The 72,089-nt window shown below is 39.9% G+C and overlaps 3 protein-coding genes across 5 annotated transcripts; 2 read left to right on the forward strand and 1 right to left on the reverse strand.

Annotated features, from left to right (window-relative positions):
• Positions 1 to 778: 778 nt before the first annotated feature.
• On the forward strand, positions 779 to 42,656 carry LOC148870391 (chlorophyll synthase, chloroplastic-like). Of its 3 annotated transcripts, XM_088969958.1 has the most exons (16): positions 779 to 852; positions 980 to 1,201; positions 1,332 to 1,376; positions 1,518 to 1,609; positions 6,451 to 6,538; positions 12,234 to 12,319; positions 12,439 to 12,525; positions 39,040 to 39,105; positions 39,185 to 39,268; positions 39,375 to 39,436; positions 39,841 to 39,916; positions 40,030 to 40,092; positions 40,188 to 40,269; positions 40,845 to 40,921; positions 41,881 to 41,928; positions 42,213 to 42,656. In XM_088969958.1, the coding sequence occupies exons 2-16, from the start codon at positions 1,090 to 1,092 to the stop codon at positions 42,273 to 42,275; spliced, it is 1,131 nt and encodes a 376-aa protein (XP_088826084.1). In that variant the 5' UTR covers positions 779 to 852; positions 980 to 1,089; the 3' UTR covers positions 42,276 to 42,656. The 3 variants fall into 3 exon arrangements, with proteins under 3 accessions (XP_088826084.1, XP_088826083.1, XP_088826085.1); XM_088969957.1 differs by lacking the exon at positions 779 to 852 and having other exon boundaries at positions 936 to 1,201; XM_088969959.1 differs by lacking the exon at positions 779 to 852 and having other exon boundaries at positions 939 to 1,201; positions 1,521 to 1,609.
• Positions 42,657 to 49,012: 6,356 nt separating this feature from the next.
• On the reverse strand, positions 49,013 to 50,014 carry LOC148870392 (late embryogenesis abundant protein EMB564-like). The gene is made up of 2 exons (XM_088970571.1): positions 49,781 to 50,014; positions 49,013 to 49,426 (listed from the first exon to the last, which is right to left on the reverse strand). Exons 1-2 carry the CDS (start codon positions 49,893 to 49,895, stop codon positions 49,263 to 49,265), a joined length of 279 nt encoding a protein of 92 aa, XP_088826697.1. The 5' UTR covers positions 49,896 to 50,014; the 3' UTR covers positions 49,013 to 49,262.
• Positions 50,015 to 65,387: 15,373 nt separating this feature from the next.
• LOC148870393 (putative protein phosphatase 2C 25) lies at positions 65,388 to 68,237 on the forward strand. The gene is made up of 4 exons (XM_088970193.1): positions 65,388 to 66,291; positions 66,941 to 67,279; positions 67,392 to 67,571; positions 67,689 to 68,237. Exons 1-4 carry the CDS (start codon positions 65,794 to 65,796, stop codon positions 67,848 to 67,850), a joined length of 1,179 nt encoding a protein of 392 aa, XP_088826319.1. The 5' UTR covers positions 65,388 to 65,793; the 3' UTR covers positions 67,851 to 68,237.
• The last annotated feature ends 3,852 nt before the right edge of the window (positions 68,238 to 72,089 follow it).

The following is a 72,089-nucleotide window of genomic DNA, read 5'->3' on the forward strand; positions in this document are numbered from 1 at the left end:
TTGTTAGGGTGGACTGATCAATAAAAACCCCAAGAATATCCAAGTAGGGCAAAACGCAAAAGCATGGTGCACATGAGCCCCACTGGTCATGCCACGGAGTGCCGGGCTTGAACCCGCCCCTCCACTTTGGGAGAGAAACCGAGTGACTATCTCAACTGCAAGGGTGGATCATCATGTACATATATGTTGGGAGTAGACCTGTTCATGGGCCGGGCTTTCACTTTGCATTAATAGATTTTTTTTAAGGCCCAAGCCTGAGCCCAACCCTCATAAAAAGCCCGAAGCCTGGGCCTAGGTTCGAGCCCGAAATTTAGTCCATACTGTTACTATTACTACTGCTAAAGTGGCTGAATAGAGAGAGAGAGAAATTATAAAGAAAATAATAAAGAATATATATATATATATATATATTAAATTATAAATATATCTTTTAATAAATATTACATTATTTTAATATTTTATATAATATATAAAATACATATTATATATTTTATAAAATATATAATGCTGAGTCAGGCTGGGCCGATCTTTTTTGACAAATCCTGAGCCTGGCCCGAAACACAGTCGGGCTTATTGTGTTAGGCCCGAGGTCAGGCCCGCAAGCCTAATTACATGACCAAGTCGTGCCATCGAGTGCGGGCCCGGACGGGCCAGGCCGGGCCGGCTACCCGGCCCATGAACAATTCTAGTTGAGAGTCGACATTGGCGCCCCACTGGGCGCGCTCCATTAGCGCCCTACGTATACATCTTAGCGTGCATTGAGAGCAAGTCCTGAATTAATCATTGGAAGATGTTCCTGATACACGGTTGACTTGGGGCTGGGATTTCACCACGGCTCGGAGGATAGTATCGGTATGTCATGGGATTGGACCGTGTCAGGTGTCACCCATCGGATCTCGTTAACTTTGAATCTTATCTAATCACGCAGCTTTCTTGTTGGGCTACACCTTAATTTCTGTTTATCCGACATCCATCGCAGGTGCTTTACTGGTTAGCTATATCACCTCGCCCCAAAGCGCTCCCTTGTCCCTTCCCGATATCTGCCTCGCTGGTTTTATCGGAAAATCCCTGTCGAAGCTTCGTTAGCAAATGGCGACCATATTGAACACGGTTTCTTCAATTAGATTAGCCAACGCTAAGGTCCACAGTCTTCCAACCAGTAGGCTTGCCGCACCGATTTCTGTTCCATTCTCGTACTCAAGTGAGTTCTGTTGAGACTTGAGTGTTTTTCCCCCATTTGGGGTAGAGTATGTTGAATAGGATCCATTTCTGCGACTTTTGAATCTCTCTTCTTCCTCTTGCTGAGTAGAAAATACGAATAATTTTCTCAGGAAAGAGACTAATAGTAAGAGCAGCAGAAACTGAAGCCAACGAAGGTTCTCTGTACTTCTACTTCTCTTTTCTGTTCATTTTACCTTTTCCGTTATTCATTTTTCCTATTTTTGTTTTAATTTTGTACTCGAATTTCACTTCATATCCCTCCACGGGATTCAAGTTTTGATGTTTCGGTGTGACAGCAGCAAAACCTCAAGCACCCAATAAAGCGCCTGCGGCCAATGGTTCGAATTTGAACCAGCTCCTTGGCATCAAGGGAGCAGCTCAAGAAACAGTGAGTTTTCTGTTTCTTTCCCTGTATTTATTTATGGTCTAAAATTCACCGGGACTCATAATTTAGTTGTCGCAAGAACAAATCGCTCTAAGTAATTAAATGGTGCATTACTGAACTAAGGATGATTTTGATATCTCCAAGGAAAAAAAGCGGAGGCCCTGGGAATCATAGGCGAAGAATGCTAAATGTGATACTGAGAAAAGAATTTATAATGATTTTCAGAAAAGAAATCAATATTTTACAAATATTGTGTTAGGCCTTAGGCGTCCCATGCTGGTATTAAGAATCCACATTGTGTGAAATCATTTTATTTCTTAAAATTTGAAAGCATTAATTTCATAATCTAAATGAAGCCATTAAAAGGATGGTCATAATTCATACAGATTGTGATGTCATTATCTTTTTATTTTTATCAATAACACTTTCATTAATTCATCAATAGAAGATTTACAAAAGGAAGACAAACGCACTTATCTTCCAAGAGCAACAAAGAATCTCAAAAAAAGGAAAAAACAAAGAGAAAAAAAAGAAAACACACTAAAGTTACAGCTTGGCCCAAAAAAGTGAATTCCTTTCTGCCCCTTGTTTAGCTAAACCGTCGGTTAGGGAATTAGCCGATCCTTTAACCCAACGTATCTTAACTTCCATCTCCCGCACTAGCCACTTGAATTTCCTCCTCTCATTATTGTACTTCCATAAGCCATTGTGATCTTTAAGCAACCACCCTATCACCACCTCTAAATCCCTTTCAATTAAGAGTTTCCTGATGTTCAACTCCTTAGCTTTATGGACTCCTTCCATAACTGTAAAGATCTCAGCTCTAAGGGAGTCACCCACTCCAATTGGGCCTGAGAACATGGCAGAAATGACCCCATTTCCATCCCTAAAAACACCCCCAATCCTCGATTGTCCCGGATTTCCCCTGCTACACCCATCAAAGTTTAGTTTCACAAATCCACTAGGTGGAGAGGTCCAAGCCACACTCATTATTGACTTAGTTTGTGTGCAACTTGCAATTTCACCCCACTTCCTCAACATGTCATCCACAGTGTAATCTGTGAAAAGCTCCAAAGATTTCAGCCACTGTACTGCCCTAATATGAATGATAGCCCTCATATCTGCTACTCCTCTTTGAGCTTCTGAGAATATCCTGGAGTTTCTTTCTACCCAAAGTGTCCAACATACTGTAGCCCTTAGTCCTCTCCACATTGTCCTTCCCCCTTTTATCTGCCACCTGAAAAAAGAAGGGGAAAAAAGGCCTTGCAAGTCTGATGGGGGGTTCCAGCAACAACCAAATAGGGACAAAGCCCATTCCCAAATTGACCTCGCAAAATGGCAAGACACCAGTAGGTGAAGACCAGTCTCCCCATCCGCTTTACAGAGAACACACCACTGAGGTGACAAACAAGTATTGAGTCTCTTCTTTTGGAGTAAATCACCAGTGTTGATTCTTTACAGATAGGCTTCCCAACAAAAACTACCAACCCTAGGAGGTATTGCTCTGCACCAAACCTCATCAACAGGAAAAGGAGCGAAGGTAGGACTGATGGACTGACTTAAGACTTTGAAGAAAGAAGCACAAGTAAAAATGCCATTGGGAGAAGGTGTCCAAATTCTGGAGTCCACCCTAATGGGGTCTAAGACAACGTTATCAAGAGTTGCAATAAGGCTTAAAATAGTGTCAAAGTCTAAGTCCCTCAAATCCCTTCTTAGACCCAAGTTCCACCCAATCCTAGAAATGGAAGAGGACGAGGTGGTAAAAAACGAGATTGGCTTATTTTTCAAATCAGAAAGAGCAAACAAAGAAGGAAACTGATCCTTTAGAGGGGCACTCCCCACCCAGGTTTGCTCCCAAAATTTTATGGAGTTACCGGAATTCAAATCATACCTGATATTAGGGGAGAAAACTGGAAGTAGGTCATGAATGGCTTTCCAAGGAGAATTGCTTGTGGTCCTAGCTCTGATTCCAGCGTCCCATCCATTATGCTCCAGCCCATGAATACTTGCCACTATTCTAGACCAAAGCTTCTCCTTCTCTACTGGGAATCTCCACAACCACTTTCCCAACAGAGTCATATTTCTTCTCCTGATATTCCTAAGCCCCAAGCCACCATATGTCTTACTCCTACAAACTATCTCCCAGCTCACTCTATGATCCCTCTTTTCCTCTCCTGGTTGCCACATGAAACCTCTCATTAACTTCTCCAATCTATTAGCAACCTTCACTGAGATTTTAAACACCGACAGGAAAAAGATAGGTAAATTAGCAAGCGTGGCCTTAATAAGAGTAATTCTCCCACCAAGAGAGAGGTAGTTCTTTTTCCATGACACTAGTCTTTTTTCGAACCTTTCCACCACCGGGTTCCAAAAGCTCTCTCTCATGGGATTATCCCCTAAAGGCAACCCTAAGTAGTTCAAAGGCCAACCCTAGACTTCACACCCCAATACTTCAACACTCTCCCTGATCTCTCCCTCCTCCAAATTCACCCCCACAACACAACTTTTCCCAAGGTTAACTTTCAAGTTGGATATTTGCTCAAACAGTTGTATCACCGACTTCAAATTCCTAATAAAGCTCACATTACTACCTTCACAAAACGGAATCGTGTTGTCAGCAAACTGCAAGTGAGTAAGAGGGGTTTTCGCCCTCCCAACTCTCCAGCCTGTAATGAGCCCCCTAGAATCTGCTCTGTGAATCAATTTCCCCAAAACCTCCTCAATTAGAATGACCAAGAAATGAGAAAGGGGGTCTCCTTGTCTTATACCCCTACTGGCTGGAAAGAAGTCTACCACTGTCCCATTCACTAGCACTGAATAATGACAATTCCGGACACAACCCATGATCCACTTACACCATCTAGCCCCGAACCTGAATTTAATCAAAACTTTCCTAAAAAGTTCTAGTCCACCAAGTCATAAGCCTTTTCCAAGTCCAACTTACAAACCACTCATTTCTTCGTATCCCTCTTAAAGTTCTCCACACTCTCATTAGCAATTAAAATCTGATCAGTGATTTGTCTTTCATGCACAAAAGCTCCTTGGTAGTGTGCAACAATATTTGGCAAAACCTTCTTTATCCTTAAAGACAACACTTTTGCAATGATCTTATACAAGCTATTAACCAAGCTAATTGGCCTAAAATTCTTCGGGTGGGAAGCATCTTTTTTTTTTTGGAATTAAGGCTATAAATGTGGAATTCACACCTGGATTGACAATTCCTCTCCTCTAAAACTCCTCAAATACCTGCAAAAGATCATCTTTCAAAATGTCCCAACAGTCCTGATAAAAACCCATAGTGAACCCATCTGGCCCCAGGGCTTTTGTTCTATCCATAGATTGGCCTAAAATCCTTTGGGTGGGAAGCATCTTTCTTTTTTGGAATTAAGGCTATAAATGTGGAATTCACACCCGGATTGACAATTCCTCTCCTGTAAAACTCCAAATACCTGCAAAAGATCATCTTTCAAAATGTCCCAACAGTCCTGATAAAAACCCATAGTGAACCCATCCGGCCCCAGGGCTTTTGTTCTATCCATAGAAAATACAGCCTCCTTGATCTCTTCTAAACTAAAGCTTCTCTTCAACCTTCTCCTATTCTCCACCCCTACATCTGGCTAGTCCAAACCTTCTATCCACACCCTTCTACACACAGGCCTTCTTAGGATAGATTTGAAGTGCTCCACACAAGCCCCGACAATCTCCTCTTGATGCACTAGCTCAACTCCATCTACTACCGATTTGGAGATCAGGTTCTTCCTTCTCCTGTCTTCTGCTAGAGAGTGGAAAAACCTAGTGTTTCTGGCCCCCTCCTGCACCCATTTACACCGAGATTTTTGCCTTTAGCTAATTTCCTCCTTGTGCAGGCAATCCTCTAACTGTCTTCTTAAATCTCTCTTGAGCTCAATGTCTTCCTCTCCAAGTTCTCCCCTTTCTTCTTTAAAGTCAAGGCTTTCAATCTTATCCAGTAGATTCCCCTTTCTTTTTTCTATCCTCCCAGACTCCACCAAATTCCACTCCTTGATTTATCGTGATGTCATTATCTTGGGGTCATTTGCTTGGTGTAATGGTAAAATCTAATGCTGACAAGAGTGAGAATGCGGGTTTCAGTTTGAGAGTTGCCACTTAGTGCAAAAAAAAGCCCGAGGTTAGGTCCTCATCTAGCTACCCCTCTCAAGACTCTGGATAGCTGGGTCATTGCTTTTTAAGCCGTTATGCTAATAAATCCAGGTGACAATGAATTTCTGCATTAAAATGCTAATAAAAACTGAAATGAATTGATTCGCCCATGTGGTATTCAAATGCAAATTAAGACTGTGTATGGAATGGCTGCATTTTTCCGTTGTGTTTGTACCCAAAGTCCAGCTACGCCCCACATAGGTGTTTTGGATTTACCTTCCAGAAGTCCTGTTTGGTTTGGTCGGGCAAGATCAAGTGCAAGTGTTTGTACTACCATTTCCATAGGATTATGTGCATAGAGGTGTTAGGGGAAGCTTCGAAAAATTGTTTCCCCAAACAGAGGGGTGCTTCCATTTTGGGTGTCCTATGTGGTGCCTAATGGAGTCCGGTGTCATCTACGTGTTCAAAACAATAATAAATTATTATGATTGTATCATGTGCCCAAAAAGCTCAATCTCCTGAAATCCAATGCAAAAAATCAAGTACAAAGACCGAAACTAGAAACACATCCATGCCAAGCATCAACTAAGTTCCTCAGGAATGCGTCTCTGAAATATTCTACTTTAATGCTATATTGCTTGTGAAATGCATCAACCTTTCCTTGTTCTTGCAAAATTAGCTTATTGTGCAGGCTGAAATTTGATTTTACCGTTCTTATTGTGCAGAATAAATGGAAGATCCGTCTTCAACTCACAAAGCCCGTGACTTGGCCTCCATTGATTTGGGGGGTTGTCTGTGGAGCTGCTGCCTCTGGTATCCTCCTATCTTGTGAAATGAGTAGCCTATAAGTTTGAAGTCTTTCCCCGCATTTGTTGGTGCTCTGGTATTATAGGAAGGGAATGTCTTGTACCTCTTTTTCTTAGACACAAAAAATTGGTCCTTTGACATGTCGCACAACCTGTTACTAAATGGGCCTACCTAGGAGATCTGCTGGAGCAAAATTTAAGTTGATTCATTTAGGTTCCTTTCTGGCTCTAGATTTTTTTCTGGAACATTATGAGATTCCTCTTCTTTTATTTTTTGAGAATGGGGTAAGGGTAATGATAAAAATTAGGATGCATAATGAGAAAATGTATTATGTACAGCCCATACATAAAAACCCTATCCAGGCACAAGACAATCACTATTTAGCCATACAAAAATTTCTGTTATTAGCACTGCTTATCTAGTGAAATGCAAGATATGGAAACTATTTTATTTTCAGTGGAAGGTAAAGTAATTCATTAATATCAAAAGCCAAAATACAAAGAAGCCTCTTTACAATGAGAAGCTATACAGCAGGAAAACAGTTATCCACAGATTTCCAACCCTCCAAAAGACCAAAAAAAGACCATAGATTCCTTACAAATAGGAAATCTGAGTCAAAAAAGGGAGACATATGCCTATTTTTGAATGATTGATGAGTTGCTAACCAAGAATGTGTCATCCCCATAGTTCTGTTAAAAATTTCTTCTTCTGGAGTTTGTCTTCCTTCAAATAGCCTGTTATTTCTTTCACACCATACTGCCCAAAAAACTGCTGCAGGAAGGATACTCCATGCTACCTTTCCAGCCCTGGAAACTTTGAAAGAAGTGAATTCTATCTTGTACATAAACATTCTTCTTGGGTGTGAAGTCATTCTGGGCATAGGCTTACTTAGCATCCTTTCAGATAATATGGTTGATACTTGATTGTTGGCCACCAAAATCTAGGCAATATTGAGAAGGCAATAAAACTATTTGCATTGTCATGGATTTCCTGCCATATGCCTAATAACAAATTATGGATCTAATGTTATTGATCACTTGCTTATTCTTTTCGGAAGTCTAACTGGATCTTGGAGTTGCTCAATGTCCAATACATGTTACAACTGTCAATAACTTGCGATAGAGGAAGGTTCCAGAGAGCCGTTGGATATCTGAATCAGACTAACCCTCTCTCTTTGATTTGAACTGTCTTTTAAGGTCCCTCATTTTTTCGTTTGTTCATTGGACCTAGTTTCCATTCTTTATCACCAGGCCAGCTTTCCTCCAGGCTAACTATTAGATTGTTGACCATGATGGAGTAGCTTTCCATCTCAATTGTTTGTCTTATTGCTAGTCTTCTAGCCTTCTGTCTTACCCTGTGCTTGGCCGTCCTTGATCTCAGTATAGGCATACCTGTTATCTTGAGTAGTTAAACTTGCCATTAAGGGTTAAACCTTCTATTGTCCTTGAAAGGGGATTTCATTGTTTTCCATTATTTACTTTAGTAAAATCTACTAGTCTCAAATGATACTGATGATCACTAATAACTAGTCTTGGATGCCCATATATGTCTCTTAAGACTTAGACCAATAGATCTCCCTTTTTAAAGGTTAACTCAATATTTGACAAACTTGTTTCTTTTAGTATTTCAGATAAAGGTTTTTCCTGCCAGGCATTCAAATGTTTATAGAATGTGCAACATTGACTTCCTTTTTTCTATAAAATATTCTGCAACCATTTTTCTATAGGTGAACTCCATTATTTTTATTACCTTTGTTACTTTCCTAAAATTTTGTATGCTTTTGTCAAATGTCAACTTCATTTTTTTTTTCTTTAAAGAAAATAAGGGCTTATAGGTGAAAAGCTTCATGCGTCTGAGGGGTTTTCTGTTTTTGTTTTGGTGAGAGTTTCTTGATGTTTATTTGCTTGTTATGCTAGGATAAATCTACACCACTATGCACATTTTCTTTTTTGATAGATACCGCTATGCACATTCCTTGATGTGAACTTGTAGCTTTTACAGAAGTAGCCATTACAGAACCAGAATAGATGCAGACTTACAAGGTTATACCTAGGGCACAACCTTGTTCCTTCAAAGAAATCCATTTTATTTGGCTGTAGATAAAAGAAGCCACCCTAAAGCAATAATAGTGCTTATACAATGGTGATCAGAGTTTGGAAAGGAAAGAATGATAGAATGAGAAGAAACATTGGAGAAGAAGTGAGAAGAGATGGGAAAACAGGGATATGTCACTTGACATCCTATTTCCTTCTTAACAAATGATCATACTGCCCCTGTTACAGTATGACCGCATATTATTAATATAGACCCAGTTACATCACCAACACTTCCCGTTAAGCTGGTACATTGATGTCACACATGCCTAGCTTGATGAATTCTGCAATAAGTTGTGATTTCTCTATAGCCTTTTTGAGAAGTAAGACCACCAAGGTTTGGTCTTACTTCTTGAAGGATATTCAGTGGCAAGGATGTCACCCTTCTTCTGTCATTGACCTCTTGAGGGGATGATGGGTTGAGGTACCAGTGACAGTTAACTGGGCCACTTGGCTTGGGAGAAAAGGGTAGGTTTTTGAACAGAAAAAGAACCTGGTAGAAGCTACAATCAATCTCTGTTTTAGTTTAATCAGGGACTGGTTTTTGATTAGAAGGATTTGTATTGGGGACTTAATCAATATTTTTTGCCTATAGATTTCTTTGGCCATTCTCAAGGGGTTTAATGTATAGAATTTCTTTGTACTTGGGATGTTCATAATTATATTGATACTTAATACAATACAATACCCTACCTTTTTTCAAAAGGGGGGGGGGGTTAGAGGAGCTAGGGGCAGACTGGAAAGGAATAGCATGGTTAAGCACACATGATCAATGTTTTAAAATGCAAAGGCCTGACGTGAGGTGTTCTACTATTTGGAGGCATGAGGCATAGTCCAGAGTATAAGAGGCGTAAGCCTCTTTTAGAGGAGCGGGATGAGAAGGAAGGAGGAGGAGGGGGAGGAGGAAGCTTCCTTCCCTTGCCTTCCCATTTCTTTTCTTTCTTTCTTTTTCTTTCCCTTCCCTTTCTATTCTTTTTTCTGTCTTTTTGTATGTGTTGTTCGTGAGGTGCATGAGGCATATACCTCTAGCACACCTCATGCAAAATGCATATGCCTCTTGCACCTGAAGTGTTCACCTCAGAGGCATAAACATCCTCTAGCATACGCCTCAGGGAATTTTGGGGGCGCCTTGCTTGGAAGCGCACCTCCAGGTGTACGCCTCCCACACCTTTTAAAACACTGTCCATAATTTGAACAGATGCATAATAGCAAGGGATTTCTCCCCCCAATGGAGGTGAGCTATTTCCTGGCACAGCTGATAGAATTGGGCAATATTCTTTTTCTGTGTGAATGTCTCTGCACTTGCATCCCATATCTCCTTCGCTGTTTTAAGGAACAAGAAATCTTTACTATTGTGTCGAACCATTGAATGTGATAGACAAGACATCACCATAGAATTCTGAGTCCCACCTCTCGTACATGGGATCATCTCCATTGGGTTCTTTTATTTTTCCATTGATGTATTCCTGCTTACATTTGCTAGTAATATATAATCTTGCAGATTGCGATCACTCTAAATAAGTTCATCTGATTGAATATTGAAGTGTGGGACTTCGGAATTGATGGTACCGTCCTTGGTTTCAATAGTACTACTGTCTCCTAACATGATGAGACACAATCAGACTTTAACTGTATGCAGGCACACTTCCTGGACAACTCCTGGATGTAACAACCTACACTAAATTTTTCCAGAATCAGCACATGAACATGACAAATTTGGAAAACTGAGTAAAACTCATATCTAGGAGAATAGAACCCAAGAATAGTCACAGCCATGATAACCATAGACATAACCCAAGAATAGTCACAGCCATGATAACTCATATCAAGATGGAATTTTAGAGCTAGGTAATAAATATGATCTAGAAAACAGGCCTTCATAGTGTCAAATCTCAACAATCTGGATGATCCACAAATGTGAAACAACATAAAATCTAAGAGTTATCTTTAATACTGACTCCTTATTTCAGCTCCATCGACAGAAACTCAATTTTGATTTTTCTGATTTGTATTTTCTAAAAAAACTAGAAATTAATACTCTACCTTCTTCAATAAATTCTGGAAAGTTCATCAGTAGTAACTAGTATCCACAAATGATCAGCTACCAGAATCTGGAAGAATTCCAATTCCTACAATTGGTTTCTGTACAGTGATGACATCATCGAGGTACCATGATGACTGAGTGGTAAGCTGAACTCAGTGAAAGAAAGGAGGTTTTGATATGAAGTGTTGATCAGAGCTTAGCAGTGAAAAAATGATAGAATGAGAAGAAAGATTAGAGAAGAAGAGGAAACTGGGGAAAACAGGGATGGGCTACTTGGCAGCTGATTCCTTTCTTTTGTTCATTATAAGATAAACAATAACATAATCACATAATAAAAAAAAGAAAAACAATAACATGATCACACTGCCCTTACTACAGGTATATACATATTACTAGTGTTGCCCCAATTACATCACTGGCACTGATTCTATTTCTTTTAGTGCATATCAGAATTCAACAACCTTAAGCTGACTTATGTCAACCATCAAATAACTACTGATAAATATGTAAACCTTTTTTTTGATCAGCAAATAAGACTTTTATGAATAACAGAGAAATATTAAATTACAATAGTTATAGGTTGCAGCACTGCGTTAACCCAATCTACACACACATACAAACAGTTACAGTTCTGCCCAGTACAAGGTAGATCTATTTGCCCCCTGTTTTTCTAGGGTATCCACCACTGATAAATATGTAAACCTTCTATTTAAACCTTAAGAAAAAAATTAATCGAATACCTCCATTACTACTGATTTTCTTGTAAATTCTTGTGCTGCATAATTACAACCTAAGATCCAATCCTATCTATAAAAAAAAACCTAAGATCCAATCCTATCTATAAAAAAAAACCTAAGATCCAATCCTGTGTCATCAAAATATACCCCATACCTATTTATGTACTTATGTGTATGCAAAAGGGTAAGAAAGGAAACTGTCTTAACATCTGCTGGGCTTTCCCCAAATCTGCCCTGGAATCACTCGTGTTAGCGCATGGAGAGAATGAGCAACAAAGGCGAGAAGATTTGGTTTATGATTCCTAATGCCATTTTTTGGACAATTTTGCATGAGAGAAATAGCAGAATTTTGAAAGGTTTTTCTGCTCAACCTGATAAAATTATCCAAAATACTGTGAGCAGAATCCTATCTTGGTGCTCAGTCTACAAGTTTCAAAGTGCTAACCACTGCTACAATTTCATAGATCCCAATCCTTTTTTTGTAATTAACACTTCATGCAATTATCTGTTGGAGATACTTACTGTACATATTTTGACTGTATTTTTGGGACCCCCTCTCCTTTTTTGGGTTATAATACAAATACCTTGCTCTTTCTCAAAAGAAAAAAAAAGCTGTCTTAATGTTTTGCTGATTGCCATGTTGACATGGCTACACCATCATTACATGGTCAAGGATGAAGCTCTTATGCTGCTTTTCTTCAGATGTATTTTGAAAATCAAATATTGTATTCCTATTGCTACCCTTATGAACCAACTGCATAACAGTACTTCCTTGTTCTTGTTTCATGGCCCTCCTGGTAATCATACATATATTTTAAATAACACAGGAAACTTCCACTGGAACTTGGAAGATGTTGCCAAGGCAATTGTTTGCATGATAATGTCTGGACCATGTCTCACTGGATACACACAGGTAGCTTTTCTCAGTGATGTAAAATTCGTATTCTCTTTTCCTTGGACTGCTCATACACCAGAATTAATACTAAGCTTATCAATTGGACTATATCATGTCTGCCTTTTTCATTCCTGTAGACAATTAATGATTGGTATGACCGAGAGATTGATGCAATCAATGAACCTTATCGTCCAATTCCTTCTGGAGCAATTTCTGAGAGTGAGGTGTGTACTTTGATTTAGTTGTCAATTACATCTGCATCTTCATACTCATATCACGTGTATCTGTAAGGAGGTGGAATTTTTGCTTGTTCTTAGATATTTCAATTATCGGCAAGTTCTGATTTGGCAAGATGACAATTCTTGGGAGTTAAGTTGATTTGGCATGCAAGTGTGTTTTTGTCATTTTAAGTTATTAATAGTGGGTCTAATCTGTAGGAGTCATTTGTCTAGTCATTATTTGGTTAAATTCCAAGTTTCACAATCATAGGTTGAGTAGATAGGAAGTTATAATCTTATAGATGTTATTTTCTTATAGGGTTCAGTGGTGTTCCCATAATCATGGTGAGGGTGAACAGTGTTCTGCCCTACATTTTTTCACTTGCAAGTAGTTCTTTTATCTTATTATTGGTGTAGATTTTTGAGTGAAAACCTTGGGTGTTGATTTCTCTTGCATGTAATGCTTTATGGAGTGATTCTAGATCCTCTTAGAGTGATTCCTAAGGTTCTCTCTTTCTTGTCTCTCTATTATCATTTTCAAGCATTTAACATCCATTTTAGCCATCTAAGGACTAAGATCCAGTCAAAACTTGGGTTTGAGACTGTTATATGATCTGGTTAGTAGTACATTAGAAAATTCAGAAATTCCAACCCTTTTCTTTTACTTTTAACTTCCAAAACCCTAGTTTTTCTCCTTGGAACTTGTTTTCGGGTTTTTCAGATTTCCAATATAATTAAGCTACCATTTGTATAACTTCAGTTGAAAATTACACTTATAGTAATTTAGATAACACAAGAAAAGAAGAAAAGAGAGAGAAAGAAGAAAGAAGTTTCAGCAGTAGGTTGTGGAAGAAGAAAAGAAAGGAAGAGAAAAAAGAAGAATTCAAACCTCTCTCTCTAGCCCCTTTTCATCACTTTTATTAATAATTCTAAGTTTGAGTACAATTACTTAGATGCCCTTAATGGGGCGACCAACACTAAAGAAATAATTAAAGACAATAAAAGAAGGCCCATAACTAAGAAACATAAGTTTTAAATACTACTTAAAATAAATAAAGAACACTAAGGCCCATTCGGCCCATTCTCACTACACTTCCCATCAAGCTGAGCATAGATGTCAATCATGCCCAGCTTGCTTACATAATGTTGAAGCTTTACCTTTGGGACTCCCTTAGTTAAAAAATCTACTATCTGCTCTTTTGATGCAATGAAAGGTAGGCACACCTCTCCTGAAGCCACTCTCTCCCGTATAAAGTGTCTGTCTACCTCAATGTGCTTAGTTCTATCATGCTGAAATGGGTTGTGAGCAATGTTAATAGCAGCTTGGTTATTACAATACAACATCAGTGGCTCATCACATGAAACACCCATCTCATTAAGGAGAGATCTAAGCCATAACAACTCAGAAGCACCATGGGCCATAGCTCTATATTCTGCCTCAGTTGAAACACTCCCCTGCTAGCTAAAAATTTTTCATCATTAGCTGAGAGTTTATGATTCACATCAATAGGGGTAAAGGTAGGTTTAGCACCAAGTTTTGCAGTCTCAGTAAGAAGGTCTAGCACATACTTCCATTGAGAAATAAAGATACCTTCCTTGGACCTAGCAACCTCAATGCCCAGAAAATACCGCAACTCCCCTAAATCTTTAACTTCAAATTTTGAACTGAGAAACTTCTTGAGAGCACTAACTTCTTCTATACCACTGCCAGTAACCACAATATCATCTACATAAATTAAGAAATGTCACCAGAGTGCCTTTTTTCTTAACAAAGAGGTTATGATCTGATTGAGTTTGAGTGTAGCTGAACTTAACAAGAGCAGCCCTAAACCTGTCAAACCAAGCATGTGGAGATCGTTTCAGGCCATAAAGTGATTTCTTCAATCTGCACACCTTACCTTGCATTTCCTTGCTATATATACCAAGAGGAAGGGACATATATACCTCTTCAGTGAGATCACCATTCGGGAATGCATTCTTAACATCAAATTGATACAGAAGCCAATCATAGCTCACTGCTAAGGATAAAAAATCTCTCATCGAAGTCATCTTAGTAATTGGAGAAAAGGTCTCAGTGTAATCTATCCCATATACCTGGGCATATCCCTTGGCAACAAGTTGAGCCTTATACCTCTCAATTGACCCATCTGCACGATGCTTGATAGTGAAAACTCATTTGCACCCAACAGGTTTGTTGAAGTTTGACCTGCCCTAGAATTTTGTCTTGTTCGTTGACTGTAAAGTAAAGTAAACAACAAGAAGTAGGAGAGGGAAGAAGAAGAGAGAAAAGAGAGGAAAGAGAGAAAGGCTGGTTCGAATTAGAGAAAAGTTTTCCCTAGATTCGGCCAGACCTGTTATTATATTATTAACTTATTGGAAAAGACTTGAGTGCCCTTCTTTAAGTAAGAGGCACTCGAACTAACATAACCGTACACATCAACATTCCCAACAAGTACAAAGATTGAAATACCCCTTCACTAACACCACTAACACTCCTCCTCAAGCTAGTGAGTATATATCATATAATCCCAGCTTGTTACATATGTAGTCCACTCTCCCCCGACTCAAACCTTTTGTAAACAAGTCTGCCCACTGGTTTCCCGTACTAACATATGTAGTTTCTATCACCCCATTCAGCACCTTCTCTCTCACAAAATGACAGTCAACTTTGATGTGCTTGGTTCTTTCATGAAACACTGGATTGGAAGAGATATGAACCGTTGTTTGATTGTCACAATAGAGCTTCATTGGAGTACTGATGTCATATCTTATTTCCTGTTGAAGGTTCCTCGGCCACACTAATTCACAAGCAGTATGTCCCATGGCCCTATATTCTGCTTTTGCACTGCTTCTTGCCACAATTGTTTGCTTCTTACTTTTCCACGTTACCAGGTTACCCCCCAGAAAGGTGCAATAGCCTGTGGTAGATCGTCTATCAGACATAGAACCTGCCCAATCAGCATCGGTGTATCCTTCTACTACCAGTTTTCCACCACTCCTGTACAACAAACCACGACCAGGAGCTCCTTTCAGATACCTCACAATCCATAGCACTGCATTCCAATGTGGGACCAAAGGTTTCTGCATGAACTGACTCATCACACTAACCGCAAATGAAATATCTGGCCGAGTAATGGTTAGATAGTTTAGTTTGCCTTCAAGTCGTCGGTATCTGCCAGGGTCTTCAAATACTTCACCTATATCACTACTCAGCTTCGTATTTGTTTCCATAGGTGTCTCAGCTGGTTTAGTACCCAACAACCCTGTTTCTTCCAGTAAATCAAGCACATATTTCTTCTGACACAAATTAATGCCATGCTTAGATCTTGCTACCTCTATGCCCAAAAAGTATTTCAACTTGCCAAGGTCCTTTGTCTGAAAGTGTTCCTGTAGGAATGCCTTCAATCTGTCAATGCCCATTTTATCATTCCCAGTCACAACGATATCATCCACATACACTACCAATATTATTTTGCCTGCCGAAGAGTCAAAACTGAAGATAGAGTGATCAACTTGGCACTGTTTCATACCAAACTTCTTGACCACCTCACTGAACCTACCAAACCATGCTCGAGGAGACTGTTTAAGTCCATAAATAGCCTTCTTAAGTTTGCATACCTTACCATCCTCCCCCTGAGCAACAAACCCGGGTGGTTGCTCCATGTAGACCTCCTCGAGCAAATCACCATGCAAAAAGGCATTTTTGATATCTAGCTGATGGAGAGGCCAATCATACATAGCTGCAAGGGAGATGACGACACGAACTGACCCTATCTTAGCAACCGGGGAGAATGTCTCTGTGTAGTCAATGCCATAGGTTTGGGAGTACCTTTGGCAACCAGCCGCGCCTTCAGGCACTCAACACGACCATCTGGCAAGTACTTAACACTATACACCCACTTACTACCGACAGCCTGCTTCCCAGGAGGAAGAGCGGTTAGATCCTAAGTGTGATTATGATGCAGAGCAGAGAGCTCTTCTTTCATAGCACGGCACCACTCTGGAGAGGTAAGGGCTTTCTGGACATCCTTAGGAACAACCACGGAGGATAACAAAGATATGAACTGGCGATGGGAGGCGGAGAGGTGGGTAAGTGAAACAAAATTGGAAATAGGGTGAAGGGTGCAAGTACGTTTACCTTTCCGGAAGGCAATAGGAAGATCTAGGTCGGAGGCTGGTGTCGGAGCTGGAGCTGGATCTGTCGACGGTGATGAAGCTGGAGGAGCTGCAGCCGGTACACGCGGGCGATGTGTATACACATGACGGATGGGTGGACGGTCAACCGACGGTGGCATCGGAGGCAAGTGAAAGAATGGTAGGATCCATCTAATGGACGCCATAAAGGTTGCGGAATGGGTGGGCGAATTTCAAAAATTTCCTACCTTCTCTCAACTGGGAATCATATTCCCTAAATTTAGAATACAATATTCAAGGATCCTACTTGAACCATAATCAAACCAGATCTGTACCAAAAGATACATGGGAGGAATATACCTGATCCGGAGAAGCAGTATCTCCCAAAGTTGGTGTTCACGCCCAAAGAATGCTCCAAGATCCGTTCCTGCTGAAGATGACACAGCTGTGAGTGGAACAGAACCAGCAGGGTGCGTCCTACACACTGGATCCTTCACAAGAATCCTCTGGAAGTACTAAACACTGAATCCTTTTCAGTCTTTCTTGCAAGACTGATGTCAAGAACAAATTTCTTGACTTTCTTTTCTGCAAAGATCTAATCTTGCAAAATGGCAGATGGCGGCGGCAGGAGGAGATCTTCAAAACGAAAAAGGCTGAACTGCTTTTTCTGTTTTTCTGGAGAGTATGAATGAGATCCTCTCTCAATTCGCAGGAGATATCCTATACCTCTTCAAGGTGGTTCGAAATCTCCTCCTTTCTTCTTGATTAAGAAACCTCCTTTTTAGGAGTTATCCCAATCCAAATCAGTATTTGGATAGGGGATAATCTTAATCCTTTCTGTAGATAGAGTTAGCTTACTCCTGATCTTATCAGGAGGTTACCAGATTCAAATCTAATTTGAATTTGGTCTCTAAGAGTGGATAAGGCTAAAGGCCCAATCCTTTTACTAACTTTAATCTCAAATTCGCCCCATGGATGGGTGATCATATCAGCCCACCTCGAATGGGCTTTTGGCCCATTAAGTGTTCAGTGTCTAATTACTTTCCAATCTGCTGCCCAGTTGGGCTTCTTTGTATGGCGTGGGACCCAAGCATTGATCTACACACCAGCCACATGGGTTCGGCCCAGCCTCTAAAACAAGGCCCAGCCGAATTCACTGAAAAACTCAATGAACCCCTTGAGTCCATCATATGGACCCTATGGGCCCAACACTTACATTAAGTGGTCCCTGGCCATCTTATAAAAACCCAGGGACTGTGGGCAGGTGCAAGATTAGCTCATCAGGTATTATCCTCAATGGTCTTACACTTAACCTCTCAGCCCTTAATGATCAAGCACTGCCCGACAAGAGATGACCTCTCCCTCGGCTGCAAGGAACAGTGCCGCACTCTCCTCTCACATGGATCCTGGGAATTAAAACCATTTGCAAACAATTCGAAACCGTACATATATATATAAATATATTAATTTTGCAAAACAAAATTCCAACGATTGAAATCAACTGCCGGCAGTTTGGTTTCCATCAGAGAGAGTGCATTCCCGATCATTACCCTTTGTCCGACAAAGTGGCTGATTCTGTCACTATGATCATCCACTCAGATGAATTCTCAAACTGCCCCAACATACCTAGGTTTTGATCCCCGCTAAGGATCTCACTGATTGGCATATCAAAGGCAGCCTGATCCAACACCTAGTGAAATGTCATAATCGAGTCTAAGGGTCAGGTGTAACTTTCCAGTTTTACCCATCTATCTCCAAGGTCCAGGGCAATACTGGAAATCTGGTCCGGTTCAAGGATTCAAGTAATCCCATACTGCATGTGCCTCGGGTCTTACCCTGGTGGCTGAGACAGGCCATCCCAACACTTGGTGGCACACCAGTATCAGCCTTGGCAGGATAAATCTCCCTAGACTTATCCAACGGCTGTGAACATTTAAAACTAACACGAGTCTCTATAAATGTCCAGTTTTAGGGTTTTACACAGAATTAAACCAAACAATATGAATCAAACATGCACTTTATTTATTTCCACTAAATAACAAAAGTACATCAAATCAGATTGAAGCTAAGGGCATACAAAACTGTCTAACAGCAAGGACGTAGGCATGACTGGAACCAGAGAAGGTGGATCAGCCACAGGAAGAGGAAGAGGAGGTGGTGATGTGGAGAAAGCAGCAGCACCGGACCCCACGAAGAACAGAGTAGACTCGAAGAATGTAACATCAGCACATACCAAGGAACGTCGAGAACTGGGATGATAACACTTGTACCCTTTCTGAGTTCGGGAATAGCCAAGGAAGATACACTTCAGGGAACGTGCATCTAACTTGTCAGTCCCGGGACCCAGATTATGAACGAAGCAGACACACCCAAATACCCGAGGAGAAAGCGGAAATAGGAACATGTTGGGGAATAAGACACTAAAAGGAGAACGACCATCAATGATAGACGTGGGCATCCGATTAATTAAGAAACAAGAGGTGAGCATTGCATCGCTCCAAAAGGTTTTGGGAACATTCATGTGGTGCATGAGGGAGTGTGCCATTTCTACAAGATGGCGGTTCTTTCTCTCAGCAACCCCATTTTGTTGCGGAGTGTAGGTACATGAAGTTTGGTGTATAATGCCATGTTGGTCCAAGTATTCTTGAAAAGATGAAGACAAGTATTCACGACCATTATCAGAACGGAAAATTTTGATGTGAACGCCAAATTGATTGCGGATCTCAGCATAAAATTTCCGGAAGATGGCAAATAATTCACTTATTTCTTTCATTAAATAGAGCCACATCATTCTTGAACATTCATCAACAAAAATAACAAAATATTGGTATCCATTATATGACATCACTTTATAAGGACCCCAAACATCTGAATGAATTAAAAAAAAAAGACTCGACACACGGTAATCGACCCTAGAACGAAAGGGAACACGATGGTGTTTCCCAAATTGACATGACTCACAATCTAAAACAGAAAGTTGACTCAATGAAGGGACTAAGGACTGCAACGCTTTCAACGAAGGATGACCAAATCTACAATGCCACTGGAGAGGAGAAATGGATGACTGAAGGGCCGTTGACGTTCGTCCACCACCATCAAGATAATACAGTCCACCGGCTTCATGCCCTCCACCAATCTTCATCCCCGTCTTGAGATCCTGAAAAACACACTTAGAAGGGTAAAATGTGATGGAGCACTTAAGGGACTTGGTCAGCTTACTAACAGACATAAGATTAAATGGAAGCTTATGTACATATAAAACAGAGGATAGGGATACAGGGTCTACGTCAATATTACCAACACCACAGATAGATGATGTGGAGCCATTAGCAAGGGTAATAGATTGTGATGTTGAGCAATGAGTGAGAGATGAAAACACACCTGGAGTTCCCATCATGTGATCGGAGGCTCCAGAGTCAATAATCCAGGGGTTGGGTGTGGATGCCAAACAAGCCATACCTGAGTGTGCAAAGGAAGCTGTGTTCTGCTGCGACTTGGATTGAACAAACCTCTCATACTCATCCCGAGGAACACTCACCATCTCCTTGCCTGGACCATTTGAGGAGTAGAAGGCATCGGGTCAGCTGACCAGTTCTCCTGTCTAGAGCTGAAACTGGTGTCACTAGTCATGGCATGGTTGGCCCACGTCGAGGGAGGACCATGTAAGTCATAGCAGTAGTTAATGGTATGTCCATCAAACCACAATGAGTACACTTCTGTGGACCCGAGCCACGTCCTCTACCACGAGCTCCCCTTGAATCTCTGCCTCCAGTACGACCACCACCACGGATATGTGTAGATCCACCACTACCACTCCTACCAGGCTGGGCTCCTCGAGCCCCACTTCTGCCACCTCGACCTCTCGACACTGCAAATGCTGATTTATCGGAGACATTAGAGTCCATAGATCCAATGGAAGCCCTCCGAAGACGAGCAAACACCTCCTCTAAAGATGGAAGAGCAGATCCCCCTAGTATCTGGGCTCGTACTGGTTCATACTCAGACTTCAGCCCCACCAGAAACCGTGCCACATCAAGCTGCTCTCGCTGTTGCTGTTGAACTTTGACATCTGAAGTGAGAGGATGATAGACATTTAACTCATTACGGATATTCCTCACACTGGCATAGTACTCCTCAAGGCTCTGATTTCCCTGTTGCAGATTGAAGTATTCCTGATACAGTTGATATACCCTAGTGGTATTATCCTGACCTGAATACAGTTTCTTAGCATGATCCCACACCTCTTTGGCTGTGTCAAGAAACATGAAGTTCACACTGATTTTGGGTTCCATACTGTTCCACAACCATGTAATGATCTGTGCATCTTCCTGTTCCCAGTCTTCATACTCCTGAGAATTAGCGAGGGGTTTCTCCTCTCTTATATGCTTCACTTTCTTCTTCGCCTTCAGAAAAACCTCCACAGACTTGGCCCAAGGGACATAATTCTCTCCATTCAGTTTAATGGAGGTCATTTGGACATTCAGGTAGTCAGTAGATATCATGACACTAGGTTTACTATCACTATTATCTGCCATTGCCGAACTCCCTTATCACTGAATTATGAGCACTACACACTGCACACTACACACAAACACTTCACCGAAATCTGCACACTGATTTCAACAGTAATAAATGCTGAGAACTACAACACCACAAACCCTACTCACCGAAATCTGCACACTGATTTCAACAGTATTAAATGCTGAAAACTGCAACACCACAACCCCTACTCACCGAAGTCTACACACCGATTTCAGCGATATCAAATGCTGAAAACCACACTTGTAACACCACCAACCCTAATCCACATCTACAGGAAGTTTCACCATTAAGTAGACACTATTGCCCTTCGAATCACACACAAACCAGAATAAACCCTAGCATACTGCAATCTGAAAACCCATCATGCGAACTGTACTACACCTCTCATGTATTCCATAACAGAAATCTTGACAGTGTAGCCGGCTAGAGATAGGTGGAAGAGGAGAGAAGAGAAGAGAAGAGAGGAGAGAAGAGAGAAGGTTTGCAATGTAACAGTACTGGCGGCGCCAGTGTTTATTTTACTATATATAGGGCGACATAAATAACAAGGGAAAAGACCCTTGTGCCCCTGAGTACAATAACAGACATAACAGAAATAAAAAAACGAAATAAAAAACACTTTAATTAGACAAACAGGCCCTAACAACTGCAACTAAGTTATTTTAACATTATTCCAACACTCCCCCTCAAGTTGGAGCATAGATGTCAATCATGCCCAAATTGTCACACAAATCTTTGTGCCGCACATGATGAAGACCTTTGGTGAAGATATCTGCAAGTTGCTCTTCCGAGTTGACATATGGTGTGCACACTTCTCCACTTTCAAGTTTTTCTCTGATAAAATGCTTGTCCACTTCAATGTGTTTCGTCCTATCATGCAGAACTGGATTAGCAACAATATTGATGGCTGCTTTATTGTCATAGTAGAGTGACGTAGGATTGCTTACTGCGAAACCCAGTTCACCTAACAGATTTCTTATCCACATGATTTCCGCAACCCCATGAGCCATTGCTCTATACTCTGCTTCAGCGCTGGATCTAGCCACCACACTTTGTTTTTTGCTTCTCCATGTGACAAGGTTTCCTCCTACAAAGGCACAATAACCACTGGTAGACTTTCTGTCATTGACTGCTCCTGCCCAATCTGCATCAGTATATATTTCCACTTTTAAGTGACTGTGTTTCTGGAACAACAAACCAGCTCCAGGAAACTTCTTGGGATATCTCAAGATCCTCTCTGCAGCCTCAAAGTGAGTTGTCATCGGATTGTGCATGAATTGACTAAGGACACCCACTGTATAGGCAATATCAGGCCTGGTCATAGACAAATACAGAAGTCTCCCCACGAGTCTCTGGAACATCTTTACATCTTTCAAAAACTCTCCCTGACTGTCTCCCAGATGGTGATTAGGTTCAATAGGTGAATCAGATGGTTTTACCCCCAACTTGCCTGTATCTTCTAGTAGATCTAGTACATACTTCCGTTGGGAAATAAAGATGCCCTTGTGAGAGCGGGCAACTTCAATTCCAAGAAAGTATTGTAAGGGGCCTAGATCCTTCACCTCAAATTTAGTGGCTAAGAATTTTTTTAGTCTCTGGATTTCAGCCTCCCAATCTCTTGTGATCACTATGTCATCCACATACACAATAAGAGCTGCAATTTTACCTTCACCTCTTTTTACAAACAAGGTATGATCTGACTGGCATTGTTTGAATCCCATTTGTTGGACTGCTACATGGAACTTACTAAACCAAGCCCGAGGTGATTGTTTCAATCCATATAGGGACTTTTTCAACATGCACACCTTTTGTTCACTGCCTTTGGCACAAAACCCTGGGGGTTGGGTCATGTACACCTCCTCTTCCAAGTCACCATTCAAGAAGGCATTCTTGATGTCCAATTGGTGAAGATCCCAGTCAAGATTTGCTGCCAAGGAAAGGAGAATTCAGATGGAGTTCATCTTCGCTACAGGAGCAAAAGTCTCTGCATAGTCCACTCCATATACCTGTGTGAAGCCTCTTGCTACTAGTCTAGCCTTGTACCTTTCAACAGTTCCATCAGCTTTGTGTTTCACTGTGAACACCCACTTGCACCCCACTGGTTCCTTCCCCTCAGGAAGATCTACCAACTCCCACGTACCATTTTTGTGTAAGGCATCAATTTCTTCCTGCATTGCATCTGTCCATTCAGGTTTTGACAAAGCTTCTGCCACGGTCTTAGGGATGTGAACACTATCCACAGAGGAGAGGAAGGCATGGTACGAAGGTGAAACATGCTCATAGGACACAAAGTTAGAGATAGGATGATTAGTGGTACAAGATCTAACACCCTTTCTCTTAGCAATAGGAATATTAAGATCATTGGGGACATGTGAATCAACATTTAAAGGAGCAATGGGAGCAAGTGTACCTGGCTGATGAGACGGATCTGCCTCGGGTGAATCCGATGATATTGGTTGCATAGTGTCCGACTCCACGGCTCTTGAACTCTGCTGGCTCTTATGGCGACGATGGAAAACCCGGAACGGAGGAGGATCGGGTAAAGGAGGTAGTTGAATCTGAGTCGTCACCTGTTTCTCCTCAACCCTACTCTCTCCCTGAGGAGAAACCGAGAAGAACGGTTGACTCTCAAAGAATGAGACATCAATGGAAACATAGTACTTGCGGGCAATGGGATCATAGCAACGATACCCCTTTTGAGATGAGGGGTAACCAAGAAAACACAAGGAATAGCCCAAGGGTCAAGTTTACCACGAGTAGGTGATAGGTTGTGGACAAAACAATGACACCCAAAAACACGCATCGGAATGGTGGACAGCGGGGCTGTAGGGAACAGGAGCTGATGTGGGGCCTTATACTCTAGTAGCCGAGAGGGCATGCGATTGATGATATATGTCGCTCACAATACTGCATCCATCCAGAACTGTTTTGGCACATTCATATGAATCAGCAAGCCACGAGCAACTTCGAGAAGGTGACGATTTTTTCGTTCAGCCACACCATTTTGTTGGGGTGTCCTGGCACAAGAGCTTCGCTGAAGGGACCCACTCGAAGCAAAGAACTTCGTGAGATCACTATGGAAATATTCCTTTGCATTGTCCGACTGGAAAATATGAATTTCCATTTGGAACTGAGTGAACATCATGTGTTGAAAATCTTTCACAATTTGTGGCACTTCATCTCGAGATCGCATAGGGTAAACCCAAGTGTATCGAGAATAATCATCAATCAAAGTAACAAAATACTTATAGCCAGCCGTAGTAGGTAGAGCAACAGGGCCCCAAACATCAGAATAAACAATATGAAATGAAAATTCAGATCTTTTATTTCTTAAAGGTAAAGAACTTCTACAATGCTTACTCAACTGACAAGTTTGACACTGTAACTGACTCACTGACAAGGACTCAAACAACTTTGGGAACATAACTTTTAACGACTCAAAAGAAAGATGACCTAAACGACTATGCCATAAATAGGCCTGACTCTCACTCGACGAACTTGTGGACTCAGTCGCCACTAGACCAGCATTATTCTCCAACACGTAGAGACCATCCACCATGCTTCCTCTACCAATCGTCTTCCCCGAGGTCAAATCCTGAAACACACATGAAGACGGAAAAAAGGTGACTGAGCAGTTCAAAGAGTGAGTAATACTACTAATGGACAACAAATTAATAGGTAATTTCGGAACATGCAGGACATTAGGAAGAGTAAGGACAAGTGGGAGAGATATGGTGCCTCGGCCAGCTATGGTAGAAAAAGAACCATCAGCCAGTCTTACCTTATCTCTCCTAGAGAGAAGGTTATATGTTTGGAACAAATTTGACTTACCGGTCATGTGATTTGAGGCTCCTGAGTCAATAATCCAAGGTGAATCAGTAGTATGAGATGACACATGGAAGGTTGTGGCATTACCTGATGTAGACGCAAATGAGGTAGGAGTAGGCCTAGAATCCACCTGGCGGAGAGTCCTACCATACAATTCCAAATGTTCACGGAAGGAGTTGATAATATCTTCCTTAGGGTCAGAACCGGGATGTCTCTCCTGAGTTACGGAAGGACTAGTCTCTGTCGATGCCAGATTAGCTGAGTTATACCTTTTTTGATTCTGCTGGCTTGGTTTCTTGCCCTGATCCGGTGCTGACTTCTTACCCAAATCCTATGCCCATTTAGGTTTTCCATGGAGATCCCAGCATGTATCTTTAGTGTGTCGTGTCTTCTGGCAGTGAGTGCACCAAAGCTTGCTTTTATCTTCTGTTTTTTTCTGAGTGTCGCCCCTTTTAAAGCCACCTCCGACATTTGTATCTGAATTTCCCCGGACCGCTAGGGCAACTGACTCCCCTTCTACACCATTCATCACACTTCTTCTGCTTTCTTCTGACTGCACCAAGGCATACACTTCTTGGACTGATGGCAAGTCTTTACTACCCAAGATCTGTACCCTGATGGACTCATATGACTGATTCAGCCCTAGGAGAAAGGCAAACACGCGTTGCTGTGATACAAGTGACTTATAGGCCTTTGCATCTTCATCACACTTCCAATTCACATTCTGATAGTGATCAAGTTCTTTCCATATTGATGTCAAATCAGAATAGTACATCGAGAGACTCTTCTCCCCCTGCTTGCAAGTAGAAGATTCAGCTTGTAGTTGATATGTCTTGGCATAGTGTCTCTGTTCTGAATAAGTGGACTTCGCTTGTTCCCATATCTCACAAGCAGTTTCAGCCCACATAAAGGTCTTCCTTACTTGTGGCAGCATTGAAACCAAGAGCCAAGACATCACCATACTGTTCTCTTGGTTCCACCTATCATGCTCAGCACTTCCATACTTCAATTCCTTTACTCTCCCATTGATGTATCCTATTCGCCCCCTAGCAGTGATGTAGAGTTTTATCCCCCTAGACCACTCAAGGTAATTCAGACCATCAAAGGGAATGACAGCCATGGGAAAGCTCATATCCATTCCCCCACTCACTCCATTGTGGCCCCCTGAGATCTCTGGAGTAGCAGAATTCTCAGTCGACATGGTCAAGCAGTTAATCAGTCCCACACATCGGACCTAGGACCCCTCCTTACTCCACAAAGCAATGCTCCACTCAGTTCACACCCACACACTCGGGTTTACCAACCAGATTGAGCACAAACAGTACCAAATTCTGGACAAAACTGAGGTAATATTCGGCAGTTTCAGACCTGTATAGTTTTATCAGTCCCCACCTACCAGAATTCCAGAATGGCTAACAACCACTAATCAGCAGGAGAGATCCTTCTTGCTTATAGTCAACTCAAACCATTGAGAAGACAGGTCAGCATTGACCTACAGTTGTCTTAACACATGAACATGATCACATGATCCAAGAAAACTAGGGTTACACAGGTTCGACAACATTCAACCGCTCCAGGTTCATAGGGTTTTCACTCGGCACTTGACCAAGGAGAGTAAAGAAGAGAAAAAATAGGGAGAACTGTACCAGTCGTAGCTATTCTGTAGTCCAGAATCAGATTTCCTTTTTGCTAGTCTGTTCGATCCATTCTTTGGGTTGATCGATCTTCTCTTGATAGTAGGGTTGATCGATCTGCTCTCTTTTAATCAGCATTCCCGCTCTGATACCATCTTGACAGTGTAGCCGGCCAGAGACAGGTGGAAGAGGAGAGAAGAGAAGAGAAGAGAGGAGAGAAGAGAGAAGGTTTGCAATGTAACAGTATTGGCGGCGCCAGTGTTTATTTTACTATATATAGGGCGACAGAAATAACAAGGGAAAAGACCCTTGTGCCCCTGAGTACAATAACTGACATAACAGAAATAAAAAACACTTTAATTAGACAAACAGGCCCTAACAACTGCAACTAAGTTATTTTAACATTATTCCAATAAGAAAAATATGCATAAAAAAAACTTTACCTCATCGCCTGAAGGCCAACCACACGAAGGGCTGAGACGCCACTGCACCACACGTACCAGCCCTAACTAGGGCTTAGAAACCACAACAACCAATCACCAACGACACAATCGGAGGCATAGGAACCTCCTAGCAAAGAGGGCGATCACTCCTTTTCAGCCCTTTTCCCAATCTCCAACTCACAGCTGAGAAACCCAAGAGAAACCCTAATTCGAATGCGCAGAAGACAAAATTCTAGCAAGTCTGATTTGGTGAACCTCGCTCTGATACCATGTTGAAGTTTGACCTGCCCTAGAATGCTGTCTTGTTCGTTGACTGTAAAGTAAAGTAAACAGCAAGAAGTAGGAGAGGAAAGAAGAAGAGAGAAAAGAGAGAAAAGAGAGGAAAGAGAGAAAGGCTGGTTCGAATTAGAGAAAAGTTTTCCCTAGATTCGGCCAGACCTGTTATTATATTATTAACTTGTTGGAAAAGACTTGAGTGCCCTTCTTTAAGTAAGAGGCACTCGAACTAACATAACCATACACATCAACATTCTCAACAAGTACAAAGACTGAAATACCCCTTCACTAACACCACTAACAAGGTTCCTTCCTAGTTGACAAGTCAGCAATATCCCATGTATTGTTTTTATGAAGGGCTTCTATTTTAGTATTCATAGCACCCCTCCAATTTGGTGTGGCTAAGGCTTCTGAAACATACTTTGGGATGGATTGAGAGGAAATGGAGGCTAGAAAGGCATAGTTGGATGGGGACAACAAGCTATGGGAAAGGTGTTTGGAAATACAATGAGCTGTACATTTCCTCTTACCTTTTCTCAAAGCAATGGGTAGGTCAAGGACTGGAAACGAGGGTGCTGGTGGAGGAGGTGATGGACATGTCCTCTCTTCAGTAATCGGGAGCGCCTGAGACTCAATTGGAGGTGTGGGATCAACCTGTGTTTTCCTTAGCCTTTGCCATTGGTACAACCTCTGGAGAATAGGATGAGTGGAAACAACTGGAGGACTAGCAGGAGGAGGGTGAGGAGCAGGAGTGGAAGACCTTAAAGGAGAGGATCCCTCCACGGGAATGGGGGTAACTGTGGAGGGCTCGACAAAAGACTCAACTAGAGTTGGCAAAGGAAGGGATGAAGAAAACAACTCGGGAGATCTCTCCCCCTCAAAAGGATGGCTATAAAAATGAACCGACTCCGCAAATGTGACATCCATGAAAAAAACCGGGTACCACTAATGGGATCAAAACAATAGTATCATTTCTATGTGGAGGCATAACCAAGGAAGATACACTTCTGAGCCTTGGGGTTAAACTTATGTCTTTTGGAACTGGGAATGTGGACATAACAAGTGCAACTAAAGACCTTTAGAGGAATAGAGAAAATCTCAGCATCAGGAAAGAGGACTCCAAAAGGAGATTTTAACCCCAAGACTCGAGAAAGCATGTGGGCAACAAAAAGAATGCTCCTTGCAACTTCCACAATGTGTCTGTTTTTCCTCTCTGCTACTCCATTTTGTTGTGGAGTGCAGGCGCAAGAACTCTGATAAATAACCCCAAACTTCTCAAGATAGGAGGTAAGGTCCTTCTCAAAATATTCCTTAGCATTGTTTGGCCGAAATATTTTGATGTAGGTATTAAACTGAGTGAGTATGTGTTCATGGAACTGTTGCACAAGTTTAGGCACTTCAGCCCAAGAGTGCATTAGGTAAATCCAAGCATATCGTGAAAAATCATCAATAAACAGGATGAAATATTTATACCCACCCATACATGGTAAATGGTAAGGCTCCCACACATCAGAGCGAGCAATATTAAAAGGAATAGTTGATCTTTTATTACTTGAAGGATAAGTGCTCTCACCATGCTTTGAGAACTCACAAGACTCACAATAAGACTTGATAGATTAATTCCTTTAAATAACTCTGGAAACAATTGATTCAATGAAGAAAAGGACAAGTGACCCAAACGACTATGACATAACATAATACGACTAGTGGACTCTGAAACAAATGCAGTTCTTTTAAGTTGTACTTGGCTCTACTCAGGCATGTCTAATAGATAGATCCCATTCGCCTCATGGCCACTCCCAATCACCTTTTGAGGTTCCATGTCCTAAAAACAAAATATGAAGGAAAAAAGGTCACACTGCAATTTAGGGATTTAATCAAATTACTAGCTGAAAGCAAATTGGTATTAAGTTTAGGTACATGAAGAACAAATGATAAGGTTAGGGCGTTAGAGGTCTTAATATCTCCCTTTCCCGTGATAGGGGCTAGGGAGCCATCAACAACAAGGGATATCTTATCCCTGCCAGAAAGAAGTTGGTAAGAGGTGAATAATTGTGAAGCACCAGTCATATGGTCAGAAGCACCATAATCAATTATCCAAGGGGTTTTATGAGTACCTGAGGTAGAAGCATGATGTGTAGTGGCACGGATACTTGAGTGAGCATATGCAGAGGAAGGAACAGTCTCTGAAGGAGCTGCAGCAATGGACTCCAAGTGACTGATGATTCGGCCATACTTCTCATATTCAGCCCCAGTGGCTGCAAGCTATTCTCCCACTGACTTCTCTCCACCCTGTCCTTGTTCACCTTGTGAAGAGGTGGCTACATTTGCATTTCCACCTTTTCCAGTTTCAACCCTTTTTCCACCATTCTCTCTCTTGAATCTAGTAGGAACGAGCTCTGGATGCAGCTTCCAACATGTGTCTTTAGTGTGTGTAGGCTTCTTGCAATATTCACAGATAACATCTTTCTTTTCTAGTGCTAACCTTCAGCTTCATCTCAACATTAGCATAGTGATCAACCTGTGGCTGAACAAAATGAACCTGTCTTCTGCTCTCCTCACTGCTCACCATAGCATATGCCTGAGACAAAGTCACCTTGTCCTTGGCTAAAACATTCTGCCTCACAATATCATATTCCGAGTTGAGTCTGGTGAGGAACTCAAAGATCTGATTTCTCTCCACCAACCCCCTATATGTTTCTGCATCCTTTGTGCAACCCCAAACAACAGTCTACATTAGATTAATCTCTTGCCAAAGAGATTTCAGGATAGAGAAGTAGACTGTTAAGGGCTTCTCCCCTTGTCTAAGATTGTTCACATCTGTAGGCCCGAACAACATTAAGCTTTTGGGAATAGGTCTCTGTGACACTATCCCACACTTCTTTTATAGTTTCCATCCACAGGTAATGTTGACTAGTGTGGTTGCATAGAATTCACTAACCAACCCACTACAATGTAGTTTTCTTGTATCCACCTTTCATAGGTACGGTCATCCTCCTCTAGTTTCTTCTTGCTCCCGGTAATATAACCCCATTTTCCTCTACTACACACATGCATCTTAATAGATTGAGATCAAGTTAAATAATTGGTCCTATCAAGCTTCACAGTAGTCACAACCCCAAAAAGATTCTCCACTGGCCCCTCATGTCTAAACCCGAATCTGTGGAATATTTGGTCTCTCCTCCAGTTTGCTCAGTTGAGTAAACAGATGCAAACGAAAATCAAATTAGGGCTTTACTAGGCTAGATTTATTGTTTTAAGCAAAGAGCAATCTTTCAACCTCCCAAAATTAGGGTTTAACAGGGTTCTGTGGGATGGAGAGAAAGATAAAAACTTCAACCGCCCCTTCTAGAGGTTCTAGAATTCAATCCAATCAAAACTGCCCCTAATAGAAATCAAAAGGCTTACCTCTAATCAACAAAATGCCTGGTTCAAATTGTCTCTACGACTTGTAACAAGGTTTCTGTAGTTACCTAGGGTTTTTGGGAAAAATCTCCAATAACCTGCCCTGGGCTTCAACTAAGGATGAAAAACCTCCACAAAACTCTCCAAAAACCTTCCTAACTGGGCTGCATAAGTAGCTGATTGATCAACCAATCAGTTCTCCATACACACTATGTATGGGCAAAGAAAGGAGAAAAAAAAAGTCAAAAGTGAGAACCCGCTTTGATACCAAGTTGAAAATTACAATTATGGTAATTCAGATAATGCAAGAAAAGAAGAAAAGAGAGAAAGAGAAAGAAGAGGAAAGAAGTTTCAGCAATAGGTTGTGGAAGAAGAAAAGAAGGGAAGAGAGAAAGGAAGAATTTGAACCTCTCTCTCTAGCCCCCTTTCATCATTTTTATTATTAATTCTGTTTGAGTACAATTACTTGGATGCCCTTAGTGGGGCGGCCAGCACTAAAGAAATAATTAAAGAAAATAAAAGAAGGCCCATAACTAAGAAACTTAACTTTTAAATACTACTTAAAAAAAATAAAGAACACTAATTCGGTCCATTCTCACTACAACTTCATTACAAATACTCCTGCAAAATTTCAACTTAAAATTTCCTCTGAAGCTTGAGTTATCGAGTTATTGAAGTTTACTTTCTCTTGATAAAGTCTGAAATATCTGTGATTTCATACTAAAATCTCATTTAAACCTAATCACTTCGTCCTAAATACTCTAACCTTTTCTAATACCATATACCATCCATAATTCTCAGATAAATCCATTAAATTCTCAAAATAAAAAAGAAACCAACTAGTTTCTCAACTGAATTTTCACTTTGAATCTAACTTTAGAGCCCCTACCTTACTCAGTTGTGGCTTCAACAGTTCAGGGCCTTCAGGTCCATGCAGAGCATTTATATGGAAAAGAGGTTGGTCCATCATCATCATCCATGCCTTATCCCAACTATATGGGGTCAGCTACATAAATCCTGTTTCACCAATCCATTCTATTTAAAGCCATATAAACTGATGATCTTTTTTTTTTATCAGCAACACAAAAATTGATTCATTAGATTAAAAAGAGCATATGCAACAAGAAGTCTTCTGTTGGTGGTCTTCTATGCATGTGACCAAGCCATCGTAGTCTCTCTCTCTCTCTCTCTCTCTCTCTCTCCCTCTCTCCCTCTCTCTCATTTTATCACTTATTGAAGCTACTCCTATCCCATCTTAGAATTCACATTTCTGCCATCCAGTTGAGAAGGTAATTACCTAAAAGCAGAACTCCTTTCTTTAGTTCAAGGTTTGAAAATTGATCTCTCCTTGGGGCTAAATGACTCACATACATAAGGCGATTTTAGTTGTGACTGAATGGATGCTTTCGAATTCAACAAGCCTTTGGATGCTTTGGTGATGTAGGATGGAAAGGGGGAGTTCTGTGGTGGTTGTATGTGGTGTGTAACAAGGGGAATCAGATCTTAGATAGGGTAAGACCTCCAAAGAAGAATGCATACTTTGGCAATTTCATCTCATATTTGTTTTCTTTTCATGGGAAGTTACGGATCCACTATAAACGTGCTAATCTCGTGCACTTTTTTTGACAACATTTGGAGACATGCTTTATTTAGTGATAGGTGGAATCCTCCTACAACGTTGAACCATTATTCCAAATACAATGAAGAAAAGAGGAAATATATGTGGAGATGTGGCAGCCATATTGTAAATGATATTGGGGACAGGAAACACAAGAAAATTTTCAAACAAAACCAAATCTAAAGAGAATGTAATTGGTTTGATAAAAATCAAAGTTATTCATTGGCTGAAGACTTGGGAAGAATTCTTGTGTTTCATGACTGACAATATTCTAAAAGGATGTGGTAAGTGGTGGCAGCATGGTTTTCAACAAGGGACATAAAGAAGAAGCATGGTACCACGGGTTCCTCCATTAAACTAGACGAAGTTTAATTTTTATAGCTCTAATGTTGGAAATCCTGGTGAACTGGGTGCATAAGGAACCTTCAGAGATCATAGAGGAGACTTCCTCTTAGCCTACTCAGATCTGTAAGGTTAGGTATAAGAGCAGAATTCCATGTAGTGCTTCATGGTTTTAGGCTATCAATAACTCAGAATTGAGGTCCCTTATTATAGAAGGTGACCCAGAAACAATTGGATCTAATGCCATAACCTTCTCTCTTAAGAGCCTGGATAATGGGGGCCTGTAACATGAAAAAGAAGAAGATATCTGTAGTAGATGTTCAAGACTGCTATCAGCCTTGAACCCTAATAGGTTTCAGGTTCGAAAATAGGAGAAAAGGTATAGAAGAGAGAGGAGAAAGAGTAGAGAGAGAGCAGTAGAACACAAGAATTGAAAGGAAGGACAGAATCTGAATATTCTGCCGCCACCACTTCTATTTAGAATTTATAGGTTATGCTAATTGCACGGAAAGGACAGATCTGCCCTTAGTATTTACATAACAAATAGAATCAAATAAAGCTGAAATAAATAACAACTGAAATAACAAATTGACCACCAGCTAACCCTAGGATGACTAGAACACATTCTACCCTACGAACACAGTGGGACCATATCTGTGGGGCCCACATCAGTGTTCTCTACACTCCCCCTCAAGTTGGGAATAAATGTTTATCATTCCCAACTTGGATAGATCCGCCTCTAACTTCTTCCTTGGTACAACTTTAGTGAGAATATCTGCGAGCTGCATGTTGGATGTGATGTACGAGAGACACTTCTTGTGATGAGACCCTCTCTCGTACAAAATGTTGATCAACTTCAATATGTTTAGTTCTGTCATGCTGCACCGGGTTGTGTGCCATATTAATAGCCGTTTGTTTATCACAATACAGCATCAAGGGCTTCTCATACTCAATACCCAACTCCTCAAGTAGTGATCTCAGCCATAGGATTTCAGCCACTCCGTTAGCCATTGACCTGTATTCATCTTCAGCACTGGATCGGGAGACAACACTCTGTTTTTTACTCCTCCAAGAGACAAGGTTACCTCCCACAAGGGCACAATATCTAGAGATAGACCTTCTGTCATCAACACTCCCAGCCCAATCGGCATCTTTATAGACCTCCACCTTCATGTGATTATTGTTCTTGAACAGTATACCTCTACCCGGGCATCTCTTCAAGTATGCTAATATTCTTTCTACTGCAAGAAGATGTGTGGTCCTAGGAGAATGCATGTACTGGCTGACAACATTAACTGCATAACTGATATCTGGCCGAGTGGGGCAGAGATATAGTAGCTTTCCCACTAATCGCTGGAATATAACCTTATCTTCAAGAGGCTCCCCACTCTCTACACTAATCCTGTGGTTCTGTTCAATGGGTGTATCTGCAGGCTTGACTTCTAACTTTCCAGTTTCCGCCAACAGATCTAGGACATATTTCCTCTGAGAGACAAATATCCCCTGTTTAGATCTAACAACCTCAATACCCAAAAAATACCGAAGTGCACCAAGATCTTTCACCTCAAACTCTTGATGAAAGAGCCGTTTGAGGAGCTCAATCTCATGGCTATCATTTCCTGTCACCACAATATCATCAACGTATACTGCAAGTAGTGTCAGAGAAGACTCCACCCTCTTGATGAATAGGGTATGATCTGACTGGGTCTATACATAACCGAACTTCCCAAGGGCTAGTCTGAATCTATCGAACCAAGCTCTAGGTGACTACTTCAAACCGTGCAATGCCTTATTGAGCCGACAAACCTTCTTACCTGTCTCTGTATCATAGAATCCAGGAGGCAACCGCATATAAACCTCTTCCTACAGGTCTCCATTCAGAAAAGCATTTTTAACGTCCATTTGGTACAAAGGCCAAGTGTGGCTTGCTACAAGAGATAATAGAACTCGAATGGTGGTCATCTTGGCTACTAGGGCAAAGGTCTCCAAGTAATCTATACCATAAGTCTGGGTTTTGCAACTAGCCGAGCTTTATACCTCTCAATGGAGCCGTCCGCATTGTGCTTCACAGTAAATACCCATCTGCAACCAACTGGTTTCTTTCCTTTGGGCAGATCAACTAGCTCCTAGGTGTTATTTTTTAACAGGGCATCTATTCCAACTTGCATTGCATCTCTCCACTCCGGGACGGATAGGGCTTCTTGCATTGTTCTTGGAATAGGGACATTGGCAACGGAAGTAAGATAGGACCTGTAGGTGGGAGATAGGCGATCATAGGATAAAAACTGGGAAATACAGTGGGCTGTAGATATGGTACAATGCCGTTTCCCCTTACAGACGACAATGGGAAGGTTAAGGTCATCTGGAGGAGGTGAAGTGGCAACAGTGGAAGAAGTCTCTGTGGGCCCTGGGACTGTAATACCTAGACTTGGAGCCGCAGAAGAGATTGGAGCTGGCCTGGACTGTTGATGACTGGGATCAACCTGCTTGCATCGCCTGTGATAGATCCTCAATTCCTGATCCCTTTGACCACCCTCACTATGGTAGCCCTCATCACCCAGTGGAATAGGTAAGGGAACAACCCCAAAAGTATGAACCCTACCCTCACTGCGCTCCCCCTGAAGAAAGTGACCCAAATCCTGACTCGCACTACTCTCCCCCTGAAGAAAGTGACCCAAATCCCGACTCGCACTGCTCTCCCCCTGAGGGGAAACCCGAGAATAATAGGGTGTCTCCTCAAAGAAAGTGACATCCATGGAGACAAATCTTTTCCCTGAGATAGGATCATAGCAGCAATAACCCTTTTGAGTTTGTGCATAACCAAGAAAAATGCATTTGGAGGCTTTTGGTTTGAACTTGGAGTGATGGGGTCCGAGAAGCTGAACAAAACAGGTACAACCAAATGTTTTAAGGGGAACAATGAACAACTCCTCATCTGGGTATAGAAGGGAAAAAGGAGATGACATATCAAGAACCCGGGAAGGAACCCGATTAATAAGATATACTGCCGTGAGGATAGCATCACCCCAGAAGCGAATAGGGACATTGGAGGTAAACATAATACTTCTAGCCACCTCCAAGATGTGCCTATTCTTCCTTTCTACAACCCCATTCTACTGAGGTGTATGAGGGCAAGTGCTCTGGTGGATAACCCCATGATTAAGAAGGTAAGATGCCAATGGCTTAGCAAAGTATATCAGATCTAAGAACTTTGATCTTGGCATCAAATTGGGTTAGGATCATTTGGTGAAAGGTTTGGGTCAGGGTGGGAACCTCATCTCGTGAATGCATAAGATAAATCCAAGAAAACCCGATATGGTCATCAGCAAATAACAAAAAGTATCTGTACCCACCCATAGAAGGGATGTGATATGGCCCCCAAACATCCGTATGCACAAGATCAAAAGGACGATTACTCTTTTTATTACTCAATGAATAAGAGTTTCTACAATGTTTAGGAAACTCACAGCTTTCACATTGCAACTGGGACAACTCAACAGGCTCAAACAAATTAGGAAACAGACTCTTTAAGGATCGAAAAGACAAATGACCTAATCGGTTATGCCAAAGCATAACCGAACTCACACTCTGGGAAACAAGTGACTTCTTATCTACTGACTCTTCCCGACGAGAACTCTCCCCGAGCAGATAGATCCCATTCGTCTCACGGCCAGTCCCAATCACCTTCTTCGTCTTCAGGTCTTGAAAAACACACCGGTCAGGGAAGAAAGTTACTGAGAAATTCATGTGTTTGGTAATACTACTGACTGAAGGAAGGTTAGTATCAAGCTTATGAACATTTAAGACAGAAGACAAGGAGATGGTATCCGATAGCTTGATGTCACCCTTGCCAGAAATGGGGACAAGAGATAAATGATAAGTGGAAAACAATGAAGGCAAGCTAGTCATATGGTCGGATGCACCTGAATCTATTACCCAACAGGGCTCAGTGGTACTTGGAGCTGAGGCATGGTAGGCTGAGGCTCGAGTACCTGAATGTGTGAAAGCAGATGTGGCAGGGGCTAATGGTGACTGCGGTGGCTGAGCTGAGTTCCCAACTTCCTTTTCCAACTGTATAAGGGCAGCCCGAACTGCAGCTAAGGTCTCTAAGAATGTGCCTCTTGTGCCGGACGAGGATGCTTAATCAGTATTCACGGCCACATGAGCATTACCCTTCTTGCTTCTCAACTTTGCCGGAACCAAATGAGGATGCAGCTTCCAACATGTTTCTTTTGTGTGTTTGGGTTTCTTACAATGCTCATATACCACATAACTGCTGTTCCCAAAACTGCCTTTGGCCTGATTTTTAAACTCCATTTCGGTCAAGAACCAGTAGTATCAAAATTAGGGTTACTACAGTCAAAGAACAGAACTTGGACTATCAATCACAACAAAAAATCAGTATAGAACCAATTTGTATTCACGGTATATGTGCATGAAACAGGTATAGCTGATGATCTGAAACCAACTAGCAAGCACGACAGCAACAGTCCGTACAGTTCTCTCCCCTTAAGAGAGTTTGAAAACCCCCCAAAAAAATCTGAAAACAGCTTGGAAGCAGGTCTGATATGCTTAGCAGAATTAGGGTTTTGATCAATCCTTAAAGAAAACATTTCAGTTGCACATTCCAATCAGTACCGTACAGATATACTTGCAGTAGGTTTAATATGAAACCCTAAAGGCTGATCAGTGCTGAGAAAAAAACTTGAGAAGAGCTCCAGGTAAATCGCAAGGTTCAGCCTAACATTAGGGCTTGCCGCAAGCTTATTAGGGTTTGCCTCAAGATCACTTTGAAACCCTAGAGTAGGAGAAAAGAACCCTAAGGCAGTTCGGCCCAACAGTAGGGTTTGTTGTAAAACCCTAGAGAATAGAAGGGAGAAAACCCTAGAATGGTTCGGCCGCCCTTTCCAGATAGGTCCAACCTATCCTCTCTGATAGTACTTCTCTTAGAAAATAAAAAACTTACAAGAAAAAGCTGTTCGCTGCCTTCCAAGGTTACCCGAATCCTAGCCTTCTCTGATTCTTCCTGATCACCAACACTCTGCAGCCGTGACAAGTCTTCAACAGCTGCTAAACCCTCTGGCGATCTCGAAGAATCAGTCCACGAACTCCACTTTCTCAGCTTCCAGCCCTAGGAGATTCTCATGTGGTCGGCTGGAGTAGACTCACATGAGAAACCCTAACCTTGCTCTGATACCAAGTAGATGTTCAAGACTGCTATCAGCCTTGAACCCTAATAGATTTCAGGTTCGAAAATAAGAGAAAAGGTATAGGAGAGGAGAAAGAGTAGAGAGAGAGCAGTAGAACACAAGAATTGAAAGGAAGGACAGAATCTGAATATTCTGCCGCCACCACTTCTATTTAGTATTTATAGGTTATGCTAATTACACGGAAAGGACAGATCTGCCCTTAGTATTTACATAACAAATAGAACCAAATAAAGCTGAAATAAATAACAACTGAAATAACAGATTGACCACCAGCTAACCCTAGGATGACTAGAACACATTCTACCCTACGAACACAGTGGGACCATATCTGTGGGGCCCACATCAGTGTTCTCTACATCTGTCAACGACCTTGTGGACTTTCTAAGTATAGAAGATCTTGGGAGGTGTTATTTGTTTTGGGAAGCTTAAGTCTGGGGTTGTTGCCATCTTTGTTTGTTTTTTTTTTTTTTCTTTTATTTATTACCTTACACCTTTCATTGTTCAATTGTTTTGATTGTAAGCCATGTTTTGGGTTTTTCTATTCATTTTCCATGCCTAGTAAGATCTCTTTTGATCATTGTTGCTGATCAAATACAACACAACAGATTATTTAGCTAAGCAAGGGGTGCATAGAGATCATCAAATTTGTAGTTGAGATTTGAGGCTGCACCTTGTACCTCTGTGGGAAGCTCATTATATAAGTTGTCATTTTTGAGTTTTTAATAAAATCGATCATTACTTATCAAAAAAAGGAAAAAAAAAGACCACAACCATAAGGTCAGATGGAAGAGAATATTGTGCAGCTAATTGGTAGCCAATAAAGTAAATCTCCTATTTTTGGTCTGAGTCCTATGTTTGTAAGGTTGCATTGTGAAGTAGGGGTAATTGGTTCTTCCTTAGGGTGATTTCTTGTCACCTCTTCCTTGTAATTTCTTCTTTTTTCTTGTTAATAAGATTTTTTGCTTTACTATAAAAAAACCCTGTAAAAGCGACATTGAGGTTACACATTGGGAATGCACAACAGATCTCAGATTGTCATGGTTAAATGGAAAACATATAATTTATTATAGAAGCTTTTTTCTTTTCAGGTTATTATCCAGATTTGGTTGCTGCTTTTAGGAGGGCTTGGCTTGGCTGGTCTGTTAGATGTGTGGGTAGGTATTTTACATCAGTGACACTTCTTCCAAAATTATCAACATGAAATTCCGTTCCTGATTTTTCAATGCCAATTAGGCAGGACATAACTTTCCTGTAGTCTTTTACCTTGCTGTGGGTGGATCCTTGTTGTCATACATATATTCTGCTCCGCCTCTAAAGGTAATGGGATTCTGTTTCTGTGGCATGTCAGTAAGACCATTGAAGTTTCTTAATAGTTGACGAAGAGAGCTTCTTAATGCTTTACTTTTTTCCTGATATGTTGCAGCTGAAGCAGAATGGATGGATTGGAAACTTTGCACTAGGAGCAAGCTATATCAGTTTGCCATGGTTTGATATCTGTTACTTTCTAGAAAATTGATAATGATAAATTCTGAAAATCTTTTGGTTGTACACCCAATATTTGATTCCATTCTTTATATTTGACCTTATAAAATAAAAAGAAACTTAAGTTACCTATCATTCCGTCAAGGCCCCATCCAGAAGCCCCTTTATTAGGAGATTTCCTACATATGGAAAATGAAGAAGAAACCTAGACAGCATTTTCCACGACTAGTAAAAAAATCTCATTGTGGTTTCTCATTATGCTATTAATACATCACCCACATGGACTATATGCCAGTTATTTTGGTATTTCCTCAGTAATTTATCTATTCTTGAGCTGTTATATGCAAATATTGTGAAATCTTGCTTTTGCTTGCTGAAATATTTTCCTTCAATCCATGAATCAACAGGTGGGCTGGTCAAGCTTTATTTGGGACTCTTACGCCTGACATTATTGTGCTTACACTCTTGTACAGCATAGCTGGGGTATGCTCTTATCTTAGACATTTGTGTTACCTAGCATGGGGCCTATTAGCATTGATGCAATTTTACATTTTTTCTCTGTGATCTAACATGGTTTAACATTTTCTTCATGTCAGTTAGGTATTGCCATTGTAAATGACTTCAAAAGCATTGAAGGAGATAGGGCATTGGGTCTGCAGGTCTTTTCTCTCTTTCATATAATTGGAAACAGCAGTCACTAGTATTTTCAGAAGCAGTTGGTTTAGGTCTTATATAATCATGCTGTCTGAAACAGTCTCTTCCAGTGGCCTTTGGTGTTGATACTGCTAAATGGATGTGTGTTGGAGCCATTGATATTACTCAAATATCTGTTGCTGGTATGTTAGATTATTCCTTTTGAATGATATTTTAAATATCTACTTGTTGATGTTGGCTTTCACCTAACCTAAAACTATAAAGATGATTTTCTTGTTGACAACACATGCACACTGCGAATACCTCCTTTTATGGTGGCTGACATGGTATGTCAACACATAAAACGGTGGATTTGTAACCCCTAACATTTTTGGTGTATTACCCAGTTAAGCCTGTAACCTGCCTCCAAGTAGCATGATAGTTGCTAGAGACATCTCCTTGAGGTATATGATTGTGTAGAAAGGTCTTGAACTCTGATAACAACTGTTGCTTGTCGAGACAGATGGTTCTTTATCAAGTCAACTAATTTGTAACTACATGCTTATTGTGGTTCTCAGACTTTTAACAACAATAAAAAAGGATTCCCACAATCTTTTTTTTTTTTTTTTTTGATATCACAAACCAAAAAAAATCCCTCCTAGATCACTTTGTGAACTGTATTATACACCTCTCTGTCCACCAAAGTCATAGTTGCTTCTTCCCTCTTATGGTATAACTCTATATGTTCACTGACTATAATCTTTGGTGACTTCTGCAGGTTATCTGCTAGGGTCTGGGAAACCTTATTATGCTTTAGCTCTACTTGCTTTGATAATCCCACAAGTGGTTTTTCAGGTAAAAGCATATTCCAGTGAAGTTAGTATACCTGAGATTGAGATTTAATAGGATGGAATTATGGAGAATGATTGCTGTAGCCAAACTCTAATGAGGATAAAGCTGAATTATGCTCCTTAGTCAAGACAAAATTGAGTCATGGAAATGCTATTCTAATTTGAGCTTATGGAATAACCTATCATATTTGTTGACTTTTAACGTTTTCCATCTTAGAGCTTTATGTTGTTTTAGCAGTTTAAGTATCCATTCCACTAGATTAAGCCAAAAGGAATACGAGTTGAGGTAGTAAGAAATGATTTGAAAGCCCATAATTTAGCAATATAGATGGCACCAAATAAAACAAAAAGGTGGAAGAGTATTTATGCAGTGGGACAGTATATTGTCTATTTCATTATAGTGATGTTAGCAATGTTTTATGCCTTCGCTATAAATTATGCTTATGTCCCCCCTTTGATTCTAGACTTGTTCAGAAAAAAAATATGTGGTAGTCATGGTCTTAGAGACTTTGTACAAAGACAGGGGAGCCTATTCTTATCATTGAACGTCAGCCGGCCTTCTTAATAAAAGTTGCTGTTATTGATCATAAAAAAAAAAACAAAAACAAAAACATCAGCCGGCCTTTATTTTCCTTGTTGAATGATTTTTTTTTTTCAGGTACCATTTATTCTAAGAAAACCCGATAGTTCTTAGGTACCAACAGTATTGGCAAAATGTATAGTTTCTAAGATTTCAAACCAGAAGTCATGAACATTCCATCATCATCGAGTCTCATAAGATTATCCATGTCAAAATCCACATTGTATTAGCAATTGATATAAGAATCAGTAGTCTTACTTTAATCTTTGTGCTGATGATGAAGGTGGTTGATGTTTTTTATTATACATGCTAGGTGAAGCTGTCCTTTGATAATTGATATGATGGCTCTCCTAATAATGATACTTTTGTTAATATTGTTGCAGTTTCAATACTTTCTAAAGGATCCCATCAAGTATGATGTTAAATATCAGGTAAATATATCCTCGTCCCTCCTGTATTAATAGCATAATGAGAAACCGCAAGGAGGTTTTTTAGATTACCCACATGGACTCTGTTTTAAGGTCGCCCACTACTGGCGACTAGATTCGGAGTTGGGATTTCCACCCCACTAAAACTGTCCCAACACGGTTCTAATATGATCTGCGTCTGTACAAATAATGTTGGAAGTTAGAACGTCTTGGGATGGTTTTTTGTTGGGAGGAGATACGGCATCACGCCTAGACACGACGATTCAATTTTGGGTTTGATTTTGCAGGCTAGTGCACAGCCGTTCCTCGTCCTGGGTCTTTTAGTGACGGCTTTGGCAACAAGCCATTGATTTGCATAGACACTGAGAGAGGGAGAGAGTTCAGTATCCATGTACGCGGAAAAAAACCCAACGGCAAATGGATCAGTGACAAGAATGCGCAAAACTGGAACAGCGGATACGAGATACAGGCAAGTGAGCAATGTCTACATTTGCTGTAATGCCTGCGTCGGCCGTCTCGTAAGGACTCTCTGTCCACCATCAAGTATATGCTATTTGGAAAATCCGCGTGAGATTGCATCTTCCATGTATGTTTTATTATGGAGAAACCACGCCAACAATTGTTCAATAGCACATTAATGATTTTTTTTTTCTTTCTTTTTATTGTTTGGTTATGTTCTGTGCTGTTAGCGACACCGCTGACTGCTCTAACTAGTTTACCATTCTCTTCCATCCTGAGGATTTCATGCGTCACAGTGTCAGCCAGAGTTGGTATCGGGACCCAACACTTCTGTTCAGCTTGTTACAGGCTGACTTTGTAGACTCAATTCCATTCTGATGCTGTTTGGGTGAGCTATCCGAGTATCCAACACCCTAACCATCTCATTTCTCAACTAAGAAAGGGTTTGTGCATGATCTGGCACGAACGAGTAAGGCCCCTTCTAAGCAACGAGCATATCCACCTTGATAGATAGATAGACACTATTGTATTGATACCATTGTCCAGACTCCACGGCAGACACCATTGTTGTTCACTTTTGCTTTTAGAGTGTCGATGTGCAGGGTTAAAAAAAAAACCTTGGTCTTAGATTTATTTATTGTTATGACACATCTAGATGGAGGAGAAATAGCCATCCACTTTTAAGTATTTTCACAGAGCATGAGACTGGATTTGCTCCTCACATTGCGCCTCACACCGACCTCACTGGTACATCCCACTGTGCCCGTATTTATGTGTTATTATTTATGGGAGATATTCCCAATGCAATGCATGGTGGAGTGTATTTGTGAGGTCGTTGTGAGGTGTCCTGTGTAAGGAGGAGATCCCAATCCACAGTGCGTGTTCTACACACGTCTCACAGGCACATCCCCCGTGCATTTGGAGCATCTCCCATATTTATTAGGGGATGTTCCAAATGCATGCGGATGAGTCCGTGGGGTGCGCTCTCTGGGGCACCCAAAAAATCACATGAATCCCGGCCTCGATAAATTGCTGTGGTCTCACTTAAGGGAGTTCAGATCTGTGCCCCACAATGTCCCATAACACATTCCTGCTGTGTATTGGGAACATCTTCTGATGATAATATCAGAACTGATGATGTCATCATCGGGAAATGTTCCCAATACATGGTGGGGATGTGATGTGGGACGTTGTGGGGCACCCCCTTGTGGGACACAGATCTAAACTCTACTTAAGGTAGTGCCACATCAATATATGATAGGGCTATCAATGGGTCTGGTCCAATTCTAGGGACCCGGACTAGCTACATTGATTCTAGTTCTAGAACTTGTGGGTTGGTTTTGGTTCCTTATATATTTTTTCGATTATTATTGGGTCAGAATTGAGTTCATCATGTCCCGAACTGACCCTATATATAATTATTTGTATATATGTATTATTAAATATATAATGTATAATAATTATTAATTAATAAATTATATAGAGGTAATATTTAAACAAATCATGTGTAAAATAGTCATTTCGGTAGGGTTTTCATTCAAAACCCTACCAAAATGACATTCCCCTCTTCAACTCTTTCTCCCCTTTGTTTTGTTTGATCGTTTCTTTTCAGTTCTCACATAGACATTCTCACTCTTTCAAATAGAGGCATTCAACTTCAATCATTTCTTATCAGACACTTCGATCATTTATTCAATCATTTATTCTCAAAACCCAATGCCGACCATTATCCCCGACGGTCGACCATAGTCACCGACACCAAACAGATAGTGAACTATCAATTGTAAATCTTGGAACAATGAAAAGCAAGGCCAACACCGAATAGAGAAAGAAAGGTAGCTAGCGATGCCAACCAGCCCATCGACCATCCCTGTTGATTGTGCGCGATCTGGATGCTCCTAGTTGGAAGGTAGCTCGGATGTCGGTTCTTAGCTAGTTGGTTGAATTGCAAGAGAAAGGATCAGAGAGCCCGTGGTGGCTAACCCAGTGAGGTAGCTCCGATGCTTAAGTTAGTACTTAGTGGTGAATTGCGAGCTAGAAATCAATAATCTTGAGAGCTAGAATGCATTTAGTCGTGCTTACCTGGGTATTGAGGGCTGATGCTTTCATATAGCTTAGCTACCGTGAGCCTCAAGGAACCTCTCCGGGATCTTTGGACTGAGTAGGAGCCCATTCTGCTTTGGAAGGTGACCAACGTGCTAGTTGATAAGGCTTATTGTGTTCACCCGATTCGGGCAGGACGAGGATAAGGCTTACGATTGTGTGACATGATCTCAGACGGTTCAGAGGCAACTAGCGGGCTTCTAGAATTTGCTATGTGTCGTCTTCAATAGAATTGGTCTGTTGAGGTACCCAGACCTCAGTGCTATCCAAGGTGACCGGGGCACCCGAGGTGACTTAATTCGCTGAGGTGGTGGGAGATGTCGAATCATCATCTAGTTGGTAGGTCGCATCCACGTGTCCTCAACTTATCAAGTCGGGCCAAATACTTGCCATCCATTTATGTGGCATCCAGTCCATTTGCCATCCCTGTCCATCCGTTAATAGCTCTTGATGAATTTCAAAATTTTAATACTATTTCTGCTCATAGTTCTTGATGAATTTCAAAATTTTAATACCATTTTTACTTATTCTTGATGAATTTCAAATTTTTAATACCATTTCTCTAATTTCAAAATTTTGTAGCCTTTTTAGTAGGATTTTCATGGTGTTATTGTCTTGATTATTATAAACTGGTCCATCGGGTTGGACCCGATAGTCCCAAGAACCGATGGATTTAGTTTTGGGTCCAAAATTACATAGTCGGTTTCGGGTTCTCTTATTGGTTTTTAGACTGATTTTACCTTATTCCAATGCAGAACCGACCCGTTGACAGGCCTAAATACATCAAGGGTGGTTGATAGGCCCAGTCTTGGAGAAAAAAAAATTGTATTGAATCTTAGAAATCTTATTATCAAGCTGATGTTATGACTTGGTATCTATCTATCTATCTATCTATCTATCTATCTATATATAAATTAAAAGAAGGTTTTCAGGCTACAGCCCCCACCATTAATAGGCGTGGCCTTTTCATTTTTTTTAGAAATCTAGATACGTGGCATTTTTTGAAAAGTTGTTAAAGCCCACAACCCACTACCACCATTCAGATAAATGGCATTCTCATTTTTTGGAAAGCTAGGCACATGCCAATTTTTTAGAAATTCCTACTAAAGCACACAACCCACTACCACCATTCAGATAAGTGGCCCTCATTTTTTTGGAAAGCTATGCACATGGCAATTTTTGAGAAATTCCTACTAAAGCCCACAACCCACTACCAGGCTATAGCCCCCCACCATTCAGACATATGGCCTTCTAATTTTTTGGAAAGCTAATCACGTGACATTTTCTGAGAAGTTGCTACTAAAGCCCATAACCCACTACCACCATTCTAACATGTGGCATCCTATTAATTCAAGAAATATGATTAAAAAAGTGAGTAATTCCACTCCTAAACAATCTCGATATACAATTATTTATGATCTTAACAACATGTTATTCATAGTCTATTAAATACAAATGGTAGGACCCATTAAAAGATCACCATAAACCCACATTTGTTTTTAAATGATTTTTTTTTCAGAAAGAAAATATTTTATTAACTACAAACTTGATTTAACTTTTAAGAAACAACCTAATTTAACTTTTAAAAATAAATTTATTAGTTAAATAGTAATTACCAAATAAAGTAGGTTAAATCTCATTTAATATCTTAAATTAAATAAAAAAAAACGTAAATTAATAGTAGATTTCAAATAAAATAGTTTAGAATAAATTGTCAATTAGAAAGATATAAGACCCATATTATTTTTCTTAATTTAGTTTTTGATAACTAAATAGTAAACTTCAAAAACTGATTGTGCATTAAAGTTATGTAAATTACTAGAATTTAGTGTAATTACAAAATCTATTATAACAACAATACACAATAATTAAAAAAATAATTATCACCATTACTAACTAAAAATAATATTAAATTTTAATTAAATAATTAAGTAAATATTATATTTTGGTTAATCTTTAAATTTTAACAATAAAAATTTTAATTATAATAATTATTATGATAATAAAATCATTAATTAAACACTTAATAATAAAAATAATAATTAATTAACTAAATATTACAATACAAATAAACTTTAAAAAATAAAAAATGATAATAAAAGATTAGACATTTTTTGTTTAAATAAAATAAAACTTATAAAAAAATAGTAGCTCCGTACTTAATACGGTGTCATTCTGTAGTCTAGTCTGTATTAAGGCTGGAAATTTTACTTTCAAGTTGACGTTATGACTTATGACTTGTGGTTCCAAGCTGACGCATAACTTGGTTACGTAAGTGGGAGTGCTTGCGTGCTTCATGGAATGAGCAAAGAGAACGCTGGAAGCCCTGAACATATCTACCTTTCCCTTCGATGTTCGATCTGGTCACCGACTCACCGCTGCTCTTCACTCACGTCCTGGCTGTCCTACACACCTACTTACTTACTCAGGACTCAGGAGTCCAAAGCATAGACCCCTTTCAAACTATCTCCCAGGATCCTTGCTCCGTGGCAGTCCACTTACGGCAGAGACTAAGTGCTCAAATTGAACTTTTCTGTCTATTTATTTATTTATTTATCAAACCACGTAAACAATTATTGAAGTCCTTTAAGAATACAACGTGAAAATGCATTATCTTTCTTCTTACTGTTGTAAAAGGAAATCAAACCCATCGTTTAAAAATAGATTATTTCTTAAAACAAAAACACAAAAAACTTTCTTTTATATGTGTTTTTGTCTTCAAAAATGAAACTAGTTATGTGATGTAACCGTTTCTCGTCACGTACCAATTTTTGTGATGTATCAATTTTTTTGGCTAATTACCTCGTCATTTGACCTGCTCCTAGATGACTTGTGACTTAGAGGATGATGGAGCTCCCTAGTGGCGAACTGCCTAGTGATGAGCTACTTGGTGACGAATTCTCCGGTGGTGAGCTACTTGGTGACGAGCTCCCTGGTGGAGAACTGCCTGGTGATGAGCTCCCTGGTGGAGAGCTACTTAATGACGAGCTCCTTAGTGGAGAACTGCCTGGTGACGAGCTCCTTGGTGGAGAGCTACTTGATGACGAGCTCCCTGGTGGAGAACTGCCTGGTGACGAACTCCTTGGTGGTGAGCTGCCTGGGTGGACTCGTCATTTGACCTGCTCCTAGGCGACCTGTAACTCAGAGGGTGGTGGAGCTCCCTGGTGTAGCGCAACCCGACTGCCCTCTGCATGAGATGATCTCCTCTCCTTTGTAGGCAGTAGGAGCTGAGGGACCTGTGAGAACTCCATCCATTCCTCCTCTTTGTAGGCGGCGGGAGCTGAGAAACCTGCGAGAGTTGAATCAAAGGACCTGGGGGTGTTTACTCGACGGGGACTCTCCAATGCCTAAGTTAGCATTCTGATTGCAAAGAGCTTGAAGAGAAATGAGAGAACTAGAGAACAGGAATTACCTCCATTTTTCCATTCCCTCCCCCCTTGGCTTTGGGGGTCAGAGTCTTTATATAGTGGTGCCCAGTCACATCAGGCGTAATTGCCACTACCCAAGCCATTACTACCAAGACTGAGGAGACAGGTGCAGGCTACTGTTGTAGAGTACAAACTCGTCAAGCGTGCCATGTACATCGCCGCCTAGCAAGAGATGTGGGCACTGCCAAATTGTAGATCTTCCCGATACGTCGCCTAGCAAGAGATGTGGGCACTGCCAAATTGTAGATCTTCCCGATACGTCAAACTACTTTTCTGTACCCTACAAGTGGCAAACTGCCCGAGGTAGCTATGCCAAGCTACCTGACTCCTTAGTGGTGAACTCCTTGGCGAGCTGCTTAGTGAGCTTTCGAGCTCGTGGGGTGCCCAGCACACAGGCCGCATGCAAGCCGGAGGGCCAAATCTGCCCTCATCACTATGTTCTCATGATTATTCAACAGTTCCATATAATTTCTATATTAAAAAAAATTGTTTTTTTTTTTATATTTGTTGATTTAAAAACAGTACAAAGCGGAGTTCTAGAACATGCTTAACTTGTTTTATTCCCTTTCAAAAACATGTTTTTGTTTTTTCTTGTATATTTTTATTTTTTGCTGATGTATATATTTGTTTTATCTGGCTGATGTGCATTGTAAGGCGCTGCTCAGAACATCACGTCCCCGGACTATAGCAACCCTCTCCACTCCCTAATCCCTATTCGTCATTTAAAGTACCCAACTGAATTTACCAGTTCTACCTTCTACGTATTCCCAATTGGGGTCCCTTACAAGCAAATAAAGGCAATTGTCATCCTCATCCAGTTTATGTTAAGTGATCACCATGAACGATCCCACCCTGAGCTCAGGCGAACTGAATCATGAAGTCGGTACATTACGTACCGCAGCAACGAATGCTTGTAAGGTTGCAGATCGATCCCAGAAGGATTCAGCCTTTCTAGCACAAATGTGGGTTGACTGGATTCCGAAAACTCACTTCACCGGTAGCAACCCTCTTCTTGGTTTACTTTTAACTCAGATAGAAGCAGGCGGCTGGGAAATTGAACCCTACCACACGCAAAGGGAGAGAGAGAGAGACAGAGATTTAACGTAACATTAGTCGTCTATTAGAGCCGATCGACACTTGTAAAAGTAAAAACCACCCATTACACAGTAGAGAAAGACTACAGCAGCAAAGCCAAAACAACGTGCATATAGCCTCTCTCGCGAAACCCACAAGACACAACACAGACGTATTAGGCTACTAAAGTACTAGCATCTTCCTACACGTACTAAACTACTTCTGCAACTAGATACATTAACAGTAACACACAACACAACCAAAGGACACTATCTAGCGGTTCTTAGTGAACTTGGACTCATCGATGTCGATCCCCTCCTCTGCTGCACGCTCCCCGCCAGATTGGTCCATGGTGCTGAGTCCACCCTTTCGGCCCATCTCCTGATATCCTTCCGTGCCTAGCTGCTGCTTTCTTGTCTGCCCTCCACGGCTCCTTCCTGTGGACGAGTGTAAATGCATGGTTATCAGTACAACAACCCAGACAGGCAGCCACACACAATAAGCGAATTTTCAAAAAACCATGTGCACCCATTCATTTTCTCATGTTTGAAGACAGAGTGCCCAGAGTACACTTGAGATTTCCTATTCACGGCGGGTAGAGAGTCGGTAGGAAAAGTGAGTAGGAAATCTGGGCTCCCCAGAGTAAGTCTTGTTAGCGGAAGATTCGAACTCAACCAGCAAGTAGTAGTAGAGAAAAACATAAACAAGAATAATTAATTTAGTTTTGATCGTTAAACAGACAGACAGACAGACAGACAAAAAAGAAAAGAAAGCAAATAACAAGAATAAACCATCGGCTAGATGCTCCTGCGCTTCGAGGCTCTTTCCTCCAGTTCCACCAGGCACCACAGTCTCTCCCTGCCTGGCCTTGGCGTCAAGTTCGGCTCTATCCTGTCCCGATGCCATTTTTCGAACTGATTTCTTCACCACGGAAACCAACAAGGTTCTCTGTATAACAGACAATAACGAAAAGAAACGAACACGATTTCTTGTGTTTAATTAGACGCTCGTTGTGATTGTGGTGGAAGTAAGCCAGAAAAAAAAAAACAGTACTTATAAGAGAAGGTGCTAATGAGCGGCGAACTCTGAAACAGACACGTAATGATAAACGCGGCAAAGGAAGGAGAAGTAAGATATTGAACGATGACACGCAGAGCGTCAAGAAGATAGACGAAAGGATAATGACACACGTCTTCGTTTTGCGTGTAAAAAGAACAGTTCCAAGGGTTGTTTCTGAGTTACACGTACCTTTCAGCTTATGGACTTAGTTTATAACGCCACCGAACAAATTCCACAGTGGAGAACACCATTGAAATCCTACGAAGTAGATGAAAGAATTTAGACTTTGGAGGTATGATGGGTCCATATATCCAAATCCAAGTATCTTAGCGAGATAGAAATTAAACCAGCCAAGGCGACGATTTTCCATTCTTTCAAACTGTTACGAACTCGTTTGAAATTTAAAAACTACTAATTATATGAATTAAAGGAAAGTAAGGAAGAAGCTTAGAGAAGAAAATTTCTAAAATTACTGGAAAATTACGTTCTGCACCTCAGGACTCTCCATTCTGCAGTATCAATCGAGTACCACGTGCCTCCACTAGTTTAGGTGGAAAAGAATGACATTTTATCATTTAGAACTAATTATATACACCCACAATATAATTAAACTTGACAAAAAATGTTGGATTTGTTATACATTGAGGCAGCTGGCGAGAGACAAATCGGCTATGTTATCATCTTAAGTCTGATATCTTTTTCGTCAAATAATAAAGTGGCACTGTAATTTTTATTTACACTCCGAACCACCTAGAGTATTTATTATAAACATCTTGATTTAATGGCAAGTTTTGTGTCCTTAGTACCCCAACAAAATGACAAATTGTTTGAAAATTAAGAGTTGTCCAACATATGAACCACGCCAAAGTTTATAATACTCCAATTTGACAATTGACATACCTTCTTCTACCCAAAAAAACACCCTGTGCCAGATGTTTTGCTTTTTATGAACAGTTTCTGGTCAGGTTTGGTGCAGTTTCCAAAACATCTGTATCAGACATTGTGGCTCCTCTGACCTCTGTTTGGCCATTTCTTAACACTTAGAATCATTTAAGCAGTTATCAAATGGCCCCTTGGCCCTTATAATCCCTGAACAACATAAAATCTACAACGAAACTTGATAGTTGAGATGGTCTCTAGCAGCACTCTCAAAGTAGAGGTGCTATATCAATTTTAGATAACTGTATGCACGCTCCATGAGACACAGAATGGACTCCCCACAGCCCATCCCTCCCGTGAATTGGGATCCCCATGCACGAGGGGTGTGGAGCCCATCCAAAAGTTTTGATGGGGAGATGTTCTCAATTTACGAGAGGGGTCATCACCGAAAAAAAAAAAACGAGAGATGTGGGCTAAGGGGCGCGTCCAGGCTTTGATTCGTTATGATGTTTATAATTTAAGTTTATTGGTCAGTTGTTTTTCGGATGTTATATCGTTTCTATGTTTCGTAAGTATCAAATATGGATTGACATCTTAACCCAACTCAAAATAGTTACACATGAAAAAAAATCTATGATACTAAAACATGATAGTGAAAGAGCTTTGACCAATTAAAATAGAACTGAGATTTCCTGCATTTTATTTAGTGTGGTAAGTTGTACACTTTCAATGAAATTCAACTCTAAATCTTTTATCTCACACGTGCATATTATGTTTAAAGGTAAGATTTTGGGCGTTAGTCTCTAAATTCAATTTTTGATATCTAAAAAATAAGATAAAGTGGAAAAATTAGGAAATTTTACTGTTCAGTTGAACTAGGGAAGAGGCTAAAAAAAAAAAGAAAAAGGGAAAGATGAACCTTTCCAAACCCTAATGTGTAGACACCATTAACAACCAATTTAAAAATATATTTTTACAAGAGGCTCATTCGAAGAACCGAAATCCTTTGATAAGAAACATTGAAGAGTGTTTCTTCACTTGAGTGATTGTTCAAGACTTTTGTAAAAACAATGGGTGGTTGTTTTTATAACGTTGGTAAAATCAAATGATTGAAAAATATGAAAATCTCTGGTTAATGGCTCCCAAAGAAGAAAACAAACCAGTAAAGAAGAAATACTGTTTCTTGCAAAAAGATTTTCGCCCTTGTTCCTGGGTTAATTAAGTTTCCTACAAAACGATTTCTGGTTGATAATGGCGCCCAAAGAAGAAAATAGACTAGTGAAGAAGAAACACTGTTTCTTGCAAAAATATTTTTGCCCCTTTCCTTGGCTTAAGTTTCTTGAAAAATGATTTCCGATTGTTAATGGCGCCCAAAGAAGAAAATGAACCAGTGAAGAAGAAACAGTGTTTCTGGCAAAAAGATTTCCGCCCCTGTTCCTAGGTTGAGTTTCTTGCAAAACAATTACTGGTTGTTAATGGTGCCCAAAGAAGAAAATGAACCAGTGAAGAACAAACAATACTATTTCCGGCAAAAAGATTTCTACCCCTGTTCTTGGGTTAAGTTTCTTACAAAACGATTTCTGGTTGTTAATGGCGTCCAAAGAAGAAAATGAACCAGTGAAGAAAAAACAATGTTTTTGGCAAAAAGATTTTTGCCCCTATTCTTGGGTTCAGTTTATTGTAAAACGATTTCTAGTTGTTAATGATGCCCAAAGAAGAAAATGAACCAATGAAGAAGAAACAAAGATTTCCACCCTTATTCCTGGGTTAAGTTTCTTACAAAACAATTTCCAGTTGTTAATGGCACTCAAAGAAGAAAATGAACTAGTGAAGAAGAAACACAGTTTCTGGCAAAAATATTTCTGCCCAGTTCTTGGGTTAAGTTTCTTGCAAAACGATTTCCAGTTGTTAATGGCGCCCAAAGAAGAAAACAAACGAAGAAGAAAGAAACAGAGCAAAAAGATTTCCACCCCAATTCTGAGGTTGAGTTTTTTGCAAAAATGATTTCTGCTTGTTAATAGCATTTGCACATCTAGGGTTTGGGCAAGTAAGCACTGGGTTGACTTTTCTTATTTTGTTTAACGTCTCTCTTGATTCAATTGGACAATAAGTTTTCTTTTTTTTTCATCTTTATTTTTAAAAAAAAGGTACACCTTTTGAATTTTGATGAATACTACCTCGTCACCTCTCAAGGCATCAGTTTGAGGGGTTTGAAAGAAAAAATAGGGAAAGATAGGAAAATCTTTACAGTCCTTGTCTAGCTTTCCCTAAATTTCCCTTCCTCTCTTTACCTTTTCCTTCAAATCTAACATAGCCTTTGTGATTAAAACCGAAGGAGTGAAGGGTGTGTTAAGGTAGGAAAAGAAAGAAAACAGAGAAAATTTTCCCTTCCTTTTCCTATCTTTTCCTTCAAACCAAATATAACCTAACAGAATTTGAGGGATTTTAAGTGAATAGGAGAAAGGTAGAGCTGGGCCTAGATTAGGGTCGAAGGATTTTAGGTTGGGTCGTTGGTCGTTGGTCGTTGCGTGTACAGATCCTTATTGCGTCCCAACCAAGTCCGACTTGCACCCCTAATTCTCCCCATTAAAGTTTGGATCGCTTCCAATCAATTTGTGACGATGCCTATTATCCAATTATATCCCCTACCTTCACATGTGTTATTCAATGTCTATTATCCTATATTATTAGTGAATGATATGTCAACATATTCATAATATATATATATATATATATATATATATATATATATATATATATATATATATATATATATATATAATACGATTGGGATGCTCTTTTCCTGCAGTAAATGGAATAGATTCCCACGTAAGAGCATCCTAGTAATTACTGTTATAAACAGTAATTACTTTTATTAATTACTGTAATTACTGTTATTAAATTATTGCTTTTAATAATTATTGATTATTACAGTAATTTAATAAATATATAAGTAGTGATTATAATTAATAATTATTATTATTATAAATATTGTTAATAATTAGATATTTACTTTAAAATTATAAATACTGTTATTAAAAAATATTGTTAATTAATTACTGATTATTACAGTAATTTGATAAATATATAATTAGTGATTATAATTAATAATTACTATTATTATAAATATTGTTAATAAATAGATATTTACTTTAAATTAAAATTATATATATTGTTATTAATAAATACTGTTAATAAATTTAGTAATTAGTTATAATTAGTGATTATTACAGTAATGTAATACATATATAATTAGTTATTATAATTAATAATTACTGTTAATATAAATATTATTAATAAATAGATATTTACTTTAATTTTACTTTAAATTAAAATTATAAATATTGTTATTAATAAATATTGTTAATAAATTTAGTAATAACTTTTATATTAAAAATAATTAAAAATGTTATTAAAAGTATTGTTATTGTTTATTTAATAAAATATTATAATTACTATTATTGATAAATATTGCTAATTTAATTTAATTTAATTTTGGTAATTATTAATTTAATGAATATTGTTAATAAATCCTGATGTAACTGTTTCTGGCCACGTACCAATGTTTTGTGATGTAAAATTTTTTTGGCTAAGTACCTCGTTATTTGACCCGGTGGTGACCTGCCTTGGTGATGAGCTACTTGGTGGTGAACTGCCTGGTGGCGAGCTCCCTAGTGGCGAATTGCTTGGTGGCGAACTGCCTGGTGGAGAGCTACCTTGTGGCGAGCTCCCTACTAGACGGCCTGTGACTTAGAGAACGGAGGAGCTCCCTGGTGCAACGCAACCCGACTGCCCTCTGCATGAGGTGGACTTCTTTCCTTGATAGGTAGTGGGAGCTGAGGGACCTGCGAGAACTTCATCTTTTCCTCCTCTTTGTAGGCGGCGGGAGCTGAGGGACCTATGAGAACTGAATCAGAGGACCCGGGGGTATTTTCTTGGCGGGGGCTCTCTGACGCTTAAGTTAGCACTCTGATTGTAGAGAGCTTTGAAGATGATATTGGAGAAACAAGAGAGCTAGAGAGCAGGGATTACCTCCATTTTTTCCATCCCCCTCCCCTTTGGGGGGTGAGGTCTTTATATACCGGAGTCCTCACGGGTTAGGTGGGTGAAAAGCCTCCAAACGGTAAGACTCGTCACATCCCGTCAGAACCAGGGTACGGTGGTGAACTCCTCGAGGTCGTCAGACTGGCGCTTGTGTTAGGCGGCCAGGTTGTCAGGACGGCGCCTGCGTCAGTCGGTGGGTCGGTGTCTGGGCCAGGTTGTCAAGTCGGCGCTTTTGTCAGTCGGCGGGTCAGTGTCTGGGCCAGGTCGTCAGGTCAACGCCCATGTTAGTTGGCGGGTCGGTGTCTAGGCCAGGTCGTCAGGCAGGAGATCTTCTTGCGATATGTCAAACTACTCCTGTACTGAGCTAGTCTACAAGTGGTGAGCTGCTTATGGCAAGCTGTGGCAAGCTGCTTATGGCGAGCTGCTGATGGCGAGCTGCTTATGGCGGGCTGCCTATGACAAGCTGCTTATGGCAGGCTGCCTGTGGCAAGCTGCTTATGGCGAGCTGCCTGTGGCAAGCTGCTTATGGCGAGTTGCCTATGGCGAGCTGCCTGTGGCGAGCTGCTTGTGGCAAGCTGCTTATGGCGAGCTGCCTGTGGCGAGCTGCCTGTGGCAAGCTGCTTATGGCGAGCTGCCTGTGGCAAGCTGCTTATGGTGAGCTACCTGTGGCAAGTTGCTTATGGCGAACTGCCTGTGGCAAGCTGCTTATGGCGAACTGTCTATGGCGAACTGCCTGTGGCGAGCTGCTTATGGTGAGTTGCCTATGGCGAGCTGCATGTGGCAAGCTGCCTGTGGCGAGCTGCCTGTGGTGAGTTGCCTGTGGCAAGCTGTTTATGGCGAGTTGCCTATGGCGATCTGCCTATGGGGAGCTGCTCGTGGCGAGCTGTCAAGAGGCCACACTTAGGTGGCATGAGGTGCCATGTGTCACAATTCCACTGGAGGGCCAAATCTACCCTCATCAAATCCTATTCATAAATTTAATATTTACTATTATATTAAAAATAACTAAATAGTACTATTGAAACTATCATTAATGATTATTTAATTAAATAGTATAATTACTTACTATTATTGATAAATGTTGTTAATAACGTTCTGACAACCGACGGTTCAAACGTCTAGTTCGAACGGATGGCCCGTTTTGACAACAAAAATTACAAGCAAAAAACTACCGAACCATTTTGGCCACCGTTTTTTGGGTCAACGATTCGATCATCTAGTTCGAATGGACAATTCGTTCTGATAACAAAAATTATAGGCAAAAAATTGAGTGTGTGAGGTCCATTAAATAGTATAATATGTGTTATGTCATTCGAGCGTGTGACTCATACGACTCAAAAACGAAACCATTCTGGACATTGGTTTTTGGGTCGACGGTTCGACTGTTCAGTTCGAACGGATGGCCCATTCTAACAACAAAAAATTATGGAACCATTTTGGCGACTGGTTTTTTGGTTGACGGTTCGACCGTCCGGTTCGAATGAATGAGCCATTCTGACAACAAAAATTACAAGCAAAAAATTTTGTGTGTGAGGTCCATTAAGTAGTATCATACGTGTTATGTCATTCGAGCGTGACTCATACGACCTGAAAATGGAACCGTTCTGGCCATTGGTTTTCGGGTTGACGATTCGATCATTCGGTTCGAAACGACAGCCCATTTTGACAACAAAAATTAAAAAAATAAAAAAGGGCAAAAAAACCATTGAATGGGTTAATGGGTTAATGGTTTGACCAATCGGGTCAATAAGTCATTGACTGATTCAACGGTTTTTTGCCAGGGACCGGGATTGGGGTAAAACGGAACTGGTTGCCTGGATGATACCCAATTAAAAAAAAACAGACAACCCGTTTTGATAAAAAAAATTACAAGCAAAAAATTTAGTGTCTGAGGTCTATTAAGTAATACTATACGTGTTATGTCATTCGAGCATGTGACTCATACAACCTGAAGACGGAACCGTTTTGGCCGCCAGTTATTCGGTTCGAATGGATGGCCTGTTCTGACAACAAAAATAAAAAAAAAATAAAAAAAAAAGACCAAAAACCATTGAACCGATCAACGGTTCGACCACCTGGGTCAATGAATCATTGACTGATTCAATGATTTTCGGCTAAGAACCGAGATTAGGATAAAAGGGAACCGGTTGCTTGGATGGTTCCCAATAAAAAAAAATAACAAAAAGAATTAAACAAATTAATGGTTCAACCACTCGAATCAATGAATCATTGACCAATTCAACGCTTAATCAATGGGTCAACGAATCGACAGTTGCATTCCAGCCCTGCGAAACAGGGTCCCTCCGTTAGTTCTCCCTCATTGTGGTATTACATGCATCATGTTTTATTCCTTTATATGAAAAAGTCGAAATTAAGACTAAATTTATTGATCAATGAGTAAAGTACGTAATTATCCTTTACAAGTAGATCGAAAATGAAGGGTGATACAAAAAAGCACGCAACGATCGATGTTTCGAATGCTACAAGCAATAATTTAGTTAGCTAATTTATGAGAGTTAAGGAAAATATGCATGAAAGAAGAGGAATTCATTATCAATAATAATTGTGGTCAATCGACATGGAGATGGAGGGTATATATAGAGTTCTCCTCCAACAACAAAATTCTGAAATTTATAGATTTTTTTTGGTAGAAATAACGAAAATCCATTAAACGAATAAAAGAGCATACAATGTTCTAACCTTTTTTTGGTGGAATTAAGGAAGCGAAGAAGCGCAATTAATTATTATAAGAGACCGAGAGCGGATAGCCGGTGCAGGTTGAAACATTAGTGGTGACTGGTGGTGATAGATGCGGAAGAGGAGGGAGAAGGGGGAAACACTGTGCGAATGAAACTATCTACGCCCTAGAGCCCTCCCTGATCAGATATTTCAGCCACAGAAATTTTTGGATTAGGCGGCCTGGGTCTAAGCCCTGTTTGGAATCGAACCCACCCCAACACACATTTTTTGCTTGTATTGGGGTCCACAAAATTTGTGTGACACTGATTATGGACTCGTGATATACTTTACACAAGTGTAAAATCAGAATTTAAACTCAGGATATTTGTCTTCCCAATTTCCCATCCATCATTTGCATTAGTGCAATTGAAATCTGCATTGCAGCTAAATGCAGCACTAACAATTTTACCACAACTTCTGTCGCATGCTCTTTATTTTCTATCAAGCCGAAAACAGCAAAATGGATTGGAGTGCATCCCAATTATTTCAACTGCTTTGTTACCATATATTAACCGAATGAGTTGTCTCTTTCGATTGCTTTCAATTCGTTGTTGACCCAGTCAATCAGATTGATGATTATCCTGCTACAATTCTGATCCACGTCAACATCTAACCCTCCATGTTCTATACAAAAAAAAAAAATGACTTGATCAACAATGCGTCAATCTGAATGGTTAAACTATTAAGAGTCGATTATTATTATTATTATTATTATTATTATTATTATTATTATTATTATTATTGATGTTGCTCGATCCTAGGTGGTGCAAGAACCGATGTCATAGTCAGAGGTCCGAGGAGTTATCATTGGATAGACACTTCGATGCTCAAGTCAATAGAAAGTAGTATGTGGTTGGGTCGAGCAACTAGAGAGCAGTGCTGGTCTGAGCAAAGTAACGGTATGAGAGTGAAGTGATGGATCGTTTACCTTGAGCAAATGATACCTTTTATAGCTAAATATTCGTGTCCTGGTCGGATGAGGCTTCCAAGGTTGTTGGGATGAGGTTAACCGCCGAGGTCTTCGGGATAAGACCTAATCCCTGGCAGAGTTGTCCCCATCCTCTCTCCTATCATGGTCGTGCTTATCCACATGACGTGGAGTCGACGTGGCTAGAAAGATAGAATAGGCCGTGGATATGACGCAATGCTGACTAAGTCAATGTTGTTTCTTCTCATCATTAAGTTTTATTAATTAAATCCATACTTAATAAATCAATAATTCCAATAACATAAAGGGAAAATTTCTTAAACTACCCTTATGGTTTAGCTAATTAACTAAGTGTACCCTTAATAAATCAATAATCAATAATTCCAATATCCATACTTCCTACCCTACTGTTTCTGACAATTGTCTAACTCTACCTTTACCGTTAACTTCCGTCAAAACCTGTGCAAAATGCCTAAACTACCCTTTTATAATCCAAAATATTCGATTTTGCAATGGTCCAAGAGCCAGTGGCTTAAAAATGTAGAATTCGCAAACGAAGAACTTTCTTCGAAATCTAGTTGTTCGGGTATCTCTTTCTTTATGTCTTTCTCTGATTAACATTACATGTGTCTTTCTTCCAAACCTATTTCCAGCCCATGTCGAATGGATAAGTTACCACCTCCATTAATGAGGTTCCTAAGAAGCCATGGAGGGAACAGAAGCAGAGGAAGGTCGTGAGCCAGCCCCCTGTTCGTGAGAAAGAAGAATACATCCGTTGAAAGTTCAAAGGGGATTACCGTTGTCTTCACCCAGGGGGAGAGGAAAGAGAGATAGGAGTTTAGAGGGATTGCCGCCGCCACCATTGCTCAGAGGAAGAAGAGAGAGAGGAAGAGAGATAGGAGTTTAGAGGGGTTGTTGCCGCCGTCGACCAGAAGAAAAAGAGAGAGAGAAAGATTGGACTTCATCAGAGGGGGTTGTCGCCGCCGCCACTCAGAGGAAGAAGAGAGAGAGAAAGAGAAAGAGATCGGACTTTAGAGGGGTTGCTGCCCGTCACCCAAAGGAAGAAGAGAGAGAGAGAGAGAGAGAGAGAGAGAGAGAGAGAGAGAGAGAGAGAGAGAGAGAGAAGAGAGTTGGGTTGCTACCACTGTCGCCCAGAGGAAGGAGAGAGAGAGAAAAAAATTGGACTTCTTCTTTCTGTTTCCCTCTCATCAAGACCCGCAAGTAAACCTTAAAAATCTATGCTTGTCTCCTCTTTTTTTTGGACAATTCCCTTCGTCCCTTCGTCCTCTTTGGATTTTGTAGAGAGAAAGATAGAACTGTATTTTCTATTAGGTTCTTGACTGTGTAGTTCTCTCTAGTGACTGTAATAGGAAAATAAAGGAAAGAGAGAGCCGCGTCGGGAGGAAGGCGATAAGGCCAAGGGTAGCATTGGGTTTTAAAAAAAATTAAAGGTCACGTGATGTCACGTGTGTACGAGTTTTGACGGAATATTAACAGATGTTAATGGTAAATGTAGAGTTAGTCAATTGTTAGAAACAGTAGGGGTAGAGTTAGTCAAATTTCAAACAGTAAGGGTACACTTAGTCAATTAGATAAACCACAAGGGTAGTTTAAGAAATTTACCCTAACATCAAAGTTTATACTTTTAAAATCTACTTAGCAAAAATAGTGTTTTCATCTAGGTAGTGGTAAAAAATTAAATCATTTTGGGTCAAATGGGTTAATCCATGTTGTCACGAGTAAATAATAAAATTAAAAAATAGATAAAATGAATTTATTAATAATGGGAACATTTTTAACATACATATTAAATAATAATAAGTATGATAAATAAGAAATGTATTTATTAATAATGCAAATTGAATGTAAAATTTAAAACCAATTGGAAATAAAAATATTTTCCTATTCTCTCTCATTAAATACTATATTTAAGATATATTTTTCTCACCATTAAATTCTTATAATTAAATCCACAATATTAATTTTAATAGTATAAAAATAAATATTTTGAAAAGTAATTCAAAAACAAAACCATTTTCTTCCCTCCCAGTGGTGTGTTAGCAATTCGACCATTTGGGGTCAAATTTTGGGCACATATCTAATATTATATATTTATAAAATATAAAATATTGGGTATGTATCTAATATTGTGCATTCATTATATTGAAAAAAAAATAAGTTTTATACATAAGATATAATTTTATCAATGATGGAAATGTAATACAAAATTTAATGTCAATCTAGAAATCAAACATTTTTATTTTTAGATGGTGGGCTAGTGTTTGAGTCAAATGATACCATAGACAAACCAAAGTTAAGTGTGATAAGTACAAAATATTTTATATAATATAAATGAAATATATAATTTAAAGGAAAAATTATAATCAAAATTGGTTGTACATTTAAAATTAGGTTGTAGGTTGGTCTAGAAACCAACAAAACTTTGACAACCAGCTTTACATTTCAAATTATAAAAACCCCTGCCATGTGATTAGAGTCTTGTGTGGTTGTTGCCAACATGGGACTCTTAGTCCATGTCGGACACAACAAAAAATCTATGCCAAAAATAGGTTTTCAGTTTCTCTCCCACTTTCTCTATCTCTCGATTTCCCTCCCTTATCTCTCACTCTTACAATCATATCTCGATCTCTCACTCCCTCTGTCTTTCCCACTCTCTCAACTTCTGATGTTGCTCGATCTCGGTGGTGCAAGAACCGAGGTCATAGTCAAATAGTCCTTGCTAGCTGGGTAGAGACGAGGTGGAAGGATGAAGCCACGGAATAAGATTTGAAACTAAGAAGGAAGTCAGAGGCCCAAAGAGTTATCCTCGAGTAGAAACTTCGATGCTCAAGTCAGTAGAAAGCAGTAGGTGGTCGGGCCGAGCAACTAGAGAGCAGTGCTAGTACAAGCAGAGTAACGGTATGAGAGTGAAGAGATGGATCGTTTACCTTGACCGAGGGATACCTTTTATAGCCGAAGATCCATGTCCTTGTCAGATGAGGCTTCCAGGGTTATTGGGACAAGATTAATCGTCGAAGTCTTCGGGAGAAGACCTAATCCGTAGCAAAATTGTCCCCATTCGCTCTCCTATCATGGTCGTGCTTATCACCATGACGTGGAGTCGACATGGCTGGAAAGATAGAATAGGGTCGAGGATATGGCATAGTGCTCACGTGGTCGAGCAGATAAGGCAGGCTGTGGATATGACATGGTGCTATCATGGCCGAGCAGATAAGGCGGCCATGTAGGTGCCACATGGCATCCGGTGCCAGCTCAACCATAACCCGAACAATTATTATATGCTGAATTTTTTAATTATTGATGGCACAAGCTAATGCATTGATTTGGATGATTGAACTGTCCACCCAGAGTAAAGCAGTTCAACCTTTGTGCTGCTTTTAAAACATTAACATCTTCAAAAAACAAACATCAGCATCTTCAATCTCTCTCTCTCTCTCTATATATATATATACCACCATCTCTCTCTCTCTCTCTCTCTCTATATATATATATATATATATATATATACCACCATCTCTCTCTCTCTCTCTCTCTCTCTCTATATATATATATATATATATATATATATACCACCATCTCTCTCTCTCTCTCTCTCTCTCTCTCTCTCTCTCTCTATATATATATATATATATATATATATATATATATATATATATATACCACCATCTCTCTCAGGGAAAAATAGGACCAACCATTGTATCATAGTAGTTCATGGCCATTTAGGTATTTTGTATGGGGTGCACTATTATTAGGGCTTCAACTGTAAAATCTTGGAGATTAACTGTATAATTTATATTTTCATTAGGGGTGATGATTTGTAGACTGACCTAGCTGATATGTATATTTAGGGTTTGACTATGATACCAGAAAGATATGATATTGGAAAAACATGCAACCAATCAACCAGTATAGTAAAAGTTATTATAACCAATCAATTGGTATGTATCAAAATTTGTGAAGGTTTTGATTGCTCAAAGTTCTTTTGGTATCATGTCTTTCCAATAATAGAATAGTTTTTTCCTATATCTATATTCATATTATGCTATTATTATAAATGCAAATAAGAGTGATGAAGGGTATTTTGGCAGCACCCTATTGTTTGGACTACTTCTAGGAGGCCGATGATTTAGTGGCCGAAGTGGAGGATTTTTGCTGGATGAGGACTTAGATGCCGAGCTGACTAGGCCGAGCTGGGGGGTAGATTGGGTGTCGAGCTAGGTTGATTGTTGAGCTGGGTAGTTCTTCAGATAAACCTGCAAGGAATCAATGTTAGAGGACTCGGGGTGGCTAACTCGGCAAGGTCACTCCGATGATTAAGTTAGTACTCTCATAATAGATCGCGAGCTAAAAAATTAGAAAGTATGAAAGCTAGAATGTGCTTACTCGCTTCTCCTTTGTGCCATTGGGTTTGGTGCCTTTATATAGGCATTGTTTGGTGTGGGCCTCATGCACCGCATCCAAGATTTTTGGGAGGTCGTGCCTAACTGGTCCGAGATCCTTGGAGGTAACCGCCATGTACGTTGACCATCCTTCGAAACATTTGGTACGTGGGCCAACTTTCGAGAAACCTGGGAGCATCGGGATATGCATGCCGAATTTGTCAGTGAGCACATCTCGTAGGTTACTGTCTGGTTCTCAGTCAATCAGCAAGCCCTTGAGGGAGGTTGCTCCTCGCATCGAGGTCACTTTGGCCAGTGACGAGGTACTACAGGCTAACCCTGGACAAGGTGCTGCAAGTTGACCTAAGTTGTGGTTGAGGTCGCTAGGTCGGCATAAAGGCAGGTTGCTAGGTCAGGGTAAAGACGAGCCACGATCTAGGACTCCAAATCATCACTTAGCTGGTGTCTAGGTGTCATCTAGCTGTTCTGAGATGCCATGTGTCACAATGTCATTGGAGGGCCAAATCCGCTCTCATCAAAGAGTGTGAAATTTTTTTCTTAACTAAAATACTCTTTTTCTGAATTTGGTCTAGCTAAAATGGTAAGGATATATATATATATATATATATAATCTAAACCACAAATTTTCATCTCATTAGATTCCTTTTCATTAAGTCTTATATTTAAGGAATAATCTCCCTTTCCCTCTCAATCAATCATGTATTTATGGTATTTATTCTCATCAACAAATTCTATTAATTAGATTCAATGCCAATACTTTCAACAATATAATCCCATCTTCTTTAAAACCAGCTCAAAAACAAACCGTCCTTGTATCTAAGTGACAGATAAGCATTACAACCAGTTCAACTAATGACGTCACATTTAACTAATAAAATTTATTAAATATAAATTAAAATAATGCAAAAAAATTGGGTAAATCTACAATATTTTATATTAATTATATTAAACAAAAATGAAAAAATTTTCCTGTTTGGTGGGGGTCAACAATTCTTCCTTTTTGGGTCAAATGTGCTAACTACCCTTGATGTTATAATTAAATGATAAAAATATAAAAAAAAAGATATACAAAACATGTGGATACATCTCTAATATACCTATCGTATTAAACACAAATAAGTGTGATAGATAAGAATTATATATATAACGAATGGCCATTTCTGACAAAAAAATTAAAAAAAAAGACTATAAACCACTGGGCAGTTCGAATGGTTTGACCGCCCAGGTTAGCGTTTACTGACCAAATCAACGGTTTTTGTCCAAAATAAAAGTTTTGGAGTAAAATGAAACCGATCTGATAACTTCTCCTGGTTTTTCCGGTCCAATCATCTGGTCCAGTGATGGATACCATAATTAAATAGGATGAGAAAAGAAAACCATCATCCTCCAGCCACGATGGGATTGCTCCTAACAAATGGATGCCTCACATACACATGTGCATTGAGAACATCTCTCATGAATAATAACAAATAATTAGTGCGTGTGAGGCACGAGGTGTGAGAGGAGGATATCCGGTCTCCCTTCAGCCAAATACCTTATTTTAATTTTGTTAAGCTGTCAGAGTAAAATATTGGAAAATTTGGCGAGTAAGCTAGTGGGAGCTATCAAGCTTGATCCAGCTGGCAACCGTGGCACCAGAACCATTTCTATTTAATTCCGACTATTGACTCTTCTCCGCAATTAATGATACAGGCACTCTTGACAAGATCGTTCAACGTGTTTTGAAAATTATACTTATAAACCGTTGGAGGGACGGGTGGGGTACACTGTGACACGGAAGAATTGGGTATCGTGGCATGTCGGTTGACGCCTCAATCACAAACATGAGTCACGAGACTCACAACACCAACACGGTTGCCTCTTTTATTGCTTTTGTGGATCATTTCATTGTTTTTGATTTGACCATAATATGATGATAGAAAAGAAACAACTCACATCCCACCACATGCTTGGTTTTAGGAGTAATGCATGGTGATATCCATGCTGACATATTACATATTATCGAGCCAACTGAGCCATCCAGATGGTCCCATCTCGTCTGATCGACCATGGTGGGCCACCCTTTTATTTAACGGTCCCGATGAACAAATTGAAGTAAGAATTAGGAAATCACTCCGGATCTGCACCGGGGTTCCATAAGAGTTGGGATCAGAAATTGTCCCAACGAGCTTCTGACATCTCATCATAAGACTTGGGACCCAACTCATATGTCTGAGAACAGGTGTTTGCTGGGAGTCGATCCGGTCTCTTTCCAGCATCATGCCATGAAGGAGGTGAGAAGGGGGAAGTAGGAGGGAGGAACGACTAACGTGGCGAGACAAACGGGGGGGACCACTCATCACCAGCTGGGCCACGTCATAAAAACTTAATGGTCATCGTATCTTTGAAATTAAGGAAGCAGGAAGCGGGTTCACTCTTTGATCTCGCACCCTTCACACTAGTTCTTATCCGAAGCCTTCAACGGTAACTTCCTGAGACCTTCCGTTGCCCCTTTGTAACGAGCCAGGTGTTATTTTGAGATAGAAGGCTGAAGCCGACCATTGAACGGGTTGGGTTAAATGGTCAATGGTTGGTTATTCACACTCATATTATCCTATTAGAGTCTTCTGGAAAAACTGCTTTAAATACCTTGCTCAGTTGCTCTTCACTAAGAAAAGGAAACGAACAGCGAAAATCAAGGCAAAGCGAAGAGAGGAGAATTAATTATTAACCAATAAAGCAAACCACAACGACTATGTTCTGTGCCGTTGCAGTGGCAAGCTCTCCTGTCTTCTCGCCATCCAGGGTTTCATCCCTCTTCTGCAAAACCACAGCCTCGTCGCCCGAACCCTTGAGTCTCACCTTAAACCATCATGGGTTATCGTCGTCCTGTTGTGGTTCTCCTTCGTCGTCTTCTCCGCCTTCGCCTTTCAGGATTCGGCTTCATAAATCATTGAGTGGTTTGAGATCGTGCAAGGAAGGCCGTGTTGGTGTTGATTCGACTACTTCTTCTTCTTCTTCTCCTCCTCCTCCTCCTCCTTCGTCTTCGTCTTCTATTTTTAAACGAAAGAGACCGGCCAAGCTCGATATTCCAGTTACTTCTTTGAGCTTCCCTGCGGCGACGGATGGGAGGAAGGAGGTTGAGGTTGAGGTTGAGGGAGATGGATTCTCTGTTTATTGCAAGAAAGGGAGGAGGGAGGCCATGGAGGACCGATATTCTGCTGTCGTCAATCTTCAAGGAGATTCCAAACAGGTAGGTTAAAAATTTTCTTTCCTTTTATTAAACCCCTTGCATATTGATCTTGCTAGAATTAGATTGATAATGAAAGCTGCTGGTATGAAGTAGAAATCCAAGCAATGTTGATTGTGATTCTGTCTTAAAATGTTAAATTTTAGAAATCGAGCAGATAGAGAAAAATCAGAGAAATTGTAAAAATAAAAAGAAGAAAACGTTGTTGGATATTCAATTTCATTATAATCAGCTATCAATATGTATATAGGATTAGAAGGAGATAAAAAAAAAATATGGGGAAAGATATAGATAACATGTATGAACAAAATATCTTAAGTGTTGAAAGAATAAATGAAAAAGTTGATACCTTTGAAATCTTATTATTAGCGATTTAGCTAGGATAGGGAATGCGTAGTCTTACCTCAGAGTGAGGATACAAAAGATTCCAACAGATGAGATTTCATCAAGAAAGAACTTAAATGAGAGAGGTTAAATATATACCGAAAAAGTTTGGAAATCATAGAATAGGTAGCAAACGTGACCTAGAGATGGGTCATTCAATTGCAGAACACCTTCCCCAGTTGTCCTTTTTCATTTTTCTTCTTATTGTTCTGGATCATAATCTGATAGATTCTTATCATTTGTGGGTTTTTTTTATTTGTAATTTCAGGCATTCTTTGGTGTTTTTGATGGGCATGGAGGTACAAAAGCTGCTGCATATGCATCAGAGAATATTGATAAGAACATTATGGACGAGTTGATGAGAAGAGGAGAAGATGAAATTGAAGATGCAGTTAAATATGGGTACCTGACCACAGACTCAGATTTTCTCAAAGAGGACGCTTATGGTGGAGCTTGTTGTGTAACAGCGTTGATCAGGAAAGGTGATCTAGTAGTGTCTAATGCGGGAGATTGTCGTGCTGTTATTAGCAGAGAAGGAATTGCTGAAGCCCTCACATCTGACCACCGACCTTCAAGGAAAGATGAGAAGGACAGGATTGAGACCCTGGTAAGCCTACCATTATATCATCTAGTATTCAAACTTTCTTAAAATCCCAAAGAAATGTTTTCCAATCTCTCCAAAACAAATGCTTACGAGTTGTAGTGAAATATCTTTTCAGGGTGGTTACGTTGATTGCTGCCATGGGGTATGGAGATTACAGGGTTCTCTCGCTGTATCCAGAGCAATAGGAGATAGACACCTCAAACAATGGGTCATTGCAGAGCCCGAAACTAAAATCCTAAAAATTAGACCTGAATGCGAGTTCTTAATCCTAGCCTCTGACGGGCTATGGGATAAGGTAATTCCCCTCTGCTTTATAATTTCATTCTTTTGTCCTTGGCACTGTAATCAGCTGATTAACTTTCTCCAATTCTTCAGAAACTTAAATATTTTTCTTCTCTCTCTCTCTTTCCAGGTCAGTAATCAGGAGGCAGTAGATTTAATTCGTCCATTTTGCATGGACACCCAAAAGCTGAAACTCTTGTCCGCATGTAAAAGGCTTGTAGAGTTGTCTGTTATGAGAGGCTCCACAGACGACGTTAGTGTAATGGTAGTTCCATTGGGTCGTTTTATTTGATATAGATTTGTTTCTAGAGAAGAGCTCCTTCAAAACAAATAGGCTACAGAGACCTGATTCCGGCCTGCCAGTGTTTATACAAAGGAACTTGCTCGTGTAGAAAGCTAAAAAGTTAGGCTGATTGAAAGGCCATTGATGGTGATTGTTGTGGCAAACTGGCTTTGCTTGAGATATAACAGCATAGCAGCAAAACAAAGATGGTCTACACTTGTAGCAGAAGACCCCTGACTTATATTATTAATAGATATCTAACTACAATTTTATTATTTGAACCTCCAATGTGGAAAATAAAGAAAAGAGCCCATTCTTGTAATTATTTATCCATTCCTCTGATGTATTTCCTATAAATTTTAATTAGTCTATAAATTAAATTCCTTATTATCTTTATGCATCTTTCTTCCATTGCCAACTTTTTATCATCAAGAGGGCTATGGGGTGTATTCTTATGCTATAATGGCAATTGTTTATGCTACAAACTTTATGATTGTGCTGTCCAAGGTTCTAATATTTTGGGAGAACATTTGCAGTTTGTAATATTTATGAAAAGAGCAAGTGAATAGGGGTTATGAATCCACTTTTGATGAATGGCCATGTAGTTTTAGGATAATGGATGTAGATTGTAGAACAAGTTGGTGAAAGGTTTTTAAGAAAAGAGGCCAAAACACAGGGACTGAAACTTCAAGCCACCATAACTTTTGACTTGGGCATATGTTTTTGACATATAATTTGTCGAAACAATAGTCTCTAATCTCTATGAGCAATTGAGCACTAGACATTCTCAAATTATGGATTTATTTCCCTTTTTCAGGCCCAAATTGGCAAATTCTATCGTTTTGGCCTTCAATCACAGGTTTTTCTGAAAAAATACTCTACTTATTCACGGAAAATCTATGCTGCTGGGAAGATATGATACTGTAATAGCCCACTCTTCATGAATTTTAATAAATACCACTGGTTTATGATAGGTTGATTGGTTAGAAGCTTTTCCAATATCATAGTTGAACCAAAGTTTTACATCCTTGCCATTTTTTTTTTTCATATTTGAGTTCAAGTTTGATTGGGAACCCATTTTTCATTCGAATACAATGTTTAAGAGAGGTTGAGTCTGATACTCTGATTAAGAGAATTCAAGTTTTCTCTTCTTGTAGATTCAAGATCTTCTTTTGCTTTTCTCTTTTTTTCTTTACATCAACAATACTTCTTACCTAACATAATTCTGTTGCTGGCCACGACAACGATGATAGATAACAGGGATGGATATGGCAATGAAGAAGTAATAAAGTTTATTCAATTTGGAGAAATAAAAAATAAGGGAGTTGGACCGAGTAAGCATTTGATAAATCCAGAACCATTTGACCGGGTTAGGATTTACAATATTTAACTACTTGAAGAATAATAAGACAGAAAGGGATCTTAGAACAACGAATCACATACACGTACACGCATGTGACATACATCCCATTCGGTATGCCCCCAAGAAAGTTTCGTCCCGCATCCTCTGCTAACAGAGGTTGACAGCATCCAACGACCAAGCCTTTATTTCTAAGATGATCGAACATGGGAGCTTGCTTTGACGGTGTCAAATGGGGCCTCTGGACCTGTATCAACTACAGCTCTCTCAAGGGGACGTTCTTTTTTAAGATTTTGAGAGGGGGAAAGTTGGTCAATGGAATTTTGGTTTCCATTGACCAAGAACTCCATGTTTTTTTTCCAGATTTATGCAGGAATCAGGAAAAATTGCCAATATTTGAATGGGATAAAAATACCTCTTTTAATAGTGAATTATTATGATTAAAATGGTAATTGCATTATTTATTTGGGAAATAAAAGAAAGAACATAGATAAATGTACTTACCCACATAAATGTTTCTCAACAAAAACTTACCCACGTAATTAAGTTTACCCAGATAAATAACTTACCTAAAAGTGAACGAGGTAAGTTTGGCGCTGAAGGTGGATAAATTAATTACCCAGCGAGAAATTGGCCAAACTGTGTAGAATTAAAATGCCATCTCGTTCCAACAAAGAAAGGATTATGAATCCTTTAGAAAACTCACTCATTTACCCATTTGGCAAAATATATATATATATATATATATATATGCATTTGCACATAATGACGTTAAAACCTTGATTGGATTTTGTTTGGATGTTTACAACAAGAAAACAGTTGTACTTATTCATGAAACGATGTTCAGTAAACTTCAGAGTTCAGGCCATGTTTCAAATCTTCTATCAACATCACCCACGGGAACACCAAGTCGGCAGGTCACCGAGAGTGGACTATGAAGACCAGGTCCTCCGTGCTTAGAGAGTTTATCTGGTCGTTGGATCCTTGAGGGAATCACACTTGTCAAAAGAGGTATCTCATTTTTGACCTAATCAACCCTAATAGAAACGGAACTCTTTGGGTCAAAATTCAAAAATCCAAATCGCTGAGTAACTGCTTGTCTACTTCTATTTGTTCCATTCGAAGATGTTCAAAGCTCTTAAAAGGGAGGGACCCACGGTGCATCCTGGTTGTTGTTTTCAGACTTTTAGGTTATATACCGAGTCCGGTACGTGGTTCATTTATGGTTCGGGTAGTTAGGGCTGTCAATGGTCCAGGGCCCCAGGCCACTCTGAACTAACCCAAGTACCCAACGCTAATAACACAGGGTCCAGGTCTACATTTTGGGTCACCATTGTTAATAGGGTCAATTTCTGGGTCTGCATTTCGAGTTTGGATTATAATTTGGGTTGGACTGGTTTACGTGTTCCAACCCCATTAAGACCCAACAAATTATGATGTACATTAGGGCTGCAACTTGGGCCAGGTTTGCCCGAATCCAATCCGAAAAAGTCGGATTGGGTTGGGCCTGGTTGATGATCGGGTTAGGGTTAGGTTGAATTCTTGAACCCGACATTAGTTTGGGTTGGGTTAGGGTTGACCCCTTGGGCAACCCGACCCAACCCGAACCTGACCCCTATAGTACTAGACTATTTGTCTACACCTCTACTTGTATTTTCCTTTTGTCTTATAATTTTTATGTGTGACCTATCAAATAGATTCAAATTATTTGTTTGATCCTATGAGTTATTATTCGTGATTTTATTTCCATAATTTTATGTTTCATTATGGTTGATTTCATGAATTTATATTTTTTTAGAAAAAATCTATCATAAGTCATAACTCATGATAAATACTTATTTTTCTACTAGATTTTAAGCGATGGGAAAGTTGGGTTGAGCCCAACTCAACCCAAAATTGACATCGGGTCGGGTTAGGGTTGAAGGAATTAGTTTGGGTCAGGGTTAGGGTTGGGTAGGTCAGGTTGGGTTGGGTTAGGGTTAGGGTTGGGGGTTTTGAACATAAGGTTGGGCTAGGGTTGACCTAAACCTGACCTAACCCGGCCCGACTTGCAGCCCTAATGTACATGCATATAGGATACCGACAAACATTCTTATTGGCTGTTTGGGAGGGTTTTTGGGATGTGGTTTATGGTGTTTCCAATATGGAAACCTCCTAAGTTGTGTTTGGTGAAAATCTAGGAAATCAATATGGATATTCCAAATGTTAAAATCATGATTGTAACATGATATTACCCTAAGCGTGTATTTTGCTCTATGGGCGTTTTGTGATAGGCGTTTTATTTTTATAATTTTTTTCCTAAATCGAGCTCGAGCTTATGAGTTTTTGACTCGAGCCGAGCTCGAGCTCAAGGTTCTAGCTTGAACTGAGCTCGAGCCCTGTAATACATTGGCAAGCCAAGCTCGAGCCTCATACTATTTGGCTCGAATCCACCCCCTACTTGTCATTAATATTTCAATCAATTTTGAAATTTTTAGGCTATTTTACCGTCTCAATTTTTTGGATCTCCAAAACCAAAGTTTCTTCTTTTTATTTAGGCTCAATTTGGAAAGAATACAAATACAAATATGTACAATGAAAATACATGAAAATTGGAAAATAATACAAAATATGAGGGTTTAAACTCTACATATTTATATTTATATTCCTTCCAAACTAAGCCTTAAGAGAAAGACAAACAAGAGTTGAAAAAGATAGAGCATCTACTATTGTTGGTTCTAACCAACTTAGGGAACTCATAACACTAATACTTCATGAATAATGGATCAACAAGCCTAAGTATTGATCACTATGCACTTCCTCAGTAATGGTTGATGATCTTTGAACTCTTTTTAATTTCTCTCTTAGGGGCATTCTTTTTTTGGATTTTGGAAGGGGGGAAAGTTGGT

This window comes from Nelumbo lutea, chromosome 2 (assembly GCF_056320005.1).
Source record: "Nelumbo lutea isolate HS-2025 chromosome 2, American lotus-T2T, whole genome shotgun sequence".
Classification (NCBI taxonomy): Eukaryota; Viridiplantae; Streptophyta; class Magnoliopsida; order Proteales; family Nelumbonaceae; genus Nelumbo; species Nelumbo lutea.

What these genes read in the sequence shown, in the direction of transcription:
- LOC148870391 (XM_088969958.1), top strand. Translation starts at nt 1,090, where the DNA reads ATGGCGACCATATTGAACACGGTTTCTTCAATTAGATTAGCCAACGCT. An exon ending in TGTTCCATTCTCGTACTCAA is followed by an intron (nt 1,202 to 1,331) that starts GTGAGTTCTGTT and finishes TAATTTTCTCAG; the next exon opens with GAAAGAGACTAATAGTAAGA. An exon ending in AGGGAGCAGCTCAAGAAACA is followed by an intron (nt 1,610 to 6,450) that starts GTGAGTTTTCTG and finishes CTTATTGTGCAG; the next exon opens with AATAAATGGAAGATCCGTCT.
- LOC148870392 (XM_088970571.1), bottom strand. Translation starts at nt 49,895, where the DNA reads ATGGCATCGGGACAGGATAGAGCCGAACTTGACGCCAAGGCCAGGCAG. An exon ending in GCAGGAGCATCTAGCCGATG is followed by an intron (nt 49,427 to 49,780) that starts GTTTATTCTTGT and finishes ACTCGTCCACAG; the next exon opens with GAAGGAGCCGTGGAGGGCAG.
- LOC148870393 (XM_088970193.1), top strand. Translation starts at nt 65,794, where the DNA reads ATGTTCTGTGCCGTTGCAGTGGCAAGCTCTCCTGTCTTCTCGCCATCC. An exon ending in TTCAAGGAGATTCCAAACAG is followed by an intron (nt 66,292 to 66,940) that starts GTAGGTTAAAAA and finishes TTGTAATTTCAG; the next exon opens with GCATTCTTTGGTGTTTTTGA. An exon ending in AGGACAGGATTGAGACCCTG is followed by an intron (nt 67,280 to 67,391) that starts GTAAGCCTACCA and finishes ATATCTTTTCAG; the next exon opens with GGTGGTTACGTTGATTGCTG.